This window comes from Danio rerio, chromosome 2 (genome assembly GCF_052040795.2).
Source record: "Danio rerio strain M-AB ecotype USA chromosome 2, GRCz13ab, whole genome shotgun sequence".
NCBI classification, from domain to species: Eukaryota; Metazoa; Chordata; class Actinopteri; order Cypriniformes; family Danionidae; genus Danio; species Danio rerio.
Window position 1 is genome coordinate 3854137 of NC_141022.1, and position 72089 is coordinate 3926225.

The 72089-nt window shown below is 38.4% G+C and overlaps 1 long non-coding RNA gene across 1 annotated transcript; it reads left to right on the forward strand.

Annotated features, from left to right (window-relative positions):
- Window positions 1-9714: 9714 nt before the first annotated feature.
- LOC147836989 (uncharacterized) lies at window positions 9715-37022 on the forward strand. The gene is made up of 4 exons (XR_015477986.1): window positions 9715-9718; window positions 10742-10866; window positions 16293-16433; window positions 36386-37022. It is a non-coding gene; the product is annotated as an uncharacterized LOC147836989 (long non-coding RNA).
- The last annotated feature ends 35067 nt before the right edge of the window (window positions 37023-72089 follow it).

Sequence of the window (72089 nt, forward strand, 5' to 3'; positions counted from 1 at the left end):
AAAGCAGCATCCAAGAAAGGCCTAGTTTTTTAGGAGCAAAGATGGGCTGAGGATCGCCAGTTTGCCAACAAATACATAAGAAAATTATTGAAATGTTTAAAAACAATGTTCCTCAAAGAAAGAGAGGAAGACATTTGGATATTTCACATTCAATAGTGCAGAACATCATTAAAAGATTCAAGAAATCTGGAGGAATTTCTGTGCGTAAAGGACAAGGGCGCAAGCCTAAGATGAACTATTGTGATCTCCAATCGCTCAGACGGCACTGCATCAAGAATCCTCAATCATTTATGAGCGATATAGGCTCAGGACTACTTTGGCAAACCTTTGAGAAGTACCACAATGCATGGTTACATCCACAAATGCCAGTTCAAACTGTATCGTGCCAAAAGAAAGACCTATGTTAACAGTGTCCAGAAGCGCTGTTCACTTCTCTGGGCTCAGAGGCATCTGGGATGGACCATCACACAGTGGAAACATGTCTTGTGAATCAGCATATCAAGCATTTTTGGGGAGCAATGGATACTGTGTGCTACAGACCAAAGAAGAAAAGGATCATCTAGACCAGGGGTGTCAAACTCAATTCCTGGAGGGTCGCTGCCCTACACAGTTTAGTTCCAACCCTGCTCCAACACACTTACCTGTAGGTTTCAAACAAGCCTGAAGGACTCACTTATTTCGATTAGGTGTGTTTAATTAGGCTTGGAACTAAACTGTGCAGGGCTGCAGCCCTCCAGGAATTGAGTTTTTTTTTTCAATTACAAAATCAAGTACATAGTGATTTTGGAGCACAATATGCTGCCTTCAAGAAGACATTTTTTTCCAGGGTATTTTTTAACAAGACAATGCAAAATCACATTCTGCACACATTTCAAAGTCCTGGGTGTGGAGGAAGAGAATACGAGTACTCGACTGGCCTGTCTGCAGTCCTGACCTGTCTATAATAGAGAATGTGGGGTGCATTTTGAAGTGTGAAATGCGACAACGAAGACCCTGTTCTGTTGCCCACCTTAAGACTTGTTTGCAGGAAGAATGAGACAAAATTACAGCTGAAACGCTTCATCTTTTGGGCTGCCTCCAAAACCGCATACTTCCATACTATACAGTACGCTAAAATCAGTGTGTGAGCTGAGTAGTAAGTCCGACTTCATATAATTTGAAAATCAGTATGTGAGTAGAACCCGGATGACTTACTACTTCCGGCGAGATTCTGGAGTGCGCATCCCATGCATGCTGCGCTATCCCATGATGCCCCGCGAGCGAATTCATGAATGGAAGAGAAGCTACGCAACTGAGGCAGGTAGGTCACGTGACCATGACAAAATGGCAGATGTAGTACGTCCGAATTCCATTCATACTTTTCACATTCATACTGTATAGAACATACTTTTCTAATGACCGAGTAGTTTGTTTAAATTCAAATGCAGTACCTACTGAGTAGTAGGCGGTTTCGGACGCAGCCTTGGTGTCTTCTGTCTCTAAATGTCTTTTAGAAGCTGTCAAAAATAATTGCAAAAGTGGTAAATGCTTTACTGCTCTAACTTCTTTGAAATGTGTTGCAAGAACCAAAATTGCAATACATGCATGGAGACTTTGAGAGCCGGTGATCCACTATCTACAAATCAGATGTCTTTTTTCTTATTCTCATTGGAATACCTTGTCAAGGATGGCATTTATTTTCTTCCACATCCGCAGGTGAAAAGGTCTAAAAAAAGTGAGACAAAACAAGAGACAGTAAATAGTGTGACTGCTTAAGAAAATATGGCCCACAGAATGACAGCCGTTAATCTCTCACGAACCCTTGTCAAAGCGCAGAGGGAAAAATAACGGAGCTTGGCGCATCTTACTTGGCCAAGACACAAGAAGATATTTAAAAAAGTCAGTCCCCATGGCTCCTCTATTTTTTTTTTTCTTAAACACTCCGTGTCTCAATGTTTATTCACTTACTGGATTTCTGTGTTATCTTTTACATAATACTGAGAAACTGGAGGAAACGCAAGATGACATTTACAGACCACCCAGCTCATAATCATTTTTAATATGTCTCACTGCACTTGGGTGGATAATTGGGTTGAAAGCTGTGGTAACACATTAGAATACAGGTGCATTAAGAAAGAAAGAAAGAAAGAAAGAAAGAAAGAAAGAAAGAAAGAAAGGGAGGGAGGGAGGAAGGGAGGAAAGAAAAGAAGGAAGGAAGGAAGGAAGGAAAAAGAAAGAAGGAAGGAATGAAAAGAAAAGAAAGAAAGAAAGAAAATAAAAGAAAAAAGAAAAGAAAGGAGGAAGGAAGGAAAGAAAGAAAGAAAGAAAGAAAGAAAGAAAGAAAGAAGGAAGGAAGAAAGGAAAGAAAGAAAGAAAGAAAAGAAAAAAGAAACGAAAGGTGGAATGAAGGAAAGGAAGGAAGGAAAGAATGCAAGGAAGGAAGGAAGGAAGAAAGAAAGAAAGAAGGAAAGAAAGAAGGAAAGAAGGAAGGAAGAAAGAAAGAAAGAAAGAAAGGAAAGAAAGAAAAGAAGGAAGGAAGGAAGAAAAAGAAAAGAAGGAAGGAAGGAAGAAGGAAGAAAGGAATGGAAAAGAAAAGAAAGTAAGGAAGGAAAAGAAAAGAAAAGAAAGAAAGGAAGGAAAAGAAAAGAAAGAAGGAAGGAATGAAAAGAAAAAGAAAGAAAGAAAGAAAGAAAGAAAGAAAGAAAGAAAGGAAGGAATAAAGAAAGAAAGAAAGAAAGAAAGAAAGAAAGAAAGAAAGAAAGAAAGAAAGAAAAAGAAAGAAAGAAAGAAAAGAAAAGAAAAGAAAAGAAAAGAAAAAAGAAAAGAAAGGAGGAAGGAAGGAAAGAAAGAAAGAAAAAGAAAGAAAGAAGGAAGGAAGGAAGGAAGGAATGAAGAAAGGAAGGAAAGAAAGAAAGAAGGAAAGAAAGAAAGAAAGAAAGAAAGAAAGAAAGAAAAGAAAAGAAGGAAGGAAGGAAAAGAAAGAAGGAAGAAAGAAAGAAAGAAAGAAAGGAAGGAAAGAAAAGAAAGAAAGAAGGAAGGAAGGAAAAGAAAAGAAGGAAGGAAGGAAGGAAAAGAAAAGAAGGAAGGAAGAAGGAAGAAAGGAATAGAAAAGAAAAAAAAGTAAGGAAGGAAAAGAAAAGAAAAGAAAGAAATGAAGGAATGAAAAGAAAAAGAAAGAAAGAATGAAAGAAAGAAAGGAAGGAAGAAAGAAAGAAAGAAAGAAAGAAAGAGAAAGAAAGAAAGAAAGAAAGAAAGAAAGAAAAGAAAAGAAAAGAAAAAAGAAAAGAAAAGAAAAAAGAAAAGAAAGGAGGAAGGAAGGAAAGAAAGAAAGAAAAAGAAAGAAAGAAGGAAGGAAGGAAGGAAGGAAGGAAGGAAGGAATGAGGAAAGGAAGGAAAGAAGGAAAGAAAGAAAGAAAAGAAAAGAAGGAAGGAAGGAAAAGAAAGAAGGAAGAAAGAAAGAAAGAAAGAAAGAAGGAAGGAAAAGAAAAAAGGAAGGAAGAAAGAAAGAAAGAAAGAAAGAAAAGAAGAAAGAAAGAAAGAAGGAAGGAAGGAAGAAAAAGAAAGAAAGAAAGAAAGAAAGAAAGGAAGAAATTCTGTCAATATTTTGACTTATTTTCATGCATCATGATTTTACTTAATATTCTAATGTTTTTTGGCATAATCAAGACCCATACAATGTATTTTATCTATATCCAAAATATTTGATTATTGATTTTGTGATTTATATAAAATAATATGGTGCTGTATGTGATTGTTCCTGTAAGACTCATAAGTAAACGTATAAAGCACAGTAAGTCACTTTAACATGATGGCGGTATCAAGTTCCCAATAGGACTTTGCTGGTTTGACATTCCGCTAGGTCTCAAGGGCTTACTTCCCACTCTCCTAATATAACTGTGAATCAGACAATGATAAAGGACACACTAACAGGCCGCATCACACACCGTTTGGCTTGTAAAGATTCTCCAGCTGTCCAGTGGATTAAGCTCAGTGATTAAAAGCTTAAGCCTCATGGCACCGTGGCTGGAGCAGGCGCCTTTAGCTGAGGGACAGGCTGGTACCGTCCCAGACATCAGGTCGACAGTTCTGGCTCCGTAGCTGCGACAGGGATGGATTCTGTCTATTGGCAAAGATGGGAAGAGTACTGAAAAATGTAGTGCAAGTGAAAGAATCTGTTGCAGATATTACTCAAAGAACGAGTAAAAAGTAGCCCTTTCAAAAGTACTCAAGAGTAGTGAGTATTATTATGTTAGAGCTTAAAGGTGCTGGATGTTGATAATAGCCCCTTTCACACATACAGACCTTTCCGGAAAATTGCCGGCAATTTTCCGGAAAGCTTGTATGTGTGAACAGGTCCTTTTTGAAAATACCGGTAAATTCGTTCTGGCTATTTTCCGGAAAGAGAAGTTGTAACATTACCGGCAATTTGCCGGAATGCTGCGCTGTGTGAATGCAGAAGGAAGATTCCCGTAATAAGCGCGTGCACGTCTAGAACGTGCTGACGTGAGACGTCTGCTTTAGCCAATCACAACAGTCAGACGCATTTACGTCCGCGCGGTTTGTGAGGATAAAAGCCTTTGAATATTTTTCCAGACACATTTAGCTGCTAGAAGTTAGTCAGATCACGTTTATATGTTCTTCTTAATGCCAACTGTGTAAATAATCATCGATGAGATGCTTATGATAAGCCGTTGTTTGTTTACCTTCAAGCTTTGCGTGTGCCTGTGAAACAGCCTGTGAGCGCCTGCACACGCACATATTATGAACATCTCGACATGAGAAAGTGATCCTGCGAAAGCTGTTCACAATATTGATCATCCACAGAGTTTGTAATTTAGTCAAATGTTTACAAATACAAGCGCAGCCGTTTAAAGCTCATTTGTGGTGAATGATGTCAGAATGTACCGGTATTTTGGAATGGATGTGTGAATGCTCTTTTCCGGAAAATTTCCGTAACGTCCTCGCTTGTGTGAACAGCGCTTTTTTGAATATACCGGTAAAGTCGTTCCGGAAATTTTCCGGATATTTACCGGTATCACTGTGTGAAAGGGGCTTATGTAAGCTTTAGACTCTTCTGAAGCATATAAATACCATTATATGTTTGCAGATATTTTTGATACATGCTAGGTAGGGCTGCACGATTATTCCTTTTTTTTTTAATCATGATTACGTATTTGTAGCCCATGATCAATAATTAAATATTGTCGTGATTTTACAGAAGCCTATAAAAATCAGTCCGTTATTCTAATGGGTGGAGTTTGCGTTCTGGGCGAGGCAGTGGCGCAGTAGGTAGTGCTGTCGCCTCACAGCAAGAAGGTCGCTGGGTTGCTGGTTCGAACCTCGGCTCAGTTGGCGTTTCTGTGTGGAGTTTGCATGTTCTCCCTTTGTTCGCGTGGGTTTCCTCCGGGTGCTCCGGTTTCCCCCACAGTCCAAAGACATGCAGTACAGGTGAATTGGGTAGTCTAAATTGTCCGTAGTGTATGAGTGTGTGTGTGGATGTTTCCCAGAAATGGGTTGCGGCTGGAAGGACATCCGCTGCGTAAAAACTTGCTGGATAAGTTGGTGGTTCATTCCGCTGTGGCGACCCCGGATTAATAAAGGGACTAAGCCGACAAGAAAATGAAAGTTTGCATTCTTTTTGTGCCGCATCACAAGCATGAGAGGACCGTGTCTAGATTGCAAGTGTTGTTGTTTTTTTTCGAGGAATGCAATGTTCATTAGTTAGCCTTTGCTCCGGGTCCGTTTAAACTTCTCAGGGTAACACAAAAAACCTCATTAACCACCTGTCTTACGGATGAGACATTAAAACTGAGGTCCCGACTCTCTGTGGTCGTTAAAAATCCCAGGATGTCCAGGATGAGTAAGGGTTTCACCCCGGCATCCTGACCAAATCTGCCCGCTGGCCTCTGTCCATCATGGCCTCCTAACCCTCCCCATATCATAATTGGCTTCATCACTCTGTCTCCTCTCCACCAGTCAGCTGGTGTGTGGTGTGCGGTCTGGCGCAAAATGGCTGCTGTCGCGTCATCCAGGTGGATGCTGCACACTGGTGGTGGATAAGGACATCCCCCCCATTGTGTAAAACGCTTTGAGTGCCCAGAAATGTGTAAATACATGTAAGGAATTATTGTTATTATTATTAATATTAAAAGCCATTACAAAGTGGCTGTTGTCAGTGGGTTAATGAGCTCAGGATAATTCCGCTTAGCGTTTTTCTGTGCATTACTAACATCACTAAACCAGACAACATTTGTTTTATACGTTAACCAAATATTTGCGGAGATTCTGCAGTTTTTTTTCTGACCCGTTTACCAGTCATGTAGACAGAAGACACAGTATCCAATTGATCCAATGTAAAAAAATAAATAAATAAAAAAAGAAGTCATTGTGACCCTGCTCACATGGTTATTCAGGTTAGTTTTCATTAAACACCAGTGGATGTCAAACTAAAGGCCGGATCACACTGTGAGGTTTTTCAGAATCCTGAACGATTGTAGCATGTCAGGCTGCATGAACATGGCTCCCCTGTCACACTGTAAGATCTCAGCTGTCATAAAGTCAGACTAAACGATGAAGACGCGTCAAGCACAAAAGAAAATGTCCCTGGAGTTTGACATCGTACACCCGTGACACTTTCACTATGCTGCGTTCTGAAATGATTCTTCACAGCAGATGTAAACAATCAGTAGCGAGACTGTTGTGTGTCTCAATGATAAAACCAGCAAGAAAAAAACTGTTTTGACATTTGTCATATTAAATGGATTGCATCATCAAACATAATGTCTTGTTTTAAGAAATAATATGCCAAAATGAAGTGAAAATAATTTTATGTCAAAAGGAAAACAAGATTATTTTGCTCACCCCATTTGGCAGATTATTTCTTAAAACAAGACATTGGGCTCTATTTTAATGGTCCATGCGCAGAGCGTAAAGCGCAGGGCGCAAACGCTTTCAGGGCGTGTCAGAACTCATTTTTGCTAATTTAAGGACGGGAAAATCCGCTTTGCGACGTGGCGCATGGTCTAAAAGGGTTGAGTTTATTCTCTTAATGAGTTATAGGTGTGTTTTGAGAATAAACCAATTAGAGTCTCATCTCCCATTCCCTTTAAGAGTCAGCTGCGTCGAGCCAAGAGCGCATTCGCTATTTACAGGACGCAAAGTAGGTCTAAGTGTAAAAAATGAGCATTTCACAAGCAAACTGTTAACAGTTTTTACAGAAAACAGTTAAACAGAGCATCTACTGCGTGAGAATGAGAGATAATGGATCTACTTTCACATTCGCTCTTTGATAGGGAAACCTTTACGCACAGACATCAATTAGTCTATAAATAAATAATTTTGTTTGTTAAGCGCAAATATTCATTTCAAAACTATTTCTAAATTCAGTTCTAATTTCCAGCAAACGAATAAATGAACAATAATAACGAAGTGTGCTCAAAAACCTGAGTTATATTCAAATACACCAGCCATGCCCGATATGGTCTAAAACCTGACAGGTGGGCAAATCTGAGCTTGTTTTTAATAAAACAAATATAAATATGAATATAATAAATAATACTGCTAATAATAATAACATTATACAAAAGCAAATTGTTATGAATGAACTGAAAAAGCCTCCCGAGATTAAGAAGACATAAAAGCAGTGATTTTTCATATTTATGTAGGCTAGAAAATAATATGTTTTGTAATATTTTAATCCTTTATATTTATATCCTATATCTGTTCTTATTATATCCTATATATATGCTTAATATTAAAATGTTTTCTTATGTAAAGATATTTGCCTATTGCTCTCTTGTGTGTATTAAGCAGTGTGTAAGCGAGGTGCAACTCTGCGCTGGAGTTTAGACCGGGTTTGTTTTAGTCTAATGAAAAATCTATTATAGTTTCTTAAAATAGCAACGCACCAGCAGTGCGCCTCAGATCGCCTCCCTTTTTAGACCAGAACGCCTATGGGCACACATATGAGCGCTAATGCATTTGCTATTTAAACGACTGTTGCGCCATCTGAAACTACCAAAAGACTATTGCGCCGCGCCTTGCGCCACACTGCGCCGGGTGTATGATAGGGCGCATAATGTTTTGCTTGTCTAGTAATTCTTCTTGATTAAAGTATTTTTTGATATTTGGACTAGGAACAAGACAAAAAAATCTAAGTAAGAAAAGCATTTTTCGCAGTGTAAAGTGTCACCGATAGTATTCATGGTTATCTGCAAAAATTTTTGTCCATATTTCACAAAAATGTTTTAAATGCTGCAGTCTCTATTTCATAGTTTATACAAACAAAATCACTTTAAAAGTTCACCATAAAAAAAGTGCAGTTATTAATGTTGTCCCAACACAAATCAATTATACTAGCTTAAAAAAGGTGTGTTGTTACAGCTCATTTTAAATAAGTACTTTGAACAAGCAGCAAAAATAATGTTTCTTTTTTAAATGTTGTAAACATTAAGTTCTTATGCATCTCATTATTTAAAAGTTGAGGTATTGCACTCCTGGTAACTAGCTGCAGAGCTTTTTTAGTTGACTCAACTTAAAGGTGCAGTATGTTAGTTTGACACCCAGTGGTTGAACTAGGTATTGCACTCCTGGTTCAAAGCACATTTTCACTCGACTCCTCCTCTGACGAGTCCAGGCAAGAACAGGTTACCAGATTGACGCCATCAACTGGAGCGTAGCTGATTATCGATTTACGGCTGATTTAAGACTGTTTTAACCAACCCGGGCTCATTGTGGAAACGTAGCCCCGTGGATGTTTCTGCGGACCGCGAGATACGTCCCGGGAGGTACGTATTCGAGCGGTTTTTGTTTTCGCGGATCCGCGAGAGGCCGCTGTGCGCGTTTTTTTGCGTCTCGGGCGCCTCTCGGGAGCGCGCGGCGTTGTCGCCCGCGCCGTTGTCGCGCAAAAACCCGCCGGATCGGCCAACCCGGCCGCCCTCCTCTTCCTCCTCCTTCTTCCCTAAACCCGAGCGACGGTTTGCAAAAGCAGTCCAGAAAAAAAAAAGCAAAAGCCCTCGTCTTCGATTTCGACCGCGTTGTCGGATCCCGCCACGTTCTCGCCCTTATTTTTCGGATTCTGTTTTTCATCTTACCTGATTTCTGGAACCGCTGTTCCCCGGACTCGATCCCGGTCGTCATCCCCGCGGCCGGCTCCTCCTCCTCTTCCGGGGCCTCCGCTCCGCCAACGCAACGCTGTGAGCTAAGCGGACAAACTGGTTGAATCGGGAAAGCCCTCCACTCGGAGGCGAGCCATCGGCCGGCGAGCGCGAAGAGTAGGAGCGGAGCAGCGCCACACCGCCCCGCAGCGTTCCCTCGAAAAACATTTACGTACGTACCCCCGGCCACGTAAATCACGGTCTCCAGAAACGTCCGCGGGGCTACGTTTCCAGAATAAGCTTGGATTGGTTTTAACTTAAAGCAACGGCACGTGATATATGGAATATTTTCCATATTAAAAGAGTTTTTGTCCTAATCGACACCTGAAACGGTTTCTATTTCTTGCAGCTGAGCAACAGAAACCTTTGACAATGTTCCCCTCAAGTACACCTCATATGCTTTATTCAGTGTTAAGGGCTAAAAATGTGAGTTTGAATTGAGTCTTGATATATTTACATGAGGAAATTTACTAAATATTGCCATTAAAAAAACAATCGATCATTGAGACTCATGCAATGTAGTTTTCGCTATTGCAAAAAATATACTCATGCAGCATAAGCCTGGTTTACAGAGTCACGAATGCGTAAACGCAATTGGAGAAAATGGTTTAGTTTTCTCTTTGCTTTTTAGTGATGATGTAATGGAGATTTTACGGTGGGAAATGGTCATAATCAGGCTGATCTGAAAGTTTAGGAAGCAACTCTGGGTTCTTTGTATCTTTTTACTGCAATGTTGGCTCAAATCAGGCAACTGGAAGCCGAATGACATTTGGGATGACAAACAGAGTGACGCACCGGCTCTGTGTGTACAAGTAGAGCACAGCTGTGCGCAAACAATCACATACCTGTACTCACACACACACACACAAACCCAAATCCGTCTGTGCCATCAGCAACCTAACTGTTCGAGAACAGAAAGATGAATTAGTTTGAAAGTCCTGATGAAAAGCTATGAAGGATTCAACCAAGTGTGCTGTTACATAAATAGGTAACACTTTACTTGATGGGAGCGTTCATAAGACTGTGATGACACCTTTATACCTATGACATGACGTATGTGTGTAAATATGAATATGCATGCATATGCCAAGTGTCATTTGCTCAGTTTTGTCATTTTAAATGCAAAGGTGACACTTTTTAAAGTGTTTTCAAGCCAGACTCATTCTGAAAATGTAATGCTACAGTAAATACATTTCTGGAGACCACCAAATACTTCCTCGGAGGAATGTTTTTTGCAGTTTTTGTTTTCGCAAGTCCACCAGAGGCCACTGTGTACACTTTTTGAGATCTCAAATCCATTTCGCAAGTGCCCTTGCGCCTGCTGTACTTTCATAAATCCACCAGAGGCCACTGTTTACTGACTGACTGACCGACCGATTAACCCACCCTCCTCCTTACCCAAACCCAACCAATAGTGTTTTCAAAAGCATCGATTGACCAGCAGCAACACTTTCCTAAACCCAACAAACAGTTTCAAAATGCAATCGAGAAAAAGAAAAGCCCTCGCCTGATTTTTACCATGTTTTCAGATTCTACCACATTCTCACCCTGTTATTTACTTGCTGTTTTAGTTATTGGCTTCTGTTTCTGCTTTAACTGCTTTTTAGAATCGTTCTTCGCCAGACTCGAACCCCGTCATCGTAGCGAACTCCTCTCTGTGTCTCAAGTCTGCCAGCGCACATGGCGAGCTGCTGGACAAACTGGAAACAATGGAAAAGTCGTCTATACGGAGGTAAGCGGTCGGCTGGTAAGCATGAAAAGAAACGTCTTCATACCATCACGTATTGTTTATTTTAAAGATGAAATGCAGTCATAGGTACTTCTGGCTACCTAATTCGCGATCTCCAGAAATGCATATAGGGCTACGTTTTCAGAATGATCCTATGTTGGATGTTTTTGTCATGACAATATAACATTACCAAGACAACATAACATGTCATAAATCTGTCATAAACATAATTATCATGAAGTCATTATAGGTGTGTCCTGAAATTTATAACAGCATCATTAATATGTTTCTTGACCTCGACTGGTACAAATGTCATTAAAATGTTATTCATATTAACAACACTGTTATATAATTATTTGATAGGGTATTGAAGCGTTTACTAAGAAATTTTAATGACAAATTCAGTTTGTTCCATGGCAAAAAGTGATTAAAAACAATTTCCGTTACAGAAAAACAACCCAGGCTCATTATGGATACGTACCCCTGTATACATTTCTAGAGAGCACAAAATATGTCCCGGGAAGTACGTTTTTTTGCAGCTTTGTTTTCACAAATCCATTAGAGGTCACTGTGTACTTTGTTTTAGATTTCAAATTTCTCTCACGAGTGCCATTTGTGCCTGCTGTTCTTGTTAAAATCCACAAAAGACCATTGTTGTCTGACTGACTGACCGATCCCCCAACTTCCTTGAACCCAACCGACAGTGTTTTCTGAGGTAATCCAGAAAAAAAAAGCCCTCGCAGCCGCCTGATTCTTACCATGTTTCCAGATTTGACCACATCTGGTGGTATTAGATGGGAAGAGCAGGCACAAATGGCACTCGCGAGATAAATTTGAGATTTCAAAAAGCGTACACAGCAGCCTCAGCAAGAAAGCTGGAAAGCAGGAAAACTGAAAAAATAAAATAAAATAAAAACATTCCCCCTGGGACGTATTTTGTGGTCTCCAGAAATGTCTTTAGGGCTACGTTGTCTAATTGAGTCTGGGTTGGCTTTATTTATAATTTTTTTTGACAACTCTATTTTATGTATTTTATATTTTATTCTATTTTTATATATTTAAAAATATATATTTTATTATTTCATTTGACTATTTATAGTCTATAGGTTACTACTGTATGAAAATATCAGCATTCGGTACATACCTTTAGTATTCCCTTTGCTTGAAATGACCCGCTCTAATCCTGTTTATTAAAAAAAAAACCTGCTCCTGAGCAGGTTTGAGCTACCAGAACTGTTGCTATGACAACAACTGTAGGATGAGTTTTGAAAAACGAAACGATCCTGGATCATGTCAAATCGCCAATAACCAAACCCAGCTGACGGAGTATCCACGAATGAAGAACGAACCCCTGGAGTAGAGTTGACTGCGACAATTTGGTTCGAGTCTGGTGAATAATGGTTCCAGAAAGTAGGTAAGACAAAAATAAAAGCCAAAAAATTAAATAAACAAGTAAATAACAGGGTGAGAATATGGTAAAATCTGAAAAATTTGGCTGTTGCGAGGACTTTTCTTTTTTCTGGATTGCTTTTGAAAACACTGTTGGTTGGGTTTAGGGAATAGGTGAGGGGGTCAATCAGTTCTTTTGAAAACACTATCGGTTGGGTTTTGGGATGGAGGAGGGAGGATCAGTTGATCGGTCAGTCATTTGACAGCGACCTCTGGTGGATTTAAACAAGAACAGCAGGCTCGAATGACACTCGCAATCGACATTTGAGATCTGAAAAAGCATAAACAGCGGGGTCTGTTTGATTAGCGAAAACAAAAGTTAACAAAAAAAGTATTGCCTAATAAATGACTTGCCTAACTTTAAAATAATTAACCTAGTTAAGCCTTTAAATGTAACTTTAAGCTGAATACTAGTATCTTGAAAGATATCTAATATTTAAAATATCCAATATTATGTGCTGTCATCATGGCAAAGATAAAATTAATCAGTTATTAGAAATTAGTTATTAAAACTATAATGTTTAGAAATGTGTTGAAAAAAATCTTCTTTTCATTAAACAGAAAATGGGGAAAAAATATAGAGGGGGGCTAATAATTATGACTTCAACTGTATGTTAGAAATAGGGTTCAGGAAATCTAGTTCTGATTCCTCAAGATGGATAGAATCTAAATGAAAGAAAGAAAGAAATTATCTGGGGATGTTCACATGTTCACATAGTTAATAACTGATCACAAGCCCCTGGACATGACATTCAACAATCCAAAATGAAAGCCACCTGTCAGGGTAGAGCAGCGGAGTCTCTGGTTGCAATCATACTGTGTCGCTGTACAGTTCGAGTCAGGAACCAATAATACAGCAGACTCTACGTCTCGCCACCCCCTGCTCTCTAAGACTCCCCTGCAGCCAGACACATTTGACAAGTGTGCTGAGGATTATGTCAATTTCCTTACTACTACCACCAGAGCTGTGCCTAAACCCAAGAACTAACAAGAGATTAAAATCACCATAGAAGTCACATTAACCTCTGCACAGTGGTGGAGCGCATCAAACACGGTGGGTGGGGGAACGCTATAAATATATATGAGCAATTCCGTGCAAATGTCAACCTTGTCATGACAAAAAATTCAGTTTTCACCAAAATACGGAAATGTTCTGGGTTTTTTTTGTAAGCTTTTAAGGTTTTTTGTGAATGAGTGCATCATGCGGGTAATTAAAGTGCACTTATTATTTTTAGAGCTTTCAGTGTGAACGCACTACTTACACTATTTATACTACAAAATGGTGTAGAATAGTGCATAAGTATGCGATTTGGGACGCAGCTTATCAGTTGGGTTTAGGGAAGTGGGTGGGCGCTAGTCAATCGGTGCTTTCTTAAACACTATCGGTTGGGTTTAGGGAAGACGATGGGTGGAAGGATTGGTAGGTCGGTCAGTCAGTCAGTGGCCGTTGGTGGATTTACCTGAGAGGAGCAGGCACAAACGCACTCAAGAGAGAAATTTGAGATCTCAAAAAGCGTACACAGCAGCCTCTGGTGAATTCGGAAAAACAAAAACAACAACAAAAAAATGCACCTTCTAAGACATATTTGGCGCTCTCCAGAAATGTATACAGGGCTACGTTTTCAGAATAAATTTTTTTTTTAAAGAATTGTTTTATCCAAATGCCATATACCAAACAACTACGCTGGAAATGTTTTTACTTAACACTAGTCTGAGCAAAGAAATGGAAAAAAGCATGAGGAAAGTGCAATTTATTATTATTATTTTTTTTACATATGATGAATGAATGTGACCATCTCTATGTGTACTCGCTGATCTCGGCGTTCTCATTCTCAGTCTGCCCTTGGATTCGATGGATAAACAATATGTCTTTAATAATCATTTAACTGTGCTTTAATATCATGTAATAGCTCTGGTTTTGGCATTAATGGTGTTTTGTCTGTACTGTTTAGCACGTCAAAATAAGCCCCGTCTCTGACAAATTGATGGTGTGTGTGAACTTCTACTCTGGAAAACACATGCATCCCTCAGCTGTGAAATTATAGGGAGTTAAATGGAGTGCAATAAATATGATTTAACCCTTTTGTGGGCACGGTGGCTCAGTGGGTAGCGCTGTCACCTCACTGCAGGAAGGTCACTGGTTCGAGTCTTTGGACCAGTTGGCATTTCTGTGTGGAGTTTGCATGTTCTTACAGTGTTGGCGTGGTCTTGCTCCGAGTGCTCCGTTTTCCAACACAGTCCAAAGACATGTGCAGCTGAATTGGGTAAACAAAATTGGCTGTAGTGTGGGAGTGTGTGTGTAAACGCGAGGGTGTATGGGTGTTTTCCAGTACTAGGTTGGGGCTGGAAGGTCATCCACTTAGCGGTTTATTTCACTGTGGCGACCCCTGATAAATAAGAGACTAAGCTAAAAGAAAATGAATGAATGAATGAACCTCTTGCTCGTTTTCTGCAAAGCCCCCAAAACAAAACTCTGTACCATTACAACACCCCGCAGCATTCCTACAAACACAGAAAAAACAGGTTAACCCTTCTAATAAGCCTCAGCTTATGTCCAAGTTCCTGTTATGTTTTATTCCCCGTCTCAGGAAATTTAAACAGGCTTGTAAATTTCTCCACCTGTTTGGAAATGTCTTTCATGCGCTCGGTCTCTGTGTAGAATCATAAAGGAGGTAAGCTATTAAATAAATAAGGTTCGCTTATGCCGAGTGCTTCTGGACAGAATGAGTCATTGCAACAGATGCATCTCTGCTAACCGTCCAAGCTATTTCACATCATGTTTACAGTCAGTGTCAAACTCACCAAGAATGACATGGGATAATATTTATACCCATACAAGAAATCTTTTATTCAACACCGTTTAATTTCTTGTCAAATGACTAATAAAAACTGGCTAATAGCTAAAAGAAGCAATAAAAGTAATCAGACTTTTATGTTCGACAATAAAACACAATAGAATTCATCTCGAGACTTGCATTTTAATACAAATATTGGTTCCAATTTATACTAGGTGGCCTTGACTACTATGTACTCACATCAAAATACAAATACAATGTACTAACTGTGTTCATAATGTATTGCAGAACACTTCTGGTGCTCTTGAGGCGGGATACGGGTAGGGTTTAGGGACAAGTTTGGGTGGTAAGGTTAGGTTTAAGGTGGTCGATAGGATGGTCAACAGTGTAACCCAGCTACACTGTGCTCATTCTGAAAACCAATCCTTATATACATTTCTGGAGAGCACCAAATACGTCCCAGGAGGATTTTTTTTTGTTGCAGTTTTTGTTTTCACGAATCCACCAGAAGCCGTTGTGTACGCTTTTCGAGATCTCAAATTTTTCTTGTAAGTGCAATTTACGACTTCTCGCGTAAAACCACCAGCCGCTGTTGACTGACTGACTGACCAATCGACTGACCTAACCTCCACCTTTCTTCTACCCAACTGATAGTGTTTTCAAAAGCACTGATTGACCTTTTATTGAAGCAAAAGGGTTTATTTATCAAAAGTTTATTCATAGTAAAAACACAACCCAGGCTCATTCTGAAAACATAGTCCTATATACGTTTCTAGAGACCGCGAAATACGTCCCAGGAGGTACGTATTTTTGCAGTTTTTGTTTTCGCGAATCCACAAGAGGCCGCTGTGTACGCTTTTACACATCTCAAATTTCTCTCGAGAGTGCCATTCTCAAGAGTGCTGTTCTCACGTAAACCCACCAGAGGTCGCTGTTGACTGACTGTCTGACCAACCGACCATCGATTGACCCAGCCTCCTCCTTCCCTAAACCCAATCGGTTCTATCGATTGGCCTTCCCACCCACCTCCTTAAACCCAACCAACAATTTACAAAAGCAATACAGAAAAAGAAAAGCCTTTGTCTGATTTTTTACCACGTTTTCAGATTTGACCACATTCTCACCCAGGTGTTTATTTGTTTATTTTAATTTTTGGATTCTGTTTTTGTCTTACTTGATTTCTAGAACCGTTCTTCCCCAGATTCAAACCACGTCGTCATGGTCAATTCCTCTCTGCGTCTCAAGTCCGCCGACGTACATGACGAGCTAACTGGACAAACTGGTTACAGCGGGAAAGCCGGCCACACGGATGTAAGCAGTCAGCTGGTAAGCGCAAAAACAAATGGCATCATACCGTCCTGTAGGGTTCGTATAAAAAACTCAAATGCAGCCATACGTACCCTCTGGCTACATAATTTGCGGTTTTCAAAAACATCTATAGAAATACGTTTTCAGAATGAGCCTGTGTTGTAAAAATAGCATCTTAAACACAATACTTTCAGTTATTGGCACTATATATCTTCGTCTTCACCATAAGCCAAAACAAAAAGCATTAGAAACGTACAGTGAAACTTCAGCCAAACTAATGTCTTCACAGTATCCCAGCACATTATTGCATGATTATTTAAATGTGACTGGCAAAGTTGTTCTGTGAAGTCTGTGATGATAATCATTTGTACAAAGTCTACTTTTCCCGTCTGATCATGTAACGCAACTCTTATAACCTCTAACCTGCGAGTTCTACTCCGAGTGAACTGAAATCTGACTTCAATGAAACAAGAGACATGGAGCAAAAACCAGAACTCAAACAGTCGACCACAAGCATTTGTAAGGCCATAGCTTTCTGAGCGAATGCCAGCTTAGTGCGAGGAATTCAAGGAAGCATTTCTACAAAACCATTTCAGAAGCGAGGAATCTTTCGGTTATATTCCCACAGACTTACAGCAAATAATTTCAAGGGCAAACAGTTCAGTGGGATATGCTTTATTTTTTTTATAGACATGCAACAATGGAAAGTTTGGACTCAATCATTTGATGCTCAAATGCAATACATACAGAGAAGGTTCCAGTCAATCATGACTTTAGGCAATTGTATTTGTTTTCCTCAGCTCTTGAAAACTCTAAGCATATCCCTTACCCCCTCTGTAGTGTACACCTTTCCTCGAACATCATGTAGAGTTATCACAATGGTGAAGGCCAAAGCCTATCCAGAAGCCTCCGATTTGTTTTGGCTGGGCTTTGCTCTGACATGCCTGGGAAGGGCAAGGAAAGGAAATGGGTGGACCAGCAACTCTCAGCTCCCTCAGAGAAGGCCTGCGAGAAGCCAGCGAGAAGAGGAAAGTGTGTGTTTTTTCTCTTTACTCGGAGCTTGTAAGACAGAGCCTGGGCCCATCTGGATCTAATAACCGAGCCCAGGCTGCTGCCTGATGAACTCAAACCAGACTGCCAGCCCCGCTCGGGGAACTCTACATTGAGGGCGGACGAATAGGGAACGTGCCATGCGTGTCAGCTCCATGGTCCCCGAGCAATTTATTCTCTCGACAGTGATGAACACCTAAAGCGGGCCCTTAAAAGCACCCTCGGGTTCTGTGGTGGATATGGCGACTGTAATGATGTGGGTTTGCCATTGGTGGGCAATGTACCTCAATCTGTCGGGGAAGCATTGATGCTATTTGACTGATATTACCACTTTGTAAAGTGTAAAATGTAACCACTAGATGGCAGTTTAAAGGGGAGCATGTGACATTTAAACCCTCATTATTGTGTTTGTTGGGGCAGCTTGGTGGCTAAGTGGTTAGCATGGTCACCCTAACAGCAGGAAGGCAGCTAGTTCGAGTCCCACCTGTACCAAAAGGCTTTTCTGTGTGGAGCTTGCATGTTCTCCCCGTGTCTGCGCAGGTTTCTTCATTCAGTTTTCCATTCATTCATTTTCTTTTCGGCTTAGTCCCTTTATTAATCTGGGGTCGCCAGATTAACTTATCCAGCATATATTTTATGCGGCGGATGCATATGCACTCATTCACGTACACTATGGACAATTTAGCTTACCAAATTCACCACATGTACCACGTGTCTTTGGACTTGGGGGAAACCGGAGCACCCGGAGAAACCCTACGCCAACACAGGGAGAACATGCTAACATAGATGTTGCCCTGTACACCAGGCTGAAATGTAATCCTGAACATCATCCCGTCCAGTGCATTTGCCCTAGATATGTTGCCAAAGACACCCGAGTTGTCTGAACTCTTGACCAAGGAAAAAAAAAAAAGGTACAAATATATTTTAACCATTAAGGTCTGCAGAACAGCTTGAGAACATCCCTCAGGCAACCCATCGAGAGCTGATGGAATTCAAATTATGAAATTCTAGATTCAGTGTTGCGACAGAATGAGGAGATCTCCACATTACTGCAGCACGATTACTAGTGTGAAAGAAACACTAGAAATAGCTTCAGAAATAAAACAATTGTTTTCAAATATGCTAATAATGAACTTGAGTCGGGCGGCACGGTGGCTCAGTGGTTAGCACTGTCACCTCACAGCAAGAAGGATGCTGGTTCGAGTCCTGGATGGGACAGTTGGCATTTCTGTGTGGAGTTTGCATATTCTCGCTGTGTTGGCGTGGGGGTCCTCCGGGTGCTCCGGTTTCCCCCACAGCCCAAACACATGCACTGTAGGTGAATCGAATGTACTAAATTAGCCTTCAAGAATTCACACTTAGCTCATGATTTATACATAGTTTGTTTGGCATGCTGTCCCAGGAGAGAGCTCTGAGCTCAAGGGATCCTCGAGCCCAGGGCCCTCTCCCCTTTTCGCAGGGCGAAGGGAGATTGAGCTCATATCGATCTCAAAACTCCCCCACTGCTGAGGCTAAGGTGAACTTCCTGAGAGTGAGAGAAAAGATCTAGGCTCATCTTATTTATAATATAGAGCATATTTAGGAGGAAACCAGGGAACCCGAAGGAAACCCACACGGACACAGGGAAAACATGCAAACTTCAGACAGAAATAGCACATGGCCTAGCAAGAACCCGGCCCTATTGGCTATTCTTGCTGTAATGCTGTGTTCACAGCAGACGTGGAACGCGCGTCAAGCGCGAGTGATTTACATGTTAAGTCAATGCAAACTCGCGAATAGACATCCTGCGGCGCGATACATGCGAATGGCGCGGCGCGAATGATGCGAATTGCGCGAATGACGCGAATGGCATGAATGGCGCAGTGCGAATTGCGCGATACGCGTGAATGGCGTGGGGCTATTTGAGCGTTTTGCGCATTTAATGCGCTTAACGAGTATTTCACACGAATCTCTCGAGTTCGAAAATCTGAACTTCAGTGGACATTCGCACCGCGTTAACCAATCAGAAGCTTGCTCTTATGGGGTCATGATTGTGATGTAGAACCTGTTAATGGTGTCCCGGGGGAAATCCTCCAGGCGACACCAACAACAAGTCATCAAACTGGGCTGGGCTCAGTCAGAAGCACCGTTGAAAGCCTCCGTCATCCAGGTTCAGTTTCTGAAGGAGTTTATGAGCTCACAGAGCTGGATGCACCTCTGAAAACATGTAGTGGACTTATCAATGCTGTTTTTCAGCCTTCATAAACACTTATTTTCTTCATAAAATCCATGTTAGCCTTTTAGCAACGAAGCTACAGTCAACAGGCAGACAGAAGCCCTGCCCATCATACGAATCTGCGTCTGTTCTGAAGTGAATTTGACACGCGAATGAAGCGGATTTGACGCGCGAATGAAGCGAGTAAATTCAAATGTTCACGCGGCTATTTACACGCGAGTAGCTCGATTTATCCGTGCGTTCCGCGTCTGGTGTGAACACAACATAAGGCAACAGTGCTAGGTACTGGGCCACCTTGCCGCCCATTATGAATAAAGGTGGAAGAAGGGGAGGAGGGGGGCAATAATAAAGTATTATGCCTCAGAACAATGTTTTGTGTCTAATCTTTATGTTTTGTGGCATATAGCCCTGTTGATAAACCTGTCAGCCGTTATTCTATTATAACAACTCGTTTTGCAAGTATGGGATACAATCAAGATACAATTTTAAGTTTTGTTATTTTTCAATATATAAAGCGTGTAGTAACATTTTGGGATCATTTGCAGTCCAACAGATTGCCATTGGTGCATGTGTTTGTAAGAGAGGTCACCAGTGATAAGATGTTGTCTAGATAATGCCAAACAGGCTTGCTCCATTTCTCAATTTCAAGGGAACATTTGGAATCTAAATTGTTGCCACTGTATAAATATTTATCATGCCAAATTTGTTGTTGTTTAAAAAACACACACAACACACACACAACACACAGTTGTATCAGTTCGTAAACGAAAGTGAAGAGCGAAGGGGGACGGGGTATCATGAATGAAAGTCAAAAGTGAAGAGCGTGGGGTGGGGTGGGGCTGCGTATGAGAGAATCAGTAAATTGAGGTGCCGGTTTAAATTTAGAGGTGCCGGATCCAGCTTGTTCCGGCACAAATTAAACCCTGGTCATAATATATAGCTTTAAATGGTACAAATATGTGATAATGAAAATAAATATTTTTATTTTAAATTAAATAAATCTACTCTAAATTGTAGTTGTATGGGTTTTGCAGTTTATATATATATATATATATATATATATATATATATATATATATATATATATATATATATATATATATATATAAAATGTAGTTTATTGTAATAATTTAACAAAATTTTTTTCATAACAACTTATCGATTTAAGTTAACTATACTTAGAGCGTGTCTGTTACACTTATATTGTCAAGTTCTGTCAACGTTAACCCGAGTTAGGACAACTTCACTATTTAAGTACTCTCAGTTAAGTTGAAACAACAACAACATTTTTTACATTGTAGAACATTTTAAATTTTGACTTTAAAAGCAAACAAATGATAACATGGTTGCAAATTTTATCATGTCAGCTGTTTATCACGCCATATCTGTCCTCTCTTCTCTCTGCACAAGGCCTCTAGAGATTGTGCAGTGCTATTGAAGTGATCCAAGACCTGTAAAGAGATGATGCCAACCACAGAGCACTTCTAGAGGTCTCCATAATCCTGGACCAGGCCGCATCCTGAGCAGATGCTATGGTAGTTCTGGATGAGTGGAGAGCATGAGACCTGAAATGATTCCTGAAAGACGACAGACGAGTCTTCGCATTGATTCCGTGGGCCAGCCTGAACACCTGCCGGTGACCTACTCACACCTGCAGCTTCTCCACCAGCCTCCGGCGCCTAGACTGTAGCTCTGCACAAGAAGTTTGGACAGAGGAGGAATGGTAATGCCCAACTGAGCCTGGTTTCTCTCTAGGCATTTTCCTTCACTTTTGTCAATCGGCGAAGTTTGTTCTTCGCCACTGTCTTGCTTGGTTTGGGATTTGTGGAGCTGCGCATTGATGGATTTGTTTGGACTTTCAGAAGTACGAATTAAACCACACTGAACTGAACTAAACTGAACTTCAACTCTGAAAACTGGACTGACAGAGTTTCAATCGACTATAATCTTCAATGTTCAGCTGTTTTGACACAATCTGCATGGTAAAAGCGTTATAGAAATACACATGAATTGAATAAACTGGCATTGAAGGTGCTTCTGAAACTAACAAATCAAGAACGGTCAAAGTAAACACACAAACAACTTGCCCAACAGGTCTCGTTCCTATTTTTTCCTGCTTGCTTTCTTGCAGCTTGAGTCACTCATGCCTTTCCCTGTCCATCACTCCACCCAGTGCCTCATGGTCATAACTCTTGCGCATGTCAATTAACTCCACGAGTAAACAAAAACAATCAAGCCCAGAGGCACGGAAAGGTGAAAAAGACCTTCTGCGAGCTCTCCAGACAGAAGTCAGGCCTGAGAGCATTGGCTTTGACAGTAGACAGAGGGAGGGAGTCTTGCTGTTTTGAGCCTCTGTAAGTGTTTGGGGAAAGACTGAGGTGGAGAGGGTTGCGCCCAATAATGCAGGTGACTCATGGGATATTGCGGTTCATGGTCAGGTCAGCGCAGGCTTTTTTGGCTGCTCTGGTGGATATTAGGTCTGCATCTGAGGTAAGAGAGGTCTGTGTGTGGCGCACTTGTCCAATGGGGCGGATATGTAAATATAGTGGTAATCACCAGCGAAGGTTCCAATATCCCATGTGTGATGTCTAATGTTAACTGAAGAACTGACAGCACTTTTTAGCTGAAGTCACAATTATACAGATATGGCGTGATAAACAGCTGACATGATAAAATTTGCTACCATGTTATCATTTGTTTGCTTTTAAAGTCAGAATTTAAAACGTTCTACAGTGTAAAAAATTTTGTTGTTGTTTCAACTTAACTGAGAGTACTTAAATAGTGAAGTTGTCCTAACTCGGGCTAACGTTGACAGAACTTGACAATATAAGTGTAACAGACACGCTCTAAGTATAGTTAACTTAAATCGATAAGTTGTTATAAAAATTTTTTTGTTAAATTATTACAATAAACTACATTTTATATATATATATATATATATATATATATATATATATATATATATATATATATAAATAATTATATATATATATATATATATATATATATATATATATAAAGAATTATATATATATATATATATATATATATAAAGAATTATATATATATATATATATATATATATATATATATATATATATATATATGTGTGTATATATATATATATATATATATATATATATATATATATATATATATATATATATTATATATATATATATATATATATATATATATATATATATATATATATATATATATATATATATATATATATATATATATATATATACACACACACATATATATATATAATTATATATATAAATATATAAATATATATATATAAATATATATATATCCTGTGAATTTTTTTCTTCCTTTTTGAAATATTTCCCAAATGATGTTTAACAGAGCAGGGATTTTTTTTTACAGTATTTCCTATCATATTATTTTCTTCTGGAGGAAGTCTTATTTTGGCTAATTAAAAATAAAGACATTTTTAAGTCTATATTATTAGCCCTCTTAAACTTTTTTTTTTTCAGATTGTCCACAGAGCAAACCATCGCTCACAACGACTTGCTTTACTTTAACCTAGTTAGGCCTTTTAATGTCACTTTAAGCTGAATGCTAGTTTCTTGAAAGATATCTAGTCAAATATTATGTACCGTCATCACGGTGAAGATTAAAGAAATTATGTATTAGAGATTAAGAATATTATGTTTAGAAATGTGTTCAAAAAAAATCTTCTCTCGATTAAACAAAAAATAGAGAAAAATATACAGGGGGGTGGAGCACCTCCAAGGCGGAGGCCATGGTGCTTCACCGGAAACAGGTGGCTTGCCATCTCCAGGTTGGTGGAAAGTCCTAACCCCGAGTGGAGGAGTTCAAGTATCTCAGGGTTTTGTTCACAAGTGAGGGAAGGATACACGTGAGATTGACAAGCGCATTGATGCAGCGGCAGCAGTAATGCTGTTGATGTACCGGTCCATTGTGGTAAAGAAGGAGCTGAGCCAAAAGGTCAATCTACATTTCTACTCTCACCTATGGGCATGAGCTTTGGGTCATGAAGCGGCTAATGATGCTGGCTAAAACTAGCTTGACCAACCTAGCCAGGCTGGGAGCCCAGCCAAAACCAGCTATGTCCAGCTTAAACCAGGATGGTCAATCTGGTTTTAGACGGTTTTAGCTGGTCACTTTCCAGCCTGACCAGCAAAAACCAGGCTGGCTGGAAACCAGCCTGAAAGTGGCCAAAACCCCTCTAAAACCAGGCTGGTCGACCAGCTAAAACCAGTCAACCATCCTAGGCTGGTTTAAGCTGGATTTTTAGCAGGGAAGAGTAAACACTCACAACAGTCAGACAAAAACTAGCAATTGAAGGTTGTGCTATTGTGGTGTTCTACATCATTAGTAGAGGGTTTTGCACACAAGCTTCAAACACCAGTCACATTGGAGGCATTTCCATACTGTCAACACCAGAACACCACTTCAATGTTTCCTTGAAAGAAAACCTTGTTCACAGTCACCAACAACACAGTTCTTCAGCAGTGACATAGTTTGCACATCACAGAAAAAGACATTATATTAAGATCAAAACTGTACAGACAAAAGCACAGTAGGTATTTAAAGCTACATCCACGCGGCAATGGTCGTCTATTTCTTTTGCAGACTTTAAAAGTTTCACGTATTGTTGTTTGCCTGTTCTTTTGTGTCGACTACGATAATTAAGATCAACCAACAAGCCCTAAGCTTATGATATCCTGAATGAAATGTGTTGTAAAAGCAGAGGTGCATGGTCGAGCATTTGGGATAAGTATAGACTGTACAAGATCAGAGACTGCATGTGCCACAGCTTTTGCACAGGCAGTGGCGTATACACATTTCCACCCCTGTTTTGTGCGTACGCCAAATGAGACCCCAGGTCTGTAACTATATTTTAAATTAAAGGGCCAGATGCCACACACTCTAAACCCTCCAATACCCTTTTTCACATTTGCAGCCTTTTAATAAGCCTGTGTAAACACTCTGCCATCTGGTAGATAGAACTCCCTTTTTTTGCCCATTCGACTGTCTGCTGCCATATTATAGTTAAACTTCTGTAAAATGTTTGATCAAGAGGTTTCATTATGTGCCTGGTGTGATCATGATCATTCTTTTTTTTTTAAGCAACCATGATGACTTTCTATGCCTTATGGGAGTGGTGACCATCCAAAATCAGTATGTGCATCCTCTGAGAAGTCCATACCACGTGCTCACCAGGGGTCCGTTCTTCGTACCTCGCTTAAATGATCTAAGATTATTTGGCAGATCCTGGATCTTTTAATCTTGATAACTGATCTCTCGCTAATTTGGTTCTTCAAACAAGTTCGCGAATTAGATTAGAATGTCTGGATGAACTGATCTGAGATTGCTGCGTGTGTTGTGAAGGACAGATCTATCGATCCTCGAAATCATGATCAGCAATGCAATGATTGGCTGACGGCACAGCAGCGTAATGACATCATCTGATTAATATTCAATTATCCATGTGAGCAAAATTACATCAAATTAGCAGTAAACGGTTTGTTAAATAAGACACGCAAGAACTTTCCACATTTGTTGTGAGCTGCAGGCTTTACACTTTCATTTGTCAAGACAAGAGTATTCATCATGCATTTCCATGCAAATAAATGTATTTAGGTCTACATTTAGAAAATATTTTCTTTATAATAGTATCCGTTTTTTAATCGGTGTAAAGAATAACTGGTTGTTTACAAAAGCAAGGTGTCTGCAACTAGTGAAGCATCAAATCACCGGCATATTAACTATCAAAACATGTTTATGACTGCATAAATGTATTATTGCTTTAAAAAAGTCACATATTGTGCATTTCTATTATACACAATTTGTACTAAAGCGATCTAAAAAGTTCATATCAATAAGTTTTCTCTTTGCACAACCAGATGGCAGTCTTTGTACTTTCATTTCGAGGGTGCAGATTGCATACGTTTTATTAATATGTATAACTTTATTTATTTTATTAATGACTTTAACTTTATATATATAGTTTAAAAATATGTACCATTTTCCCAAGTGTATATAACTACTACTGTAAGAAAATATCAGAATTGGGAACATACTTTCTGTGTTATCTTTGCTTGAACTGAGCCGATGTAATCCTGTTTATATGAATTGAACCTGCTCCCGATCAGGTTTGACCTAGCAGAACTGTTGCCATGACAACAACTCTCGGATCAGCTTTGAAGAACGAAACGATCCTGGATCATGTCAAATCGTCAATATCCAAATCCAGCTAACTGAGTAATCCACGTACGAAGAACGGACCCCAGCCACTGAATAAAAGATCTTAGGCAAGGCAGGTTTATTTATATAGCACATACACAGTGGCATTTCAAAGTGCTTTACATAAACTGGAATAAAAGAGACAAGTATACGAAAATAAAAACAAATAACGAAAGTGATTAAAAACAGATTAAAATGTGTCAAAACAGGTTATAGAGAGTGAAAAAGAAAAGAAAGACATAATAGTTTGATTTGTGGGACGCAGCACAGTGCTCATTCAGTAAAGGCACAGCTAAACAAAAGTGTTTTCAGTCTTGATGTGAACGTGCCTAATGTTGGAGCACATCTGATCATTTCTGGAAGCTGATTCCAGGGGGGGCGCAGTAGCTGAAGGCAGATTCACCCTGCTCTGACTAGACTCTTGGAGTTTCTAATTTACTTGATGCTAATGATCTGAGTGATCTGTTAGGTTTGTTTTCAGTGAGCATATCTGTAATATATTGAGCTCTTAGGCCATTCAGTGATTTATAGACAAGTAATAATACTTTAAACTCTATTCTGAATTTAAATGGGAGCCAGTGTCAAGACCTGAGGACAGGCGTGATGTGCTCTGACTTTCTGGTTCTGGTCAGATTATATATATATATATATATATATATATATACACACACCCATACACATATATGAGCCTATATATACACATATATGAGCCTATATATATATATATGGAAGTTACTTCAGAATTATTTTCGACAGGTGGTTTATCAAGCCCACACACCTGTGTGATTCACACTCAGAAATGCATATTGTTTTTTATTCTCATATATTTGGGATGAGCAAATCCTACTAAAACGTATGAATTATATTGTACAAAATGTTATGAATTGGCGTGAATAAAATGGTTTATTTCAGAGATTAAATTAAGCCATGTACTTGAGAAGGGTGTGCCAAAGACATTGGATAGAGCAAACGATATCTGACCTCAACAGTGACAGATGACATATGATTCAATGGATAGCCTAAGGTAAAACAAAAATCACATAAACGCTGTAAAGCTAGCCACCCATGAGGTCATACATTTGTCATATAATCCAACGTCTTTTGTAAAAAAAATACAATAATAAAGTGTGCAATTCATCTCACCTTCCCATTAAGGATGAAGAGCAAAATAATCAAAAGTGGGTTGATGTCACAGACTTAGACAACATGCATGAGACCAAGAAATTGTCAATTAAACCGTGTAACATTAATCCAGCCAAACCCTGCGTGCGTATATTAGTAGACAATACTAATACAATTGCTTACATCTCCTCCTGGTGATGAATAATTGTTCAAGTCAATATTTCTGTGTAGCGGGATCAGTAGAAATAACAGGAAATAGGGGTGGAAAATTGATTATGTCTCAAAGCACGCTTTAGCCTCCATCATTAACGGCAAAGTATTGAGAATCTGAGGTCAGAGACTTGGTTTTGATGTGCATAATAAAACAATACTGTAAAATATCGTGAATTATGTATGGATATCAAAGTATAACTAAATAAAACATATTCCAGCACAACTTTACAGCATCTTTATGGGGTCTTGGAAGTAAAAATATTACGTAAATGTGTGAAACAGAACATTTACAGTATGCAAATTATATACTATTAGGGGAAGGCCATTTTTTTAGTTTGTATAATACATATGCATGCCTCATTGAACCAATCATAATTAAATTTGATAAAATATTCAGTGTTTTTAAGGATAAATTAAATTCTGACCTACAGTAACTTGTGGTAGGCTATTTTAATAAGGATGTGATTCTCAAAAATGACCTCTTTTTGTATAAAATTTGCTGATCAATGAAAAATATACATTCCCATACTAATAAATGAATCATCAAGAAATATTGAGATTACTAATTTAATGTTTAAAGGTCCCATGAAATTAAAATAAAGTTTTTTTTTAGATGCAAGTATCAGTATTGATAGATTTTAAAATGTCTATAAGCTAATTTGCTCCAAAACAGTGACAAAGGTGGCATTAAGAAGATATAAAACTGATATAAACATGTAAAGCTTGTAGTCTATCACTTACGCCTATAGGTTGACTGTTTTATTCACCTCATACTAATTTCTCATCAAATCATCTAAACAATCAAATGCTCTCTAGTATCTAACATGCCCGCCTTTTTCAAGATGCTTCTCATTTGATGCGCTGAGCTCAACCACTCTTACTGGCAGAGCTGTGTAATAACAAACAACAAACAAAAATACAAAAAGAAAAAAAACAAACATTCAAAACAGAACACAAACAAAAAAACAAATAAAACAAACAAAAGACAAACTAAATGAAATGCACCATAAACAAAAAACAATCGAAACACAAATAAAAAAAAATAAATAAAAAAAAATGAAGTGAAACAAACAAAAAAAAACACTAATGAAATGAAACACAAACAAAAACAAAACAAACTAAATGAAAAACAAAGTGAAACAAACAAAAACAAACTAAAACAACTAAAAACCAAACAAAAATCAAATCAAATGAAACAAACAAATAAACTAAACGAATCAAACAAAATGAAAAAGAACCAAACAAACTAAACGAAACATAAACAACTGATAAACATGTAAAACTGTTTAAACAAGCTTCCACCTAAATGGCTCAACGGGTGCATTTACGTCATACTAGTCTCTCATCAAATCATCTGACCGATATGCTTTTTAGTATGTGACCTGCCTCGTCCCCTTCAAGACGCTTCTCATTAGATGCGCTTGAGCTCAACCACTCTTACTGGCTGTGACATAACAAAAAATAAAAATAAAAAAAATAAAAAATATTGAAACAAAACACAAAAAAATTAACTAAACGAAAACAATTGAAACACAAATAATAACTAACAAAACTAAACTAAACTAAACATAAACAAAAAAACAAATGAAGTGAAACACAAACAAAAAAACTAACAAATTAAACAAAAAACAAACAAAATCAAATGAACCATAATCAAAAAACAATCAAAACACAAATAAAACAAACTAAACTAAACATTGACAAAAAACAAATGAAGTGAAACACAAACAAAAAACAAACGAAAAAAAACTAATGAAAAGAAACACAAACAAAAACAAGATAAACTAAATAAAAAACAAACTAAAACAAAACATACTAAAAATAAAACAAAAACAAATTAAATGAAACAAACAAGTAACGAATTAAACGAAACAAACAAAGAAAAAGATACAAACAAACCTAAAACATATTAAACGAAAGATAAACAACTGTTAAACGTGTCAAACTGATATAAACAAGCTTGTAGTTTGTCACTTCTGCCTATATGGGTCGACAGTTTTATTCATGTAATACTAGTTTCTCATCAAATTATCTGACCAATCAAATGCTGGCTAGTATCTGACATGCCCCGCCCCTTATTGTCGCTTCTTGCTTTTGATTTGATGCATTTGAGCTCACTCAGTTTAATGGCAGAGCTGTGATAAAACGCTATTGGCTGGCATTTAAAAAAGGGAGGAGCTACTCTATGTCTCTTAATGTTTTGGTTAAGATTAGCTCAAACATCAAATAAAAATGCACATTTCAAAGCAATTCAGGAGACCTTACAGTTTGAAAAGAACAATAGTGTGACATGATTTATGGTTCATTCACAGGTAAACATTGTTTTCTTTATTAAGTCTTTGTAAAATAGAGTTTAAGTAAAGTATTCAGTGCGTCTAAAAAGAAAAGTGTTTCGACAGGTGGTTTGTCAAGCCTACTCACCTGTGTGAGGCACACTCAAAAATGCACATTGTTCTTTTAATTATATATGGATCAGTAGTTGGTTGGGTATCTGCTGTGTAAAAATATGCTGGAATAGTTGGTGGTTCATTCCGCTGTGGCGTCCCCAGGAGGGACTAGCCGAAGAAAAATGAATGAATGAATGAGTGGGTGAGTGTTCCGAGTTCTCTAGGAAGTGATCTACGTTCTGCATTGTTTGCTTTGACACTTAAAATTGTGACGCCCATTTTGTTTCTTCCCTTGCTTCCACGCCACAACTTGTAGCTAATTTGCCACTAAATAACAGTTAATGTGCTGTTCTCTTTCTGACATCACTCATGAGGTCATTTCCTCCCTTTGGTCGCAGTAACTCAAAGTGCTTGGTGACGGTACATCACTGATAAGCAACTCCAAAGGCTGATTAACTTTAAAGAACGGCCAGATTTTATCCTGTGCCACTTGTGCCATTGTAAATATTAGGTGCGGTTGGAGAGAAGAAGAAAAACCTGCCGAGGTTACACAGAAGTTCACCTAGAGTATTTCTGCTGGCAGCTGAATGCCTATGACATCAGAGGGAAAGAGGAACTTATCTCAACTGTATATGATGGCAGCTGTCCAGGGGTTTAGATTTTTCTCTTTTCTTTTTTCTTTTTAAAGCTTGTTCTGTTATTTGAACAAGTGCAGGATACAAGAAAAGGGTAGAGTGGTTAAACATTTGACAAGGTTTAGTTCATTTGCTATTCTAAAACACAGAGTAGTAAACCAAGCCTTGGAGAGTGGGTAAAATAGTAAGTTGCAGTTAAGGCAAGTCAAGTAAATGGTGTTTGATAAAATCATTGAAACAATAACAAAAATATGACATTAACCATCGCTTATACCAAACTCTTAATATAATTTATACCACCCATTGAACATTTTCATTTCATAAAAGGTTCTTTTTAGTGTGTATCTAAGTTTTAGGAACAACACATAATAACTAGACTTCTGGTTGATCATCTAGTATGAAAAGTGGCTTATATTAAAGGCAAAGGCCTCTAGATTACGCTTATTTCACCATAATAAAACATGGTCATGCCTTAATTTTTAATGCTTTAATTAGGACAGTAAGGTCTGACTCTGCTTAGACAAAAGTCTCAACACTGAACAGAAATAATGTCCAGTATAGAATATAAAGTCCTGCTGCAGTGGAGACAGAATGAATATTGTGTCTGACTCCACAATGGAGGACTGCATCCATACCTCTCTGACTCAAATCACTGATTAATAAAGTCATCTGGAATGGCAGAGGAAGCGTTTCTGCAGGACTCCCTGAGCTCATCAAGATCCTTTGGATTCATCTTCAATGCCTCCATCTTACCCCAAACATGCTCAATAATGTTCATGTCTAGGGACTGGGTTGGCCAATCCTGGAGCACCTTGACCTTCTTTGCTTTCAGGAGCTTTGATGTGGAGGCTGAAGTATGAGGAGCGCTATCCTGCTGGAGAATTGTCCCTCTCCTGTGTTTTGTAATGTAATGGGCAGCACAAATGTCTTGATACCTCAGGCTGTTGATGTTGATCATCCACTCTGCAGATCTCTCGCACGCCCCCATACTGAATGTATCCCCAAACCATGATTTTTCCTTCATCAAACTTGACTGATTTCTGTGAGAATCTTGGGTCCATGTGGGTTCCAGTAGGTCTGCAGTATTTATTTGATTAATTATATATATATATATATATATATATATATATATATATATATATATATATATATATATATATACACATATATAAAACACTAAATGTAGGAAGAATGTTGAAAAAACTAGACAATGATAATTATTATAGGAACAAAACACTATGTAAGTTGATGGCTATTTTTTTTCCAGCATTTTCAGTATCTTTCTTTGTGTTCAACAGAAGAAAGAAACTCAAACATGTTTGGAACATGCAGGATGATTCAACAATGACAGAATTTACTTTTTTTTTTTTTACTACTATCCTTTGGGAATGTTGTTCCTCAACCAGATTTGATGTGTAATTAACTTGTGATTCATTAGATTGATTCATTCACATTATGTACTGTAATTATTTAGACTGAACATGTTATTGAAGACATTCCCATACCATGATGTGGCATCAAGTTCCCTTAAAAAGGAAACTATGCCTGGGCTTATAAGGTGAAAAACCTTGTACTAAATTCAACAAATGAACTGAATGTTTATATTCAATGACTGACATCAGTTATGGATAAATAAGACATTCTCTAAGATACTTTTTAAACTGATCAAGAGAAACTGATAATGCAGTGTAACCCGTTTCAATCTTACAAGCAATAATGTGACTTTTAAGCGAGCCAAATTTGACAGAAGCCGAGTCAACGAGTCAGTTCTCTACTGGTCGCAGTGTGTTTTTTACATCATTACAATAAGCATTCGGTAGTCAGGAGTGCTGCCCAAGTTCCATGTTGTCACCATTGAGTATGTGCTACTAATTAATTCTAATCAATTTAGTCTAAACACAGTTTGCGCCGTCATTTGTATCCTCTGTTCAGAGCTGAAACCTAATACACAGAAAGGAAAAAATTAGAATATGAAAGAAACTTGACAAGTAAAGTTTATAAGCCCCGAGCCATTCATTGTGCTGATGACTGCATGCCAAGGGTGAAAGTGGTAGCTAGCAGGGCATGGTGGGCATGTTGGCGCATTGTGAAAGATCCAGCTTTGGCTGTAATCCAAATGTAATTAGCCTGGAGATCAGGGGGAATACAGTGCTGTCCCGGCCGGCCGGCGCTGAAGAGGAGACAGGTGCCACCAGCAGCTCTAAGCCCAGCGGGACGCTGATACAGCTCGCTTTACTTAGTCCAGAGCCACAAGTGCTTGCAAAATAACATGCCAGCATTAGTCCTTCCAAAGCTAGCATTTTCTTTGCAGTACAAATGCATTGTTATTTGTACAGTTGAAGTCAGAATTATTATCTCTCCTGAACATTTTCCCCCCGATTTCTGTTTAACTGAAGATTTTTTTCTCAACATTATATTTTTAATAACTCATTTCAAATAACTGATTTCTTTTATCGTTACTGTGATGACAGCACATAATATTTGACTAGATATTCTTCAAGACCCTAGTTATCAGCTTAAAGAGACATTTAAAGGCTTAACTAGGTTAATTAGTTAGGCTAAGTTATAGTTATAGGTATAAGACTTAGGGCCCTATCATACAACCGGCGCAGTGTGGCGCACGACGTGGCGCAATAGTCTTTTGGTAGTTTCAGCTTGGCGCAAGAGTCGTTTTGAGGCGTTGCGCTACGCTGTTTAAATAGCAAATGCATTAGCGCTTATTTGTGCGTCCATAGGCGTTCTGGTCTAAGAAGGAAAGCGTTCTGAGGCGCACTGCTGGCGCGTTGCTATTTTGAGAATCTATAATAGATTTTTCATTAGACCAAAACAAACCCGGTCTAAACTCCGGCACAGAGTTGCACCTCGCTTACACACTGCTTAATACGCACAAGAGAGCAATAGGCAAATATCTTTACATATGAAAAAATGTAAATATTAAGGATATATATAGGATATAATAAGAATAGATATAGGATATAAATATATAGGATTAAAATATTACAAAACAAATTATTTTCTAGCCTACATAAATATGAAAAATCACTGCTTTTATGTCTTCTTCATCTCGGGAGGCTTTTTCAGTTCATTCATAACAATTTGCTTTTGTATAATGTTATTATTATTAGCAGTATTATTTATTACATCCATATTTATATTTGTTTTATTAAAAACAAGCTCAGATTTGCCCACCTGTCAGGTTTTAGACCATAAGGGGCACAGCATGTGTTTTAGGATATAACTCAGGTTTTTGAGCACACTTTATTATTATTATTCATTTATTCGTTTGCGGGAAATTAGAACTGAATTTCGAAATAGTTTTGAAATGAATATTTAATAAGAAAATAAACTCAACCCTTTTAGAACATGCGCCGCGGTGCAAAGCAGGTTCTCATCTGCTAAAATGGACATGACCTTTTTTATAACTCTCTCCTCATACACTTGTCCAATACTGTTAAGATTTATACCCAGGATCTTTTGAGATTGATAAACAATTTTTAAAAGTCTGTTTTTACTTGTCACCCTCAAATTACCAAACCAGCATATTACTGCAAAAGTTAAAAGAGTCTCAATAAAAGAAGAATAAAATGTCCTAAGAAGAGGCCTATCCACAACAAATCCCTTCAACTTCCTCAAGTAGAACAGTCTTTGATTTGCCTTTTTACAGATAAAATTAGTGTGGGCCTTAAAGTTCAATTTATCATCCAAAATGGTACCCAGATATTTATACTCACTCACTGTCTCGACAGCGGTACCGTTTATAGTAGTTATTGTTATTAACTACTATAATTATTAAGTTATTGTATAACAGTGGTTTGTTCTGTAGACTGTAGACTATTCTGTAGGGCTAATAATATTGACATTAAAACGGTTGTAATAAATATTTAAACTGCTTATTTTTTCCTAGCTGAAATAAAACAAATAAGACTTTCTCCAGAAGAAAAAAATATTATAGGAAATACTGTAAAAAATTCCTTGCTTTGTTAGGGTGTTTTCACACCTGCCTTATTTAGTTGGATTGAATCGCACAAGTTCGTTTTCACTTTTGGTGCGGTTCGTTTGGGCAGGTGAGAATGCAGCAATCGTACTCGAGTGCGCACCAAAAGTGGACCAAATAAGCGTACCGAGACCTGCTCGAAGAGGTGATCTTTGTACGCTTTCAAACGAACCCTGGAGCGGTTCGTTTGGGTGAGAATATGATCCATACTAAAACAGGTCCAACCGCAAAAAGTACTGCGACTTTTGGACTAATTCAGCTGCCGTAGGCCGATGCGCTGTGCATTATGTGATATGGAGGAAAAATATTTGTTGACAGCGCTTTACCAACAGAAAGAGGGGAAAACATTACCTGATGGATCATTGCTAATATTTCCGCAAGATGAGCATGTCGCAGTTTAGCTAAATTAATTTATGCCTCTTTCTGAAGTGACGAGCAACGCATTAAAACACTGTTTTCCAGCTGCGCTTCGTTCTTGAAATTTAAAGTTTGTCTAAAGCAGGGATACAATCAGTCAGCGCAGTGTTCCCTCCAGAGTAAAAAGGATATTTTGTTTCTGGTTTTGTTTACCTGCGTGAGTTCATAGGCATTTTCCCGCATGTGAATTCTGACCAATCAATAAGCAGTTTAGGAAATAAGTTCAGCAACATTTGGCCAATGATAGATGTGGATTTTGTCAGATGATTGCATTTTGGTTCGTTTCAACTGGTTTGGACCAAAGCCAGCAGTGTGGTGTGAAAACGACCCAAAGACAGCAGAAAATGCAACAATGTATCATTTATTGGCCTTGGTCCGGACCAAATGAAGCGAACTGCCGATGTGAAAACACCCTTAAACATCATTTAGGAAATATTTTAAAAAGGAAAAAAAGAAATTCACAGAAGGGTGAATCAATTTGACTTCAACAACTTTTCTTAACGTTTTCAACTCTTCTATATCTTTAGGCCATGTTACAAACCCTTTAAAGCTAGCTGTTATTAGGCCTATCATTGAGAAACCAAAACTGTACCCCAGCCACCTAGCTAATTATAGGCCTATTTCAAACCTTCCGTTTATGTAAAAAAAATAGAAAATGTTATTTCTGCCCATTTATGCTTCTTTCTACAGATAAAAAAATGTTTTTGAAGTTTTTCAGACCTCTTAAACTCAGACAAAACAGAATTATCACTTATTGGGCCTAAATCCTGTACACAGCAGATCTCACAACTCGACCTGCAATTAGAGGGATACAAAGTTAGCATTAACTCTACTGTAAAAGATCTGGGTGTTATATTAGACAGCAATGTAACTTTTTAAAATAATTTCTTGTCCCAAAAACCATCTTCTTTTATCTGAGAAATATCGCTAAGTTACGAAGTATGCTATTCATCTCAGATGTAGAAAAGCTAGTCCATGGTTTTATGACTACTAGGCTGGATTACTGTAATAATCTGTTTGCTGGCTGCCCAGCATCCTCTATTATAACTTCAACTAGGAAAAAATGCAGCCGCCAGAGTTCTCATCAGGTCTACAAAATATGAGCATATCACCCCAATTTTATCCTCCTCACACTGGCTGCCTGTTGAGTTTCATATTGATTATAAAATATTGCTTCTCACTAAGAAAGCTTTAAGTAAACTAGCTCCTGTTTATCTAACCAACCTTCTAACTCCCTACACTCCAACTCGCTCTTTAAGATTTCAAAACTCAGGGCTTCTGGTAGTACCTAGAATAGCAAAGTCGAATAAAGGAGGTTGAACCTTCTCATTTATGGCTCCTAAACTCTGGAAAAGCCTTCCTGATAACATCCGAGGCTCAGACACACTCTCAGTTCAAAATTAGATTAAAAACTCATCTTTTTAGTAAAGCATACACTCAATGCATCGCATAATGGTATGATGCACGAGTGTGCTCCGCGCAGGTGAGCTGGCTTGACAACCACCTGTAGGACACACTCCTCCTTAATGCACCAGATATGGTGTTAGAAACTCTCATATGCTTTACATGTTTGTTTCTATGTTTGTTTATATAACTGCTTTTTTTTATTTATAACTCCATTTTTGCATTTCGTTTAATACACTATGAACAGCAGCTATGCTAATTATTTTTCTTTATTCTCTATTTCTACTTAGGGATACTCATCCCGAGGCCCCTAGAGACTATGCAGCACCACTGATGCGATCCGAGACCCGTGAAGAGATGATCCTAAGGTATTCATAATCCTGGACCAGGCCGTATTCCGTGCTGATGCTGTGGTGGTCCTGGAGGAATGAAGTGCATGAGAATGATTCTTAAAATACCTCAGAGACAAACGAGTACCCGAATTGATCCTGTTGGCCAGCCTGACCTCCCGCCGGTGCCCTACTCACACCTGCAGCTTCTCCATGATGGATGTCCAGCTTCTCCAGCCTCCGTCACCTAGACTGCAGCTCCATACAGGATGTTTGGCCAGAAGAATAATGGTCGTGCCCAACAGAGCCTGGTTTCTCTCAAGGTTTTTCATTTTATCAATTGGTTAAGTTTTTTTTTGCTCGGATTAGAACTTATGGAGCTGCGCTTCGGTGGATTTGCTCTTCAGTGTTTGGACTTTCAGCCGTGAAATTTAAACCACACTGAACAAAACTAAACTGAACTTCAACTCCGAAATCTGGACTTTACTAGCTGCTTTGACACAATCTATATGGTGAAAAGCGCTATACGAATAAACATGAATTGACTCATCACAGTACAGAAACCGCGTTAGTGAAAATAAAAGACGTTTTACTCTTACTAGTTTTACTTGACCTCAGTGCTGCATTTGACACCATTAACCACAATATCCTTATAGATCGCTTCAATTCTACAGGTGCCAAGGGACCTAAAACTGATCCCCCAGGGGTAGCATGTATATTGTAAACAGCAAAGGGTCTAAAACTGATCTTTGAGGCACCCTATACTTTACCAGCCTGACTTGTAAAGTATGGGGTGCCTTAAAGATCCGTTTTTGGCCCTTTGCTGTTTACAATATACATACTACCCCTGGGGGACTTTATTAGAAGACACTGTACCAGCCTTTCTACAGGACAGGTTAGAGGAGAAATGGCCGTGGCCAACTAAGCCTGGTTTCTCTCAAGTTTTTTTCCCCTTCACTTTCGTCAGTTGGTAAAGTTTGTGTACCCATCATGGCCTCCCAATCATCCCCATCCACCAAATTGGCTCTATCAATGTCTCCCCACCTATGTGTTTGGTGAGTGCACTGGCTCTGTTGTCAAGTGGCTGCTGTTGCATCCCCCAATAATTGTGAAGCGCTTTGGGTGTATGGCCATACAAAATACATGCGGTATATAAATACACATTACTTACATGCTTGCTTGCTTGCTTACATACTTAGATCATTGCTCCAGTTTTCACAAAATGTCAACCCTTCTTTAAGGACACACAGTAAACATATACACTCAGTCCTAAGCTTAACAGTCTCCTCTGCGCTCTGGAAACATTCATTACTTTATTTTGTTTTGGGGTGTCAGCTGGAGAGAATGTCAGAAAGTGACACAGGATCAATTTCCAGCTGTGAACGAGTGATTTTTTCCAGAGGACACGAATTGGAAGAGATAAAGCAGGATGCAAAGCGAAGAGGTCACCTTATATTCACCGAGCGAACCAGAGGAACCCCTGCACATTTTCCACATGCACACAAACACACACTTCAGACCGGCCCGTCCAGACGTGAGTCATGGTGTCCGCTAGCAGACAGATGTGTTGTTCCCAAGTCATGCATTTCATTGTTTGCTTTGGGTTCTCTGCAACCTTCTTGATTACACCGAGGGAAGTCCCATTGAGAAAAAATATAAACCATGTGTCATAGAACTACTGTTATATTTAGGTGAATTTAGAGATTCAACCTTTATTAAACAGACTATCAATAAGAAATGATTCAACGAGGAAACAAAGAAACCGAACAGAGAGCGACTAAGTCAAAAACTGACCAATGAACATGGGAAACGCAATGGCTGAAATACACATGGGGTAACAGAGTAACACCTGGAAACAATCAAGGAATGAGAGAAACAGGAAACAAAAATGCAAGCTAAAACTCTACAGCACAATGTGATTTTCTTTTTAATAATGGCACTCATCTTAGGCATTTTTCGAAGCGTATTGAGGCACTCTTAATCACCTTGTCAAAAGTGCCCATCTCTACAAGCATGAGTATTGGGACAGGCCTACCGTCTGATGATATTGCAGTTGGTTAAACCAAGCGGCAACCTCCCGCTCTCCCTCAGGAAGCCAATACGGAAGTAACTAAAACTGCAATTCATCTGAAATTCCGCTAGTCCTGGCCGCTCCTGGCTCCAAAACAGAGCAAATTTCAATTGAGCCCACTGTTAGAATGGCCAACTTTACAGCAGAAAAAAAGGTTTTTACAGCCTGGTACAAAAAAAGATTTTGGTTAATACAGCTAATTTTACCCTTCATGACAACTGTGAGGGGGGTGAATTTTTTTACAACTCATCCGTTTCCTTTATATTAAGTTATATTAAGTTTGCATAATTAAGGGCGTGGCCACTTGAGTGACAGTTAGGTCTTGCTGGTCGCCGTCACGTCACCTCTGCAGATTAGCCACTGAACTCGGCATATTTATCGTATTTCTGTGTTGTTTTATGTGGCTTTACACAGTCAACTGCCTTTTGGACTTGTTTCCTACAATTATTAGATGGCATGGCATGCTGAGGGCACTTAATTGTGCTCACAAACCATTCACGTGGCCTCCGTTTCCCATGTGAGTAAAGTTATATACTTATATACCATCTCTGTACATGTATTTGTTTTATTTAAGATCATTTATCGTTTATATTTATATTTAGAGCTGTAATGCACTCCAGAATCTGTCAGATTGATTAGCTGTAGGCTCTAGAACAGTCATCTGAAGCGTTGTCATACAGTGTTATGCTTTATTTTATCAATAGTCTTACATTTACTAACACAGACTATATCTGAAGTGTTTGTAAGTAATTCGCGTTTTCCTCCTGTTTAAAAACGTCATAAGAACAATGTTTAGTGGCTCAATGTATTACAGCAGTGTGTTTTTAAAAGTCTAAACACTTTATTGATATAGTGTACAACCAAGCACAAGTGGTCAGAATACAAACGAGTCACAAGTGATAGAGTATTAAGCGTTTCTCCCAAAGTAAAGTGTGTCTGAACCAGGTCCAAGCTAAATGCTAGCAGGTGTCTGTAGCTCCGCCCACTCTCCGCCTCTTTGCCCTTGTTTGGTATCCCGCCGTGGGTGTGATGACGCGTGACCAAAATGGCGACGGTTGGCCGCGCCTACTTGTGGCTTCTTTTGCGCTCTTCAGAAACCTATGGGTGACGTCACGGATACTACATCCATATATTTTACAGTCTATGGGTTAAACACTCAAGCCTGTTTGATGATTGAGCAACATCCAACACAATCTCACGGCAATTCGTAACTTTTTCATTTAGTGGCTGATTCGTATGAATTCGTACGATTCGTACTAATTCATACAATATAGTATGATTTGCTTATCCCCAAATGACGGTTGGGTTTAGGGGTGTGGTTAGGTGCCACGCCTCCTTTTGATAATCGTACATTTTACATCGTACGATTTAGCCACTAAACTGGCAAAACGTAAAATACTTACGTATTCTCGTGAGATCAGGCTGGCAATATCACACAAGTAGCAGTGCAATATGGCTGTATATCAGCACTGGTGGGAGGCCCACTAGCATCCCACCAGAGCTGATATACTGCCATATCGCACAGCTACGAGTGTGATACTGTGTTTATACAGCAGTTCAACGGCACAATCATGTATATAAATAAGAAAATCAAACACGGAGAGTCTAAAAACCCCCTTTTTTTTAGGAACTACTTTCTTCCGCCATTCATTCACATCTGCAGCTGACGTGAAAACAGCAGAAGCCGTTACTAATTCACCAACGTCTCTTTAGAGCTAGAGTTTGAATGATTCTCTAGCGTAATGTCTAAAGTGATGACAAAACCGCTGATTTTGCTCACACTTTAAGATTATAAGGCTGAACGTGACATGAAATGCCATCCATCTACTGAGATATCGTCTTACAGTGTTACAGTCTACTGTATTTCTCTGTTGCAATCAGGATATCCCAATAATTAACCCCGAAAAAAGCAAGTAATCACTAACAGACTGCTGTTATGTTTGCGATAAGAAAAAACGCTTAACACATGCAGACGCTGCGTTTTTCTTTCTGCCAGCACAACACACATTCCTGATATGCAAGCAAATCAGTATAAATACAGCACTGCAACATACATAAGAGAGATCAACATCGATATCACTTACAAATATACCTGCCAACATGTCTCTGAAAATCCGGGAGACCGGGGGTGTTCGGGGGTGAGGTCTCTGACACTGTTTAGAACCAGGATAGGATGCAGCTGGTTTTTGCAGCCACTTCGATCTGGAACTGTACCAAAGTTGGCAACCAAGGGGTGTTTACAGACTGTACCAAAGAGGGGGGGTGGGTGAAATTACGAGAGTTTTGTTTAAATAAATAAAAACGGGATGGTTGTGGGAAATTGGTCTGAAATACGGGATACTCCCATGAAAAACGGGAGTGTTGGCAGGTATGCTTACCAGTTAAATAATGATTTGATCAGCTATAGTTAAAAATCAGACTGTTATAGTCTTCTAAGTGTAAGGGCTTATGCGGTTCAGTCGCCATCTTGTGGATAGAAAACGTCAACCGTCTTTGGTCTACTCTATGGCAGGCTAATGGCCACCGACGAGCTCTCTCAGAAATTGTATATATTTTAAAATAGACACTATTCTCACAAAAAAACTGCATAGTTGCAATCTAAACAACTACATTCTCGACTAAAAAGCACCAAAAGTACACGATGTTGTCTAACAGCAGTAATATTTGTCAAACTGTAGTGTCTCTCTGCTTGTTGCTGACTTTATGTGGGCGGAGGTGAAGGGTAGAGAGGCCTTTGTGTGATGTTACTGGCAAAATATTCCACGGCTATCAGCCAATCAGATTCAAGAACCAGACAGAACTGTTGTTTAAAGGAAAATACATCACTTGCAGTGTAGGCCAGTGGTTCCCAAAGTGGCAGTCGGGACCCCCCAGGGGGTTGCAGGACGATTAGGAGGGATTGCTTTATGATTTCCAAGAATCAAATTCATTTCAACTATTAGAACTACCATATTTTAGACATAATCTACAGCAGTGGTCTTAAACTCAATTCCTGGAGGGCCGCGGCTCTGCATAGTTAAGCTCCAACCACTTCTAACTCATACCTGCTTAATAGTCTCTAGTAGTCTTGAACACCTTGATTATTTGGATCTGCTGTGTTTGATTATGGTCGAAGCAAAACTGTGCAGAGCTGCAGCCCCCTAGGAATCAAGTTTGAGACCTATGATCTGCAGAAAATATAATAGTTGCATTAAAAAAAACCAACAACCTGCAAATAAAAAGCCATTATCCTAATTTTTTTCTATTGGATTGTAACCCCTGGGATGGTTACTTCACATCCACAGCGTCAGATGCAGCAGATTGATTTTACGACACCAGGTTAAACTTACTGACACCTTTATAATACTCATGTACATTAACAATAAATACAGGCCATGACTGAACATGGAGAATAATCTCCTAGAGGGGGTCTCTGAAACTAAATCAAGGATAGACTTGGGCCTATTGGTGTGTGTGTGTGTGTGTGTACCGTTGTATGCTAAGTTTTCATTGTTTTATTCAATGTAGTCACGTTAAAAAGGTTAACCACTAGGATAGAAGTGAAATACCGATGCTAGCAAATATGTATTCTATGCATATATATATATATATATATATATATATATATATATATATATATATATATATATATATATATATATATTTTTTTTTTTTTTTTTTTTTTTTTCCCCAAATGGAAAACATGCTGTTTCACTGAACAATGCACTCAAAAACAAAACTAATAAATCCCCAAACTCTTTTAAACTTCTCCCAAACACAACAAGGAAAAAAATATATAATGTCTTAGCTGTTTGATGATGGTCCCCTTTTCTGAACGAAGTAAAACATGGAGTGCGTTGAAAGTCGTTGATCCACTTCTTCAATCTCACAGTTAATGGATGAATGAAACTTCATGATGGCCTCCAAGAAAAATTGGCCAAGATTGATCAGACATCATACCATTAAAACATTATAGAAGTCCTTAAATTGAGCTTAAAACTCCAAGTTTCTCAACTAATACTTCACAAAATTACTAACACTTTCAAGTGACCTCAAAGAACCATGTGTTCCCTCTAACAAAACTGACTCTCTTCCTCATTCACCCACTCACCTATTATACAGTCTATGTGTCTCACCAGCGCCCTCTAGTGCCCTGTAGTTTCCATTAGAAAAGCCTTTTCCTTTCGTTATTCCATAGATAAAAAAAACAAGTGACAGACATTTTATTCTGTTACAAAGTTTGTATATTTCTAACCACCTCAGAGGATAGTGTGGGTCCTGGAGGATAGTGTAGGTCACTGGCACTGTTGTTTTAAGGGGCGTAGATTGAAAAGTTTGGGAACTCCTGGTATAGGCTATATTTAGTTGTTAAATGCACCAGTAATTCTATAAAAGTTTTGTGATCAAATACTAATTAACTGTATTATCATAGACTTATTTTACTTGCTTGTGGTTTAGAACCTCTGTGTGTACCTTGTGTTCCTTACAATGTGGTGACCAAATGCACCCACAAGTTCACTGAAAAAATGGTTGATTGCAAGTTCAGTGTTGTCAAATATTTCCAATGAAAAGTGCTAAGCTCCGCTCAAAGTCGCTAAATGTCGCTAGACTATGTCATACATCAGTTTGCATATTACTAACATCACGCCCAGCATTTTGAACAAGAAAAGAATAAACAATCAAATCAAATTATTAAATTTAAAGAAAAGAGAAACAGATCAGCTTGACTGTACATGAGAAATACCTCACACTCACGGTGCTAAATCATTTCCTGTGGTACCAGGCTGCCTGAGAGTGCTCTGAGGTGGGGGAGAGGGCTGACGGCGTCACCCGCAGCTCGTTGAGAAGAGTTAAAAAATCTCCAGTAACACCAAAAGAATTTAAGTCAAGTGATACTCACTGCAGAGCCACATGGGCAGAGATGGGCTCCAGCAAGGGGAAGCTTGAGTTCTGGCTTCTCCTAGCTGCACTTCTTCTGTGATGTCACTGGGGGTTGGGGTTAGGGCGGGGTAGGTGTACGCATTACAAACTGAGCTCCACCCAAATGGCTCAGCAGTGAGCAAAAGTTGCTAGATTTGTTTCTAGACGCTTTTTTTTTTCTAGACGCTTTGTTTTTAAGAGGGTCTGAAAAGTTGCTAAATATAGCGACAAAGTCGGCAATACTGATTGTTGCAAACAATTTATATAACCTGAATTTAAACAAACATATTAAGTCGAATAATACTAAATTTAGGGGCGTCATAGTGGTGCAGTGGGTAGCACGATCGCCTCACAGCAAGAAGGCCGCTGGTTCGAGCCCCGGAGTGTGGAGTTTGCATGTTCTCCCAGCGTTTGCGTGGGTTTTCTCATGGGTGCTCTGGTTTCGCGTGGGCATCCGCTGCGTAAAACATATGCTGGTTAATTTTGCGGCTCATTCTGCTGTGACAACCCCTAAATAGTAATAAGGGACTAAGCCAAAAAGTAAATGAATGAAAGAATGAATTACTAAGCTTTATTTGTTTCAAATCAGCCTATATTTTTTTACAACCACTCACCTAAAAAAATGTGAAAATCCAATGAAATTTTTTTTTGTGCGTGTAAACAAATAAAAGTAAATGTTTCTTGTTTTTGGTCCCCATAAGGAAAAGGGCTCATTAATAACAAAGAATAAATTATTTTGAAAATGTAAACATAGCTTTTTTCTGTGCAACTTGGGTTTATGGGTAAGTGTATAGAATATTCAGTCTGTACAGTAAAAAATCATTACGTCTCTGAGAATTCCTCTTAATGAGAACAGTATGTGTGTGTGTGTGTGTGTGTGTGTGTGTGTGTGTGTGTGTGTGTGTGTGTGTGTGTGTGTGTGTGTGTGTGTGTGAAAAAAAGCTTGAAATTTGCATAATGTCTTGCATATGACAGGTATTAGAAGCTGAAGGTGACTTATGAGGACATTATCCCCATTTTACAAGACTTCTAAGTATTTTTTTTTTTTTTGTGAAAGTAAAATTGCACAAGCGTAACCTAAAGTTTATGGTTAGGAAAATGCAATTTGTATTATAGACCCCAGATTAATAAAGGGACCAAGCCAAAAAAAAAAAAAAATGAATGAATGAATGAATGGGTTTGTATCATATAAAAACATTAACGTGAGATAAAAATCAAACACAGGCTCATTGTGAATGGGTACTCATGTCTACATTTTTGGAGAGTGCAAATTATGTAGCCAGAGCTATGGCTACATAATGTATGGCTGAATTTTGTCTTTAAAAATGTACTCAATGGAGTGGTATGACGCCGCTGCTAACTTCTTTTCCATTTAGCGCTACTAGCTGACCACTTACCTCCATGTCAGCCCCGTGCAGAGACTATCCAAGGGGCATGTGCAGGATAAAATTTTTGAAGAGCGGTGGGGGGTGTTGTCGCGGGCAACCTGAAGAGCGCATGGGGGGGGTCATTTGGTGGGTGGGTGTCGCACAAGAACTGAAGAGTGGTGGGGGGGTGGTAGGGGGTGTCGCTGGGGTTCTTCAGATCCTTTAGGAAGGACACTTTCTGCTCCATGTGGATGGTTTTTTCGCTGTGACCAGTTTTTCCAGTGGCTCGCTGCGTACGTCGGAGGACATGAGAGCCAGAGCGAAGTTGACCGCGACGACGGGCTTTGAGTCCAGCAAACAATTTCAGAAATCGGGTAATACAAAAACAAAAGGCAAAAAATAAAAGTAAATAACAGGGTGAGAACAGGGTAAGATCTGAAAACATGGTAAAAATCAGGCTGCTGCGATCTTTTCTGGATTGCTTTTGAAAACACTGGTGGTTGGGATCAGGGAAGGTTCATTGGTTCGCTTTGGGGAATGGGCTAGATAAATTAGAGATCAGAAAAGTGTACACAGCGGCCTCTTGTGGATTCACGAAAACAAAAAAATGCAAAAAAAAAAAAAACGTAGCTCCTGGGACATATTTCTCACTCTGCAGAAATGTATACAGGGGTATCCACAATGAACCTGGGTCGTAAAAATCCTTGATTATACATTGCAATGTTTTATCTGATGCTGTAGTACATAATTTGCAGGGTTTACAGGAATAATTTTAAGTATTGTCATAGCACAGTGACGTTGTACTAGAGTAAGAACTATATTTGATATCAAAGTGATTTGATATGAATTTTGACCTACGGGGTCCACCATCATGCCTATTTCCTTGAATATTATATAATATATAGTATTCTCCCTGTTCTCCAAACATTTTCCCAACATGACATACCAGCTTATTAGAGGTATTTTCTCAGACTAAAGTCTTATTATAATTGATCATCGAATGTTTTAGTCCCATAATTGTTTGTAGAATATAAGTGATCCTCAGTTTTGAATCCAGGGAGTTAAATCATCGCTTGAGTGATACCGTCAGACCCTGCCGGGTGGGTGTTGTTGGGTGGTACACATAGGAACTATTATTCTCAATTACGGGGCGTTCATTGTTTGCATTAGTGCTTATATCAGCTCAGGGAGACAGAGCCCAAATAGTCCCACATCTATTAGATTTATCCTTACTTCACAGTGACTACAAAATCAAAACATGCAAATGAATAATGCACTCAGTGATCTAAGGCTGTTTTGCTCCAATTAACGTCCTCAATGAATGATTATGGTTTTTAGATCTTATTAGAAAACCTTTTTTTTTTTTTTTTTGGAGGCTGATAGCATCTGGTGGGACATCCCAGAATGACAAGGGCAGTCTGTGGGAAAGTGGCACTGAAGAACTGATTCATCTTCTGATGGGACTGTAATTTCGCCTCCCTGAGGTCTGTTCCCAAACAAATCTGAACTGCAGATTCTCTAACCTTCTATTTGGATATAGGCTCAAGGTCAGAAGGAAGTCAGACTCTAATCTTAAATATTAAATAAATAAATAAATAAATAAATAAATAAATAAATAATAGAGAAACTAAAACATTAAACCAAAGAAAAAAAAGTTTAATATCATTGCAGTATTTAAATTTTTTTGCTTATTTTTTTACAGGAAATGCATGCAATTTGTGCTTGTTATGTTCATTAAATTAATGTTTGTGCCATAATTGGCATAATAAAATGAGCGTTGGCTCGTTTTGTTTACATTTGACCGTTTGAGATTGGAGAGGAGACATTTTAACTTGATTTATTCCCTTCCCTGACTGCAGTTCTGTCTAAGCTGCTCAGACACATCAGCTGCAGAAAAGTACATTTTAATTTCAGTGTTTACAAGAGCTCCTGAAGTATGAGAGATTTGGAGTCAAATTAACAACTTTGATGGAGAGTTCGACTAGTGAAGTTTAATTTAGAGCAGCATGATCGAAATTTGGGATGCATTATTACACCCATACACACTCATTCACACTCTTACAGTACGGACAATTTAGCCTACCTAATTCACCTGTACCGCATGTCTTTGGACTGTAGGGGAAACCAGAGCACCCAGAGGAAACCTACGCAAACGCGGGGAGAACATGCAAACTCCACACAGATACGCCATCTGACCCAGACATGCATAACTGTTATGTTTACAAAATAGCTCATGAGTAGTTAAATGAGTTAACCCTAATGTGACCCTCCAAGTAAAGTCATGACATAAAGATACATTAAAGGGTCACGAAACACCAAAACACATTTTTTGAGCTGTTGACAGTCGTATATGTGTCCCACACTGCTAAAAACACTTTTAGGACACCTATATTTCACTAAAAAGTGTAAATTGGTTGTTTTTGCGTTATTTCAAGCAAATTCGTACTTCCGGTTTGAAACGAATTTTTGAAGCTGCGTCACGGTCATGACATAATAGCGAGTATTCCAGCGTGCAGACTGGACGTCTGTGCCAGAGTGTGTCTTATTACGTCTTACAGTGTGATGCATTAATGCATGAGTAAGGCTTGGTTCAAACCAATCAGCGCGCTCTATTGTGCAACTTTATTAATATTCATTACTGTCACAGTGTTTAGACGACAGAGACGCCACGTTGTGTTGGCAAAACAAGCGTGAAGTGTTGCTTTTATAGTTTGCTGCAGTTAAGTTTCGTTTTCATTTTCTCTCTGTGAGAGCTCAGACTCACGTGTGGATTAACAGTGTACGCGACGCGCGACAAAAATAACTTACGTGTCTAAGGAGGATTATTGTTTACCTGAGAGCTGTTCTCATCTGCAAACGCTGAGATCCGGATTCGCTTGTCGTCTCCTCTTAATAAAGACGCGGCTCTAGTTGCTGGTGATTGTTCTGTCTCTACAGATTTGGTAAGTGAGCGACTAGTGCTCTTTGTTTATTTAGTTTGTTCGTATCAAACTAAGTTAACTATAGCACCGAGTGTAAACATGTTAGCACCACAACCAAACTTTAACCTCGTGTAGGGTTTTCACCGCATTTAGTGACTGGAATAACACACGCGGCTTTCTGACGCTACCTGCCGAGTGCATCTAAGTTTCCGGGAAATGCGGAGGGTTTTTTTCTCTCATTCGCCGTGCGGTATCAAACATTGCATGAAAAATACACGCTTAGAGCAGCTCCCCGAATCAAATATCTCGTTTGTCGCGAGGGACATGAATGAATTCTCTGAATGAAAGAGCCAAACTGCAGTTAAAGTCCCCCATTTAATAATTTGGCAAATAATTCGACTACAGATGTCCATGTAGGTTAAACACCATCACTTTCTAGTCTGTGTGTGTGTATTTTGACTCTGAAACTCGCGCGTGCCCAAATAGACGCTCCCACACCATCCCACTTTTCTTTCTCCGACACTCCCCCCTAAACAGAGCTGGACACGCCCACCTTTCTGACTTTTTCCAAAGTAGAGGTGTGAAAACACCCTGCTGAAACGAGGGGGTTTCATGGCCCTTTAACAGTTCCTGTTAGTTACATTTAGTAAGTAATTAAAATAACCAATATTCACACGTGATACATGTTGTAATTAAAGTTAGTTTATGATTAGTGCATACCTTAACTCATCATTAAGTATTATTTGAGATATTATTGCTACCACTGTCCAGCAAGATCATCATCCTCCCGGTGGGGTGTCTGAGACAAGAGTGGAAACAATAGTGGGGATACGTGCCAGAGTCAAATCTAAACCCTGTAAGCCCACCTTACTTCTCGCCAATTCCCGGTCGATTGTTAACAAAATGGCTGAAATTAAACCGAGGCTTTCCGTGCACAAAATAGACAGCTGCGTGATGATTATTACAGAAACTTGGCCGAGTGAAAACATTCCCGACAGCGCTATTGAGCGAGCAGACAGCACATCAGACCACTCTTGAAGTCAAAGGTGGGGAGAGTCTGCATTCTCATCAATTCTGAATCTGGTGCACCGATTCAGCATTAATACGAAAGCAGAGTTCCCAGGATATAGAGTTCCTTATGCTGAAATGCAAACCTTTGTTTATCATTTCAAAGTTATCTTAGATCAATTTTAGAATGGTATCTGAACAGCGTTTTATAAATGACGCCCCTGAATGTCATGTAAAGCAGGCATTTCCACCTTAATACTTTTGCTGCAGTTATTGGAAACCACAGTGAGATTTTTTCGTTTTACCATTAAAGAGGCAAACCAACAAACTCCATTCTACATAACCTTTGTTTCAAGAGTTCACACTTAGCCGATGATTGATTATAATCCCCGATTGATCCTTGAGCCTGGGGCTCCCTCCCGTTTGCAAGGCAAGAGAGGAGTTTGAGCTCAGGTAGATCTTGAGAACTCCCCTGCTGTAGTAGCTAATGAATAGATAGTGATTAATTATTAAGAGATAATTACTTGCTAGGAGCATGCCTATGGAGCCAGTTTGAATAAGTCAATTAACTTCCCTAGTAGCAAAGAATTCTGGCCCAGATTTGGCATAAAGCTGGCACAGGAGGCATTCATCCGGCACTGGCATACAGCATGTGGGCCAAACATGGCCCGGGTTTGCCAGAGGTGGCACCGTCTTTAAGGCGGCACACAAGATTTGGGCCAGATGAAAAATGGAGTATTTGGCCCAGGTTTAAAAATGTGATAAGTGGGCCATTTGAGTTTGGCCAGTCTTGACCCACATTTAAAATACACTAACATCATTTTTGAGTAAAGAAAAAAAATTCTTCCAATCAGGTCACTTTGCGAAAAAGCGTGCCCATAGTGTGCCTAAAGCGCATCACTCTATGGGTTTATCAATTTCATTGCAACCGTGACACACCAACCTATCTGGCCCAGTTCAGGCCCAGTTATGAGTTATTAACTTGGCTGAGACTTGGCCCAGATATGGTCCGTGTTTGGCCCTTGTCTGGAAGCCAGATTTGGTCCAGTCATGTACCGTAATTCACTGCAGCATGTGGGCCAAGCAAAACCTGATTGTGTAAGCCAGAGCTGGGCCAGAGAAATTTTGCTATGTGAGTTAAGTCGCATGTTTTTCAAAAGGTTGGAGTAAACCGTAGAGAAACCCACATGAGCACAGGGAGAATGTGTAAACTCCGCACAGAAATGTCAGCTGGCTTGTTAAAGAGTAGAACCAGTGACGTTCTTGCTGTGAGGCAACAGTGCTAACCACTGGGCCACCCATCTAGGAAAGGAGGAGGAGTAGGGGTGGAAGGGGGGACTCTTTAAATCGAAGATGGCTGTCATATGGAAGTTGGGGTATTTATAGCAACGTAGGAATCGTCTGATTGGTGAATCATAAATTGAATAATGCCGGACTGGCTACAGGCAATCATAAGCACGTGACCCTCTCGAAATCAGTTTATAAACAAACTCCCCAAAAAGCAATCATCAGTGTCCCATTAATAATATGTCTAGCTAACTTCTGCAGGCTATAGAGTTTTTGGTGACCCATCATGCTGCTACTCGTTTGCTGTCGGGGACACGCAAACAGGAGCACATTACACCCATACTGGCTTCTCTTCATTGGCTTCCTGTACAGTTTAGGATACATTCTAAAATTTCAGCTTTGGTGTTTAAATGGCTAAATAAACTAGCACCAAGATTCTTGTCCTCATTAATCCAATTGTACACTCCATCAAGGGCACTTAGATGTGCTGATCAGCTACTAAACCAAGGGCTCATTGGACTCAACACATGATCTATATTCTCCATGTTATCGCTCTAATCGTAATGATTGCTTGTACCTTTTGGTAGGTTTGCAAACATGTGTACTTTTCATTGCGTCTACCTTAAACTTCAGCCGTTTGCATTTGTCACGAACACAGAAGCTTCCTGTGATCTTAGGTGCAGCTGGAAAAGTGCAAGTGCGTTGCCTCATAACAAACTTGCCTGCAGGTCGCACACCAGAAGCGCCTCTCTGCGTGGCGCTGTGCATTTTGGAATTGTGGGCGTGGGTTTCTGTCGGGGTGCTCGCTTTGGGTCGAAGGTTCGGCAGCGATGTTGTGTTTGCCCTGGTGGAGGCCTGTGTTTGGAGTTCTGGAATGCATGACGCTATGTGGCGCGACGATTCAGGACACTTCATGTTTCTGCCGCGCCAATGAGAGAGTCTGGTGTGCCGTGTCGCAGTGCATTCGGTGCCTCAGTCGAAGTTAATTCAGTGTGTGTGGTTATTAGGCCGTAGTCACACTATACAGTTGCCTCGAACCAGGCCAAAGCACGCTTGTCCCCCCTCCCGTCTCCCCCGACGGCCCGCACTCACATCACAATCGGGCCTGGGCACGCTTACGTCATCGATGCTGCGCTGTACAGTGAGAAGCGCTCTCACTCAGCAGCACAGTGGGAATTTCTCTAGTTATATCGTATTAGTCGTTTGATATGCAGTGACATGCAGTCAGATATTTCGCCGAACAGTCCTTAGGGATGCGGTGACACGCAGTCAGATATTTCGCCGAACAGATCCGCCACTTTTGGTGCTCATAAACAATCATAAAGCTCTCGTGCTGCAGGAATGAGGAGGTCTGCTGAAGGCGCGCAGCTGTCCTGCAGTGAGAGGTTTGCGTATTTTAATAAGCTACGGCAGTTTGCGTTCACTGAACAGTAAGAATGATTAATAAATCCATTGAAACAGTCATTTAAAGTCACGTCTCGCTTTCAGTTTCGGGCTTTGTCCCAAGTGAACCGCGCTCAGGCCCACCTTTTCCAACCGGGCCAGGGCCAGCCAAGTGAACTGTGCTTGAGCCCGATTCAGCGCACTCACACTTCTCAAACGATCCGGGAAAATGGGCCTGGGCACGGTATGGATGGCATAGTGTGAGTAGGCCCTTAGTCTCGGTGTACAAGCTCGGCACTTGTACACCGAGACTATACAAAGACACAAATGATTGTGTACTCTCTGCTTGGTCTATGTCCGAGTCGTACATGTACGGCTGAATGCTAATCTTAGCTTCTCTCTCTCTGTCTGCCTGTCTGTTGCAAACACAGAGCGTGGGAGCTCTTGGCTCCACCCCCTTGTTATGTTGGGCGGGAAACCGAAACTAATTTTAATGTGAATCAACACGCCCCTAAAACAGCGAGCTGTGTACACGCCCACAACATGACACTTTTGAACACATTATAATAAAAACACACTCAGAACAACCATAATATTAATATTAAATCATAAAAAAGGGGTAAACTATGTGCCCTTTAAAACTATTATGTTTAGGAATGTTGGGAAAAAATCTTTGTTCTGTTTAACAGAAATTGGGGAAGAAAATATACAAGGCTGCTAATAATTCAGGAGAGCTAATAATTCTGACTTCAACTGTATGTTGATACATTATAAATATATTTTTTGCTTTGCTTTTAATGCCACAATACTACATACATTGCTTACAAAAATGAGTAACCTCAACCTCAGCTCCCTCCCTGCACATGGAATTTAGGCTTTCTAACAAACAGACCACAGAATGTTAGGATTGGAGATCACGTTTCTTCTAGCATAACCCCGAACACAGGAGTCCCGCAGGGCTCTGTCCTGAGACCAGCTTTTACTCCGTTCACGCATGACTGTATCCCCACCCACACGTCCAACACTAGAATTAAATTAGCAGATGACACAAGCTTAGTGTGACTGATATATAGAGTTGAAGTCAGAATTATTAGCCCTGTATATTTTATTTCCCAGTTTCAGGTTAATTTTTTTCAACACATTTATAAGCATGGCTTTAATAGCTCAATTCTAAAGACTAAAGATTTATTTTATCTTTGCCATGATGACAGTAAATAATATTTTACTAGATATTATTCAAGATGCTAATATTCAGCTAGAAGTGACATTTAAAGGCTTAACTAGGTTAATTAAGATAAAGTTAGGGTAGTTTGGTAAGTCATTGTATAACAGTGGTATGTTCTGGAGACAATCCAAAACTAATATTGCTTAAGGGGGCTAATAATATTGACCTTAAAATGTTTTTTAAAAATTAAAAAAACTGCTCCCATTTGTAGATGAAATAAAACAGACTTTCTCCGGAAGAAAAAATATTATAGGAAAAATTCCTTGCTCTGTTAAACGTCATTTGGGAAATATTTGGGCTAATAATTTTGACTTCAACTGTATATATAAAAAACTGTGTACGAAAAGCAGTGCCATCTTGCTCAGTGGTGTCAGATCAACAGACTGACCTTCATCATCTTAAAAAGCATTTAAGATTATATAGTGCACTCTTTACATACATTGTGAGACAGTGAAAAGAGCAGGGCATGTTTAGGTTTCTTAGAACACTTGAAGTTTTTATGTCAAAGCGTTAAGCCCGGCCCAGCTAATAATTTTAGGTTGTGAGAACGTTCTCATAACGTTATCTGTAATGTTCCAAGAATGTTGAAATTTCCAGTTTGCCTAATGTTGCTAGAACATTTTTGTTATGTTAGAATTTCGTTGTTATGTTTTCAAAACCTAAATTTCCACCAAAATATAACGTTCTAAGAACGTTTATTTGGAACGTTCCAAGAACATGAAAATGTTCAGTTTGCTTAATGTTTCTAGAACGGTTTTTTATGGTTAGCACAACGTTGTCACAACGTTTTCAAAACCTAAAATTTCACCAAAATATATTGTTCTAAGAACGTTGAAATGTCCAGTTTGATTCACAATGCTTGACAGAGGGCGTGTCTGAAATTGGGGCTGAAGCGATTGTCTTAGCAGGATCAGCTAATAAAATTATTCCACAATCGGCTACTGTCTGAGCTGGGGTTTATGCATTAAGACAAATGTTTGGCTGACGCTTCCATTAGGGCTTGAAAAGTTGAGAATTTTTTTTTAATGCGCTCACCTAACCCTACCCCTAACTCTACCCATCACAGTCACGTCACTCACTTCATTGAGTGCATTGTGTCTGACATTGCATTGCTGAGTGATGCAATCTCAGCTTGCATCAAAAAGGCTACATCCAGATACTATTGGTCGATTCCACAATTCAGTTTGGCAGAGCTTGATGTCACCCATTCAAATTGAATCGGAAGTGTTAACGCTGATGCCCTGTTCATTCATTCAGTTTAGTAAGTAAGTAAGCAAGTAAGTAACAGAAACTGTGACTTACACTGAAAATAAATAATTCATTGAATTTACTAAAAAACTAAATTTAAGCAAGTGGTCGCAAACAACTTATTTGGTCTGAATTTAAACAAACAAGTTCAGTTGATTATCACTAAATTTAATTAGTTTGTTTAAATCCAGCCCATATCAATATTTTTTCAGTGTAGAAGATCTTTACTGCAGCAATCCAGAAACCTAGTCAAAAAAACAGGCAGAGATCAAACCAAAATAAACGAGAGTCTTAACAGTAAACCCGAGAACACAAAACTAAAGTCATTAATCCTAAGAAAACAGACAGGAGTCAAAACACAAACAAAGAAAATGTTCAGAACTGAAACAGTAATACTGGTAAGACTTCACACATGCAAAACAACAAATGAACCAAAGGATCTATTTATACACGGTGTAAATGCGGAAAATTAACTTCAGGTGTGCCGCAAATCAGCATTCAGGCGAGGGCTCCCTCGTGTGGCATTGGAGGGAATGGCAGGCTCGGGAATGATAATGCATGGAATATTCATTGTGGAAAATAAGTATTGAACACGTCACAATTTATCTCAGAAAACATATTTCTAAAGGTGCTGTTGGCTTGAAATTTCCCCCGGATGTTGTCAACAACCAAAGAAATCCATCTATGCAAGGCAAACCTTTGTCAAGTACCACAATACGTAGTTACATCACAAATGCCAGTTAAAACTGTACTGTGCCAAAAGGAAGCCGTATGTTAACAGTATCCAAAAGCGATGTGGACTTCTCTGGGCTCTAAGGCATCTGGGATGGACCATCACAGAGTGGAAATGTGTACTGTCTGCAATGAAATACAAGTACTCTAGCCAAATTAAATTTAGAAATCACTACTTTGTCGTCACCATGAAGCCCCCCCAAACACACACACACTCTTCAAGTTGGAGGTATGAGATTGCTAATATCACTATCACCACCACACCCCTAACTCCCCATCCCTACTCTTCACTTTGGAGATCCCTAATGTCACTTTCACATCTGCAACCCCACCCCCTCCACTCCCACACGCTCTTCACTTTTCCTTTGGGGTCCCTCTTCAAATACTTATGCAAAGGGCCCGAAATTGCTGGCGATGCCCCCTGATGACACATTTTTTGGCCTTGTATGTGTGATTTAAGGTTAGAGACTAGTGCAAAACTCTGTTCTGAAATGAAAGCATCATGGTTGACATCATTCGCTAATTTTTTATGATGTGCGACTCGCATTGACAGTTGAAAATCCAATCTGCCAGCTCACACTGCAAACACAAGGGCACAGGTCCGATTCATTCATTCAATTTCTTGTCGGCTTAGTCCCTTTATTAATCCGGGGTCACCACAGTTGAATGAACCACCAACGTATCCAGCACGTTTTTACTCAGCAGATGCCCTTCCAGCCGCAATCCATCTCTGGGAAACATCCACACACACTCATTCAAACACACATTCCTACACTACGGACAATTTAGCCTACCCAATACACCTGTACCGCATGTCTCTGGACTGTGGGGGAAACCGGAGCACCCGGAGGAAACCCACGCGAACGCAGGGAGAACATGCAAACTCCACACAGAAACGCCAACTGAGCTGAGGCTCGAACCAGCGACCTTCTTGCTGTGAGGCGGTAGCACTACCTACTGCGCCACTGCGTCGCAGATCCAACTCATATCGGATAAATTTGCATATATGGGCGAGGCCTGAATCTGATTTCAGTAAATTGGAATCCATGTGATTCTTTTCCTGCTTACACATACATGGGCCATTCGGTGATATCAAGACTTTCAGAAAAAGGAACAAAGAAATTGTGAGAACGATAACGGCAGCCAGAAGAGAACGCAACATCAAATTTACTGTCCCGTCTCCATGCACTCTGCATTACAAATACCTCACACAAGCCATAATGTTTTTTTTTTTGTGCAATTTTATGAAAAGTTTTTTTTTTTTTTTTTGTTAACAACTGTTTATTGAGTTTTTCAGGAAACAATATAAAACGGAAAGAAAAAACAAGTGTAAATTTAAAACCCACTCCCACCCATCCCTGCCCTGGTAGACTTCAAAAGTAAAATAAAATAATAATGATAATAAATAAATAAATAAATAAATAAATAAATAAATAAACAAATCAAATAATTTTACAAAGGAATTTTACAAAGACTTCAAAAAGGATGACACAACATCAGAGGCTGAACGCCGTATACTGACCGTTTTCATATTAGCACCATGTATACGGGAAGTTGAGAGTTCCATCGAGAGAATGTCCAACAAATAAACAGTCCAGGTTCGTCTGTCCATAGTATGAGGAGGATTCCAGCGGTTGACCAGCAATTTTTTTGCTGCTGTGAGTGCAGTTAACAAAAGACATATTTGTTGAACGGACAAAGTAAGGTCCCAAAAGTCATTCATGAAATATTGACGTGGAGTCAAACATATCTCAGTTCCCAACAAGTATGATAAATCCTGTGAGAGCTGAGGCCAGAAAGGAGAGAGAGAGGGACATTCCCACAAGAAATGTAAAAAAGTGCCAAAAAGATCCTTGTAAACAGAGATTACAATTAGAAGAAGATGAGAGATTCATATAAAAACGTTTCTTTGGAGTCAAGTAGAACCTATGCAGCAATTTCCAGTGTATAATTTGGTGATTAGGATTTCTAGAAGATATAAACCTCTCCCATACCTGATCTGAAAATAAAACGTGTACATCCTCATCAAGGTCCTTAGCCCAAACAGTTGTGATAGGTAGAGGTTTGTATGAATGCTCAAGAAGATAGAGATAGATAACTGAAGCAGAGGAGGGAGACTTGTCAGAAGGAAAGATTAATTTACGTAATGGGTGAATAGATAGTTGAGAGTTCCAAGGTACCCCATAAGCCAGAAGAGCTGATCTAATGCGCAGAAACATAAAAAAGGAGGTAATTTTATGCAAAGTTGATATAATGCGTGCATAAATACATATAAATGAGTATATGTTTTATAAATCAGGCTCCATAGGGTCACTTTAACCATGCGGTGTAAATGCAGACCCTGTGATTTACAAATGATTAGTCCAGACACCTCACCAGGCACCAATGTGTGCCTTAAAAGTGTACATGACAAAGAGGTGCCAGGGTTTTGAGTGAATCTGTGCCAGGACAGTCCCCTTGTGATAAAACTCTCTAGTCATGATTCACAGCCCTGGAGAAGAAGGTAACCCCCCCCCCCCCACCCTTTGAGTCTGGCTCAGTGCTAAACTCTCCCTTAGGTAAAACTGTTCCTTTGGGGAATCAATGGGCCCATTATGTGGCGAGCTTCAGTTTGCCTTGATGCTCCCAATCACCATGTGAAACAGTAGACAGTAATGGAGAAACATAAAACATAATACTTGTGCGACCAGCTTGTCATTGGCTCGCTGGTTGACTGTGTGCAGAATTTGCTGGAGATAGAAGATTGGGCCAGGTGGAGGGGGCGCTGGTGGAATGATGGACTGGGACATTGTCAGCAGGTCGTGATATTAATTTGTTGTGACACCGATGGTTCTGTAACAGTGTTGACTAAGGATTCATTTAGTTGTGGCCTAGGATTAAATGTGCAGAGTTACACCATAAAAAAATGCTAGGTTCTACTAGGGGTGTCAAAATTAATTTCTTCGGTGCACTGCGATGCAGATGAGGACAATTTGGTATTGGTTCAGTAATAATCCGGTTATTATGTACTGATGTAATTTATCTCATATGCGATTTGTCACTGTAGCTCACTGTGGCAAGGAAGGCGAGCTTGGGTATTTACAACGCTCCAACTACTTATATCCTAATTTGACTGCGTGTGTGTTTGCTAGACAGTCTTTCACTGACACTTACAGCAGAAGCCCCTATTTCCAACGCAAGCTCATTCTGAAAACGTAGTCCCGCGGACGTTTCTGGAGCCAGCGGAATACGTACCGGGAGGTACGTAAGGCTCCATTAATTTTTTTCAAGCGAACGCTACGGGGCGGTGTGACGCTGTTCCCTTTAGCGCTTGCCAGCCGGCCGGCCAACCTCATACCTCCTTGTGGAGGGCTTCCCCGCTGCAACCCGTTTGTCCACTCAGCTCAGCGTGTACGTCGGCAGGCTTGAGATGCAGAGAGGAGTTGACCACGGCGATTGGTTTCGAGTCTGGGGATAAGCGGTTCCAGCAATCAGGTAAGACAAAAACAGAATCCCAAAAATTAAGTGAACGAGTTTCGTAACAGGGTGAAGACGCGGTGAAATCCGAAAATGCGGTAAAAAAAATCAGTAAAATTGGTTGGGTTTAGGAAAGGAGGAGGATGGGTCAGCCGATTGGCTGGTCGCGCATTCAATCATCCGGTCAGTCGGACAGCGGCATCTGGTGGGTTCACGCGAGAACAGCGCGGGCGCGAACTGCACTCGCGAGAGTCGTTTGAAATGCGAAAAAGCGCACAACAGTGGCCTCTAGCGCATTAGCAAAAATTAAAACTGCAACCGTACGTACCCGCCGGGACGTATTCCGCGGTCTACAGAAACGTCCGCGGGACTACGTTTTCAGAATGAGCCTGGGTTGCCTATTTCACTACGATTAAGAGAATGAAAGTACTCCATCTCTCTCTCTCTCACTGTGGCCCATTTAACCTGCTGGCCTGACTTTTCCTCTCCTCTCGGCTGTTACAGCGATACTTCTAGATACAGACACGAGCGCGTGTCTGCAGAGTCTGTCATGGATCAGCTGTGATCGCTGCTGCCGTTTATCAGTGTCACTCATCTGGAAAGAGCACCAGCGCATAAGAGCCAATCGCAGCCCTTTCTTTTAAGCGTGTGACCAATCAAAAGGGTGTAAGAAAGAACTCGCTTAACAAGGCTCAGAAAGCAAGCGGGATATTTACAGTTGTTTATTTGCTATAAATGCACATGTTGTTTAAAGGTAGTTTATTTATATATATATATATATATATGACTCTTTATATTAAAAGACGGGTGACGCAGTGGCGCAGTAGGTAGTGTTGTGGCTTCACAGCAAGAAGGTCACTGGTTCAAGCCTCGGCTGGGTCAGTTGGCGTTTCTGTGTGGAGTTTGTATGTTCTCCCTGTGTTCACGTGGGTTTCCTCCGGGTGCTCTGGTTTCCCCCACAGTTCAAAGACATGCAATACAGGTAAATTGGGTAGGCTAAATTGTCTGTAGTGAATGAGTGTGAATGAGTGTGTATGGATGTTTCCCAGAGATGGGTTGCAGCTGGAAGGGCATCCTCTGCGTAAAAACTTGCTGGATAAGTTTGCGGTTCATTCCGGTGTGGTGACCCCGGATTAATAAAGGGACTAAGCCGAAATAAAATAAATAAATGAATATTAAAGGACAAAATTTTATTACAAATAGTAGATAAAAATAAGTATATTTATACATTTTAATACAAGAATTGCTGTGCTGTGAAGAAAATATAAAACTGTGTGTGGAAAACCTCGTCAATGCACCGAGGTATTGAATTGAACCGAATCAATGCCATGATAATCGTAACCGAACCGAACTGTGAGACCAGTGTAGGTCCACACCTCTAGGTTCCACACACTCGATTGAAGGCATGAAGGAGTTAACTTATTCGTTTTCATGGCTGACCATAAAACAATTGAGTTTTCCCAAAAAACTCAAGAATTGTATTGTTTCAACGCTTTTTAACAAGTAGTTTAAACAAACAGCTTTTTTTGAGTGTAGAGGAACTCACACGTGCACACAAAAATGGCACCTTTCAAGAAATACCAGCCTGATCTCATGAGGAAACGTAAATATTTTATGTTTTGTCAGTTTAATGGCTAATTTGTATGAATTCGAGTTCAGTCATAAAAAATGTACGATTTTACATCTTAACCCAATCATCATTAATAATAAAAGAAAATCGTGGGATAAGAAAATTGTACTAAATTATATGAATGAGATTGTAAGAATGCACAGGGTTTACTAAACGCCCCTAGAACCATGCTAATAACATGCTAATTTATGCTAGAAACATGCTAATTCATACCGTAACCACTCTAATAGCGTGCTAATTTATGCTAGAAACATGCTAGCAGCATGCTAAATTCATACTAGAACCATGTTAATTTATGATAGCAACTGTCATAGCAACTATGATAACAACTCAGAACACCTTAGCAACCGCCTAGCAACACCCTAGCAACCACCTAGCAATGCCTTAGCAACATTGGAAAAATAAGACCTGTGCAAAAATATTTAAGACCTAAAATAGCAAATGTAAGACTTTTAAGGCCTTAAATTTTAATTTTCAAATTCTAGATTTCTTAAGACTTTTTAAGACCCCCCAGAAACCCTGATTCATGTGAATTAGCCACTAAATCAAAAAGTTTTTGCTTTCAAAAAGAATTGCTGTGTGATTGTGTTGGAAATTCTAGCGTTGTTCAAGTGCAACAAACTATTGATCAGGGGCGTTCAGTACTTCAGAAATTGAAAGGATGGAGTTTGGGATCTTGATAGCTGACAAAACATTAATATGAATTCATTTGTCATTTAAGGTGAGGAAAAAAATGCAGCACAAAGCATTTTGCCAACTACGATATGATCCTGGATTAATATTTATGTTGATCCTGGAACATCGTTTATGTTTGAAAATGTAATCCATACCTAAACCCTACTCCTAAACACAACCATAGCTGTAAATGATTCCACCGAACACCACAAAACAGTCCGAGTTTTTTTTATTTATCCATATTTTTATCAAGTAAAGTTAATTTACTATTACATTCAAAAGTCCCTTAAGTGACTGTCGGAAATCAAGATCTGGCTGCAACAACATATTTGTGACCCTGGACCACAAAAACTCTCATTATTATTATTATTATTATTATTATTATTATTATTATTATTATTATTATTATTTTATTATTATTATTATATATAATATTATTATTTTATTTTTATTATTTTATTATATATATATATATATATATATATATATATATATATATATATATATATATATATATATATATATATATATATATATTGTTATTATTATTATTATTATTATTATTATTAATAATAATAATAATAATAATAATAATAATAATAATAATAATAATATGGGTCAAAATTCTAGGTTATGTTTCTATTATGCTAAAAATCATTCAAATATTAAATAAATATCCTGTTTTATTTTGATATTTGCAAATGTCCTAGTCTAAATATATAGAAATGTTTCATTATTAATGTGCATTTCTAAGCATTTTTTTTACACTTTAAATTAAATTTTTCATTATTTAGATTTTTTTTAACCCTCAGATTCCAAATTGTATTACACACATCAATGAAAGCTTTTGGAGTGATGTATGAATCTCAATGTTAATAAAAAAGACCTTTATGGCTGGTTTTGTGGTCCAGGGTCACAAACATGTTGTTGCTACCAGATCTTGATTACTGACATTCACACTGCAAAATTAACTTTACTTAATATAAATATTGATAAATAACAATTTTGTGTCTTTTTTTAGGAGTTCAAGAGTTCATTTAAAGTATTTTTGTTTCTATTAATATCTTTCTTTCTTTGGCATACACAAAATATGCTGATGAAAGTACCTTTACCAACATTTTCTGAGCACTTTTATCATTACATCTGTTCAGTACATACGTGACAAATCCTGTGTGAGATGTGTGTGTACAGTATGTTTGTGTTTAAGCATCTGTATGTCTCTTGGGAAGGCACTGCCACCTCATGGCTATTTCTGGCAATAGCCATACTCTTTAAGGGATAGTTTCACCAAAACTATTTTTTACTTCCTTATCTTGTTCAAAGCCTATTTGAGTTTCTTTCTGTTTGAACACAAAAGTGATTTTGAAGAAGGTTGCTGGTCCTAATATGGAAGTGAATAGGTGCCAGCAGCAACTAGCATTCCTCAAAATATCTTTCGTGTTGAACAGAAGAAAAAACTCATAGTAGTTTAAAACCACCCGAGGGAAAGTAATTGGCAGGGTACATTTCAATTTGGGGAGTATTGTCCCTTTAATTTACTGAAATCTTAAATTGTCAAAAGCCTTAAAGTCAAATTTATGACAAAGTTGAAATTACGAAATAAAAAGTCAATTTACAAAGAAACTTTCTCATGATATTGACACATTTTCTTATAATAATAACTTATTTTCTCATAATAATGACACATTTTCTCATAATAAGAACTTATTTTCTCATAATAATGACACATTTTCTCATAATAATGACACATTTTCTCATAATAATAACTTATTTTCTCATAATAATGACACATTTTCTCATAATAATAACTTATTTTCTCATAATAATGACACATTTTCTCATAATAATGACACATTTTCTCATAATAATAACTTATTTTCTCATAATAATAACTTTTATTCTCATAATAATGACAAATTTTCTTATAATAATAACTTATTTTCTCATAATAATGACACATTTTCTCATAACAATAACTTATATTCTCATAATAATGACACATTTCCTCATAATAAGAACTTATTTTTTCATGATAATGACACATCTTCTCATATAATAACTTATTTTCTCAAATAATACCTTATTTTCTCATAATAATGACAATTTTTCTCATGATAACTTATTTTCTCATATTAAAAACTTTTATTCTCATAATAATAAAATTTATTTTTCATAATACTAACTTATTTTCTTACAATAATGACTTATTTTCTCATAATAATAACTTATTTTCTTATAAAAAAATAACTTATTTTCTCATATTAATGACATATTTTCTTATAATAATAACCTTTTTTCTCATAATAATGACTTTTCTCATAATGACACATTTTCTCATAATAATAACTTATTTTCTTATAATAATAACCTTTTTTCTCATAATAATAACTTATTTTCTCATAATAATGACTTATTTTCTCATAATAAAACATGTTCTCATAATAAAAAACTTATTTTCTTATAATAATAACTTATTTTTCTCATAATAATGACACATTTTCTCATAATAATACCTTATTTTCTTATAATAATAACAACCTTTTTTTCTCATAATAATGACATATTTTCTCATAATAATACCTTATTTTCTAATAATAATAACCTTTTTTCCTCATAATAATAACTTATTTTCTCATAATAATGACTTATTTTTTCATAATGACACATTTTCTCATAATAATAACTTATTTTCTTATAATAATAACTTATTTTTCTCATAATAATGACACATGTTCTCATAATAATACCTTATTTTCTTATAATAATAACCTTTTTTCTCATAATAATGACACATTTTCTCATAATAATAACTTATTTTCTCATAATAATGACTTATTTTCTCATAATGAAACATTTTCTCATAATAATAACTTATTTTCTTATAATAATAACCTTTTTTTCTCATAATAATGACACATTTTCTCATAATAATAACTTATTTTCTTATAATAATGACTTATTTTCTCATAATGAAACATTTTCTCATAATAATAACTTATTTTCTTATAATAATAACTTATTTTTCTCATAATAATGACACATGTTCTCATAATAATACTTTATTTTCTCATATTAAAAACTTATTTTCTCATAATTTTAACTTTTATTCTGATAATAATGATAAATTTTCTCATAACAATAACTTTTTTCTTATAATGACTTCTTATAACACTAACTTATTTTTTCATAATAATAACTCATATGCTCATAATAATGACAAAATGTCTCATGATAATAGCCTATTTCTTTATAATAATGCTTTTTTCTTATAATAAGAACCTATTTTCTCATAATAATAACCAATTTTCTCATAATTAATAACTTTCTCATCATGATTGTTTTTATGATGACTTTCTCATAACAATGACTCGAAATAATAAGAACGTTTTCATGAAAACGAAATGAACATTTCTCAAATTCTTAAAACTTTCGCCCTTTTAAGGACTACCACCTTCACTTTTTTCTCCTGTAATTTTGATTTTGCAAGTTGTAATTTTGATTTAGTAAGTCCTCATTTCAACTTTAATAGATTAACCTCAACTTTTTAGGGCATTTTGTGTCTCACCTGGAAGAAACGGGCTTCCATAAAACTGTGTGCTGCTCTTGAGTATTTTAAACACATTCACTTTCTGTTTATGTCATTTCAAAACTATACCGAAATTTTTACGCCATGGTCAATATACTCTATATGCCTTAAAGTCAAATGTGCACCACAGACCTTGCTACTCTCTCTCAGCCAAAACGATCAGACAGGCCTAGAAACAGCATATCTGCTTCTGCAAAAAAGTGCACAGATTAGCGTAGCATTAGGCTTGGCTCTTTTTGAAGCAGCCGGTCTTTTCTCTGAGATATGTTCCAGAGAGTTCTGCCATTCACCCTGAACAGCTGTGCCTATACCCCACTGTCTCGCCACACAAACCTCGATCCTCTGTCAGACTATTGCCAGAATTCCTTGGCTCCCATGAAAACACACTGTGTGGCATTTGTGTTGCAAAACAGTTAGCACAGGTGCCAAAAATTAAACATAACTTCAGCACGCACGATTGCTACCATTTACACACAATTATTCACAATAGGCAAAACAGTATGCACATTTTAATTTTCAGTCAGCCAGCCCAAATGACCCTCCGCTAAGCCCCGCCTTCCTTAGTTACTGTTCCTACACCTGTCAAGCTTTCATGCCTGGCACGTCTATTACAATATGTATGCGCCGGTGTCAGACATCCCCAGGGCAACCCAAGCTCATTCTGAAAACGTAGTCCCGCGGACGTTTCTGGAGACAGCGGAATACGTCCTGGGGGGTACGTATGGTTGCGTTTATTTTTTTCAAGCGAACGCTGCGGGGCGGTGTGACATTGTTCCCTTTCGCGCTTGCCTTACCTCCTTGTGAGGGCTTCCCCGCTGCAACCCGTTTTTTCACTCAGCTCAGCGTGTACGTCGGCAGGCTCGAGATGCAGAGAGGAGTTGACCACGGCGACCGGTTTCGAGTCCGGGGAAGAGCAGCTCCAGCAATCAGGTAAGACAAAAACACAATCCCAAAAATTAAGTGAACGAGTTTCGTGACAGGGTGAGAACGCGGCGAAATCCAAAAACACGGTGGAATAAAAAAAAATCAGGGCTTTTGTTTTTTTGGATGGCTTTTGTAAACTGTTGCTCGGGTTTAGGGAAGCTAGCGGGCGGGCGGGCCGATCTGTAAAATTGGTTGGGTTCAGGGAAGGAGGAGGGCGAGTCGGCCGGTTGGCCGGTCGCGCAGTCAATCATCCGGTCAGTCGGACAGCCGCCTATGGCGGGTTCACGCGAGAACATCACGGGCGCGAACCGCACTCGCGAGAGGCATGCGAAAAAAGCGCGCAACAGCGGCCTCTCGCGAATTGGCGAAAACAAAAACTGCGGCCGTACGTACCGTACGAATACCAGGAAATACCTTTACGGGATCATAGCAGGATAGAACTGCAAAATATGGGAGAAATACGGGAAAATACCTTTACGGGACCATAGCGGGATAGAACTGTAAAATATGGGAGAATATACCGGGAAATACCTTTACGGGATCATAGCGGGATAGAACTGTAAAATACGGGAGAAATATGGGAAAATACCTTTACGTGATCATAGCGGGATAGAACTGTAAAATACGGGAGAAATATGGGAAAATACCTTTACGGGATCATAGCAGGATAGAACTGCAAGATATGGGAGAAATACGGGAAAATACCTTTACGGGATCATAGCGGGATAGAACTGTAATATATGGGAGAATATACCGGGAAATACCTTTACGGGATCATAGCGGGATAGAACTGTAAAATACGGGAGAAATATGGGAAAATACCTTTACGGGATCATAGCGGGATAGAACTGTAAAATATGGGAGAATATACCGGGAAATACCTTTACGGGATCATAGCGGGATAGAACTGTAAAATACGGGAGAAATATGTGAAAATACCTTTATGTGATCATAGCGGGATAGAACTGTAAAATATGGGAGAATATACCGGGAAATACCTTTACGGGATCATAGCGGGATAGAACTGTAAAATACGGGAGAAATATGGGAAAATACCTTTACGGGATGATAGCGGGATAGAACTGTAAAATATGGGAGAATATACCGGGAAATACCTTTACGGGATCATAGCGGGATAGAACTGTAAAATATGGGAGAATATACCGGTAAATACCTTTACAGGATCATAGCGGGATAGAACTGTAAAATACGGGAGAATACCGGGAAAATACCTTTACGGGATGATAGCGGGATAGAACTGTAAAATACGGGAGAATACCGGGAAAATACCTTTACGGGATGATAGCGGGATAGAACTGTAAAATACGGGAGAATACCGGGAAAATACCTTTACGGGATGATAGCGGGATAGAACTGTAAAATACGGGAGAATACCGGGAAATACCTTTACGGGATGATAGCGGGATAGAACTGTAAAATACGGGAGAATACCGGGAAAATACCTTTACGGGATGATAGCGGGATAGAACTGTAAAATATGGGAGAATATACCGGGAAATACCTTTACGGGATCATAGCGGGATAGAACTGTAAAATACGGGAGAAATATGTGAAAATACCTTTATGTGATCATAGCGGGATAGAACTGTAAAATATGGGAGAATATACCGGGAAATACCTTTACGGGATCATAGCGGGATAGAACTGTAAAATACGGGAGAAATATGGGAAAATACCTTTACGGGATGATAGCGGGATAGAACTGTAAAATATGGGAGAATATACCGGGAAATACCTTTACGGGATCATAGCGGGATAGAACTGTAAAATATGGGAGAATATACCGGTAAATACCTTTACAGGATCATAGCGGGATAGAACTGTAAAATACGGGAGAATACCGGGAAAATACCTTTACGGGATGATAGCGGGATAGAACTGTAAAATATGGGAGAAATACGGGGAAATCTCTTTACGGGATGATAGCGGGATAGAACTGTAAAATACAGGAGAAAAACAGAAGGGTTGAGAGGTTTGGGTTTGGAACAAGTGAAGGGTGACTAAATGACAGAATTTTCGTTTTTGTGTGAACAATTCCTGTAAACGAAGAATAAAGGAAATTCTATAAGACCCTGTACAATCAAAATGAAACAGTCCACATGATTTGCAGCAGTAATTGGAGTGACCATTGAAATCGCAGCACCTGCGTGGAAGTCCTTCTGCTTAGATCGTCAGTCAGCTGAACTTGTCTCATTGGGCCGTCAATCTGCGATGGCGTTTAAAGAGCTGGCGTAGTGGTGTGGAATATGAGCTCGGTTGTCTCTCTGCCTCTCCTCGGTCTGGCTGTTGAGTGAGCCAGGGAGGAAGCAATTTTGCATTGCATGATGTTCTCTTTGCTCGCAGGAAAAGTCTCCAGTGGTTTCACCTCTTCCTGCATTAAATCAGCATTTCTCCATGCAGACCTCTCAGAAGTGTCAGCTTCCTCTTTCGGGAGTCAGGTCCCTGCACAGACTCTCGTTTGTCAAAGCAGAATTCTGCAATCTGACTAAAATACCTATTTGTTGATTGTAGACTCAGTTGTGTTTGAGTGTCTTTAAACTTCATGTGAACCTGCAGCCTTTTTTGTTTCGTTTTGTGACAGAGTTCATATGTAAATGGAGGATTAAATGAGAAAACAGTGGGCGTGGCTTGTTTTTTTTTTCTACTGCGAGCTGATTGGATGTAGTAAAGTAGACATTTCATTCAGAAACATGGACAAAGGGGTTTGGGGGAGTTATTACAACCTAACAGACTCCTCCCACTCACTATTTCTGTTTAATGTCAAAACTGACAGCGGTAGGGGTGTGGTTAAATATGTTAGCCACGCCCAATACCTCAGACAAAGCTAGGCTGTTTCTCAATATGCGTTCTTGTCTGTACTTGTGTCCTCGTGAAACGTCATCAACCGTCGCCAAAGTACTGTTTCAATTCTAAAGTTCACATCTTTCCAAGTACAGATGAAATTCCCGGATGTGTACTTGCTCTGTCCCTCAAGTATCCCAGAATGCATTGCAGCGTAACCAGCAAGCGCTAATGACGGAGGACGAAACCCACACGGTTTTAAAAATACTCCTTTTCTGTATCACAAAATAAAGTTTTTGCAGTTTTTCAGGCGAGAATGTAGTTGTTTTAAACTCGAATCGGCAGTTTATTCACAAACATAGCGCTTCTTTGACGACGTGCCTCGGCTTATGCGGATTCTGACTCCCAGCCTGCCAACGGGAGCTCCGCCATCAGCTCTCCCGCCAGAGCAGCTTTACTTCGGCCAGGCCATCTCACACGTACCGCTGGACCTCATCACTCATCAGAAAACAAACTTCTCTACACACACAGACCACTGCTGACCTCACAATACTGCAAAAAATGCTTTTATTAGCTATTTATTATTTTGTCTCATTTTTATTCCAAATGTATATAAAAATATTAAATTAAGAAGCATTTTCAAGAAATATTGTCTTGTTTTCAATAATAATGTCCAAATTAAGTGTGTTTTTGCTTAAAACAAGTAAATCTGTGACTAATATTAAGCTTAAAAAGCAATGTCGGATCATTATTAATGACTAAAACAAACTTTTCTATACACACAGACCCCTGCTGACCTCACGATACTGCAAAAAATGCCTTTTCTTAATGATTTTGGCTTCTTTTTAGTCCAAATGTATATATATATATATATATATATATATATATATATATATATATATATATATATATATATATAATATTATATTAAGAAGCATTGTCAATAAATGTAATAAATATTGTCTTGTTTTCAGAAATAATGTCCAAATTAAGTGAGATTTTGCTTAAAACAAGCAAATCTGTGACTAATATTAAGCTTAATTAGCAATGTCGGATCTTTTAAAGTGACTAAAACAAACTTTTCTACACACAAAGACCACTGCTGACCTCACAATACTGCAAAAAAAAAGTGCTTTTCTTAGTGATTCTGTCTTATTTTTGGTCCAAATGTATATTAAAAAATTTAATACAAATAAAAAATTCAAGAAATATTGTCTTATTTTCAGAAATAATGTCCAAATTAAGTGAGATTTTGCTTAAAACAAGTAAATCTGTGACTAATATTAAGCTTATAAAGCAATGTCGGATCATTATTAATAACTAAAGTAAACTTTTCTACACACACAGACCACTGCTGACCTCACGATACTGCAAAAAATTCCTTTTCTTAGTGATTTTGGCTTATTTTTTAGTCTAAATGTATATATAAAATATTATATGAAGAAGCATTGTCAATAAATGTAATAAATATTGTCTTGTTTTCAGAAATAATGTCCAAATTAAGTGAGTTTTTCCTTAAAACAAGCAAATCTGTGACTAATATTAAGCTTCAAAAGCAATGGCAGATCATTTTAAATAACTAAAAGCAAAGGGTTTCTGCAAATCAATGCGGCTAGAACTTTTTTCAGAATTAGCTTCACTTTATTTATTAGTAATTAGCAATGTACGCAAATTATAATTTCCCTGTAGTAATCAGTAACTTGTAATCCATTACTTTTTAAGTAACTTACCCAGCACTGATCAAGATATGAAATTGTACTGCAAAAATGCTTTTCTTAGTGATTTTTGTCTTTTTTTTAAGTCAAACATTTTAAAAAAATAATAAATTAAGAAGCATTTTCAAGAAATATTGTCTTGTTTTCAGAAATAATGTCCAAATCAAGTTGAAATTAAGCAAATCTGTGACTAATATTAAGCTTAAAAAGCAATGTCGGATCATTATAAATGACTAAAACAAACTTTTCCACACACAGACCACTGCTGACCTCACAATACTGCAAAAAATTCCCTTTCTTAGTGATTCTGTCTTATTTTTGGTCCAAATGTATATTAAAAAAATTTAATAAAAATAAAAAATTCAAGAAATATTGTCTTATTTTCAGAAATAATGTCCAAATTAAGTGAGATTTTGCTTAAAACAAGTAAATCTGTGACTAATATTAAGCTTATAAAGCAATGTCGGATCATTATAAATGACCAAAACAAACTTTTCTATACACACAGACCACTGCTGACCTCACGATACTGCAAAAAATGCCTTTTCTTAAAGATTTTGGCTTATTTTTTAGTCTCTATATATACATAAAATATTATATGAAGAAGCATTGTCAAGAAATGTAATAAATATTGTCTTGTTTTCAGAAATAATGTCCAAATTAAGTGTGTTTTTGCTTAAAACAAGCAAATCTGTCTCTAATATTAAGCTTCAGAAGTAATGTCAGATAATTTTAAATAAATAAAAGCAAAGGGTTTCAGCAAATCAATGCGGCTAGAACTTTTCTCAGAATTAGCTTCACTTTATTAATAAGTAATTAGCAATGTACTCAAATTACAATTTCCCTGTAATAATCAGTAACTAATCTATTACTTTTTAAGTAACTTACCCAGCACTGATCAAGATATGAAATTGATGTGAGTGGAGAAAGCAATGTGACGGCAGAATAAAGACGAATATTTGCTGATTTTTATTTTTAAAAGAACAATAAAAGACGAATAATGACTAAAATAATAATTACATTTCATATCCAGCAGAGGAGCAAGAGGTTTATGTGCGGAGCAGAAGTGTGAACGGTTCAGTTTGCCATGCTCTGCTCGAACACATCTCAGCAGGGTTTTACTTTACCACCCCTAGTGGTGAGGTATATTTCTCGGTTTGTCTTACGATTACTGAGCTATGGATTGGATTTTAAGGAAGCTGATATGCTACAAGAATCCCCGGAAAGGTCAAGCACCAGCACTCTATTTTCCCTGAACTCTCCACGGTATGCTGTGAAAGCCTTCTACCTGTGTGCAATAAGAAGTAATAGCACCCCTGCCAATCGGTCAATTAGAAACAAAACAAAAGCTCCTTTATGGCGCTGCCAATCTGATGAAAATCTCTGAGCGGGGAGGGTGTGGAGCGACGATTCCTACCTGTGTGATATGGGACACAGTAAACGAAGCCATCCTTGATAAATCGTAAAGTACTTGAGGTTATATTACAGATAACTAACATGCAGATAGGACGAGGAACAGTTGCCTATCTAGCTGCCTCAGAGAGGTGTGTATGTGTATGCTAACGCTCAATAAATGATTCATAGTGTGTAGTTAAATAAAGTGCTACCAGAAACTATTAAATTAAGAAGCATTATCAAGAAACGCCAGAAATATTGTCTTATTTTCAGAAGTAATGTCCAAATTAAATCTGTGACTAATATTAAGCTTAAAAAGCAATGTCGGATCATTATAAATGACTAAAACAAACTGCACACACAGACCCCTGCTGACCTCACGATACTGCAAAAAAAAAAAAAAAAAAAAAACTGCACTTCTTAGTGATTTTGTCTTATTTTTAGTCCAAATGTATATATAATATATTAAATTAAGAAGCATTTTCAAGAAATATTGTCTTATTTTTAAAAATAATGTGCAAATTAAGTTAAAATTAAGCAAATCTGTGACTATTACTAAGCTTAAAAAGCAATGTCGGATCATTATAAATGACTAAAACAAATTTTTCTACACACACAGAACACAGTTGACCTCACAATACTGCAAAAAAATCCTTTCTTAGTGATTTTGTCTTATTTTTTGTCCAAATGTACATATAATATATTAAATTAAGAAGCATTTTCAAGCAATATTGTCTTGTTTTCAGAAATAATGTCCAAATTAAGTGTGTTTTTGCTTAAAACAAGTAAATCTGTGACTAATATTTAGCTTATAAAGCAATGTCGGATCATTATAAATGACTAAAAGAAACTTTTTTCCACACACAGACCACTGCTGACCTTACAATACTGCAAAAAAGTGCTTTTCTTGGTCATTTTGTCTTGTTTTTAGACCCAATGTGTAAAAAAATTCAATTAAGAAACATTTTCAAAAACTATTGTCTTGTTTTCAGAAATAATGTCAAAATTAAGTTAAAATTAAGCAATTTTTTTTACTAACATTAAGCCTAAAAGGCAATGTCAGATAATTATAAATGACTAAAACCGACTTTACACACACAGACCACAGCTGACCTCACAATACTGCAAAAAAAAAAAACTTTTCTTACTTAGATTTTTTTTATCTTGTTTCTAGTCCAAATATCTAAAAATTCCTAAATCAAGAAGAATTTTCTAGACAAGCAAAAAAAATTGTCTTGTTTTGAGAAATAATATGCCAACATTAAGTCAGTTTTTCCTTAAAACAAGCAAAATAATCTGCCAATGGGGTCAGCAAAATAATCTTACATCAAAAGAAAAAAC